Here is a 66816-nt window from a genome sequence, read left to right as displayed (position 1 = left end):
GGGGTAGGAAGATAGGGATAGAATAGGATTAGGAGAGAGGGAGGGAGAGAGTGTTAGAGACAAAAGAGAAGGGGATAGGAAGAGAGGGAGAGAGATAGGGAAGAGAAAGGAGAGAGGATGAGAATAGGATTGAGAATAGGTTTGAGAGAGAGAGAGAGAGAGAGAGAGAGAGAGAGAGAGAGAGAGAGAGAGAGAGTGAGTGAGAGACAAAGAGAGAAGGGGATAGGAAGAGAGGGAGAGAGAGAGAGAGAGAGAGAGAGAGAGAGAGAGAGAGAGAGGGAGAGAGAGAGAGAGAGAGAGAGAGAGAGAGAGAGAGAGAGAGAGAGAAGGGAGAGAGGGTGAGAATAGGATTGAGAGAGAGAGAGTAGGGAGATGGGGAGGGAGGGAGAGAGAGAGTAGGGGGTAAGAAGAGAGGGATAGAATAGGATAAGGAGAGGGAGAGGGAGAGAGTGTTAGAGATAGAGAGAGAAGGGGATAGGAAGAGAGTGAGAGAGATAGGGAAAGAAAGAGAAGGGAGAGAGGGTGAGAATAAGATTGAGAGAGAGAGAGAAGGGGATAGGAAGAGAGGGAGAGAATAGGATAAGGAGAGGGGGTGAGAAAGGCAATTAGAGAGAGAGAGTAGGGGGAGAGGGGGTAAGATAAGGAATAAGAAGAGAGAGATAATATGATAAGGAGAGGGGGAGGGAGAGAGAGGGGGAGGGAGAGAGGAGATTGGTAGAGAGGGAGAGAGAGAGGAAGAGAGAGAGAGAGAGAGAGAGAGAGAGAGAGAGAGAGAGAGAGAGAGAGAGAATAGGATAAGGTAACGAGAGGGGGAGGGAGAGGGAGAGGTAGGGGAGAGAAAGAGAGAGAAGGGGAGAGGGTGATAATAGGATAGGATAACGAGAGAGAGAGAGAGAGAGAGAGAGAGAGAGAGAGAGAGAGAGAGAAGAGGGTGAGAGACTTGGTAGAGAGAGAAGTGTGGGGGGGAGAGAGATGAGATAGAACTCAAGAAGGATAATTAGGGCTCAGAATAGACATAGACGGTGATGGGGGAAGGAAGACGAGAGAGAGGAAAAGAAGAGAGACATGCATGTATACAAACATATATACATATATCTATATAAATATATGTATATATATAACTATAGATATGCATATATACATACATAAACACATATTATATATGTATTTTGTGAAAATCAAAATAATGGTTTTTCATAACCCGTACAGGTTTTGTGAAACTCAAAATGATATTTTTCATAACCAGTATGGGTTATGGGAAATTCAAAATGATGGTTTTAGTTCTACATAATCCATACGGGTTATGTAGAACTATGAATGGTACTTTTTGTTTTTCAAAACCCGAGCGGGTTATATTACACATCAGAACCCGTGCGGGTTTTGGCTTGGTAAGAGGGTTGGAAAATGACCCTAAGACTTGGAAGCCCATTTTCCCTCCATTTTTGTCCCTTTACACATTTTTTCATCTTCCAACATGATTTCTCGACTTCATCATCATAAGGTTTACAAATGATCAAGTGGGTATCTCTAAAATTACCACCATAATCTCACACGTCTTCTCATCTTTCTGACCATATAAATTTTTCTATTTTTAGACAACATTAGCATAGTAAACTTTAATTTTCTTTACCAGTGCCTTGACAATCCTTAGAGACATACATCTACCATTTTTTTAATAACTTTTGATATACTTGACCAAATTAAAAATAAATTACATATTATTCTTCTACACTATATTCTATATAATTTTTTTTAAAAAGTTTTCATTTTCGATTATTTTGATGCAAGTTATGCCCAGCGCACGAACATGTACCAAATTTTCAGGATGCGGTCAGTTCAAAAAATCATTAAAAAAAAAATACTCATTGAAAAATTACAAAAAAATACTCAACTTCTAGATCTCAATCTTACCTATCATCCTACCAAAGGGTTTTTCAAAATACTAAATCTAATTATATATTTTGTGCAACGCACAAAAATAGCTATGTTATGTTTTTTCAGAAAAAATCAGGAACTGTTTTTCGTGTGAGAAAGGTTTGACCCTCTTAATTTTATTCAATTTTTAAAAAAATTAGTTGTTTAGAAACTAGATTCAGAGTACTACAATTCTTATTCTTTTCTCAACTCCTAGTTTTGAGTGCGCAACCTTCGACTATCTCTTTGAAGTTCAGGTTTACTTGTTTTCAAAAAAAAAGAAAAAAGTGGCCACTTATACCCCCCTTTTTGTTCACCATCTTGGTGCACTTACCCATATATATAAGATCCTTTTAGTCACAAAATCACACTTCAAATAGCTCTAATTTAAACTTGACATACCACCTTTCTCTATGGAAAGAGAAGAAAGCATGTGTTTGCAAGAAACATTTAAACATTAAAATGTGGAAGCTTTTTATTTGGTTAAAAAATCACTACAAAATATCTAGGTGAACATATATATGAGACTTTGGGTAGTGAGAGAACAAATTTAAGTGACACGTTTTTAAATTTATCATAATTCTTGTTTATGGTAGATATTCTTACTTTGAACACCATTACAATAACATTTCATATAATTAATATAGGCACTTAAATCTCTCACAGAAATACATTCTTAAAAGATGTTTACTAGTAGATAATATTTATTTTCAAGTAGACTACGATCTATTTGATGGCATGGTACATGTATTGAAGTGACTTTGTGGGCTTGAAATTCTATTTAAAAAATCCTATCAAATAAAAAAAATGATATTTCGTAAGCATTATGTATGCAATTGATTGGAACTAGTTCAATTGACTAGTGTAATGATAGTTATGTTGTTTTGGTCATATATATTTTGAATATAATTGATGATAGGATAAAACTCTTGGTAGAATCTAAGATAATTTTATAGAATAAAAATTAATTTAAGTTCAATATCAATTTGTTAAAAGATGACAATTTTACTTGATGTTGTGTCAATTTGAGAGTTTAAGCTTGTGAAAGATGTAAAAACCATGAAAACAAAGGTTGCAGCTAATAGACTCGAATGAATAAATGTGACCATTTTAATAAAGGAAAGATAAGGGTAAGGATAACTTCATATAAGAACAACTACTTTTAGCTATATTAAGAAATGTTATAAGAGCTATGATGAACAATAGTGCTACAAAAAGTGATAATAAGAATAGACTACAAGAACATATAAAAAATACTACACAAAAATATTTAAATTAGTCACACTAATTATAGTAATAGGACAATTATAAGAATAACTAGCTAAAGTAATCATTAAATATCTTAAGATAAATGAATTATAAATTATCATTAAATAACATAAATTTTCTTATAATAACACAATATTCACACTACAAATTACAAGTAAATCAAATTTTAATATTACACCAAATTATACAATAAGTATAGGACCAACTAACCATTGACATGTGCAATCCTTTGAGAGAGCCCTAGCTCACAATCCTACATTGAAGATGATTGTTTATTTAAATCAACACGATAACCAAACTTACCACATCTACATAATCTTGAAGAAGGGGAATGACAAATTAATTAATTTTTCATATCTACTAATGACTAAAATTATTTTAGTATATACACGTGTTACAAATATATTCTTTGTTGTCATTGATGTCAAACAATGTGGTTTGGATGGGTTTTGATCTGGACATCAATAGAGTTAGCTACAATGATGAAGTGTTTACAATTATGCTTTTGAACCGGAGTTCAGTATGGATTGGTACTATGGTTTGGACATAGGCAATTTGCATTGGCAGTTGATTTGATTGATATTAGTATGTTTGAATGTTGATTTGGTTACTTGTTGGTGATGAGGACAATTGGAACATTGATTATTGTGGGTCTAGGTGTTTCTTGTTTTTGTCCAGATTTACGCTATCGTGAAATGATATGATTGGTACATGTGTTCGGGTTATGCTATCAGAGTTAGATGTAGCATGTATTTTTTGTTTGGTGATGGCGTCTAAAGTATTCCATTGGTCCAAAGTTGCTCGTTTTGGTTTTGGTTTTGGTCTGGATCAAGTTAATGCATTTCATATTTTGGTCTGGTTGTATATTTTGGGTTAGAGATGTGCATACATGTTACACTCTTTCTTTTAGTTGACTTGGTGAAGGTGTTTTTTTTGTTCCGGATTGGTATATGTATATACATACACGAGATATAAAAAAATTAATATGTGTGTGTGTGTTTGTGTGTGTGTGTGAGTGTGTGTGTGTGTGTGTGTGTGTGTGTGTGTGTGTGTGTGTGTGTGTGTGTGTGTGTGTGTGTGTGTGTGTGTGTGTGTGTGTGTGTGTGTGTGTGTGTGTGTGACTTAACATAAGGATGGCGATGTAAGTGATGTTGCTACATCAGAATGCATTGTAATACAAAGGTGGTTGTTGATACAAGGACAGTGATCTGGAGAGTTGGAGGTTCGAATTTTTCAGTCAGGTAAGAATTTGTGCTATAATAGAAACTATGATCAGCATACAGAGATGCCTTTATTCATACAGTTTTGTTTCTATAAGTTATAATACTGTATCTTGCCATGTTGTAGTTAGCTTCAATGTGCAAGTCCTTTTTGTTGTATCTTGCACCAAGAGTAGTTAGCCTTGGTCAGCAAGTCCGAAGTAGTGAGCTCCCTTTTGTAAAACATTTTTATAGAGTGGATCACTCCTGTGAGTTGGTGCTCATCGTGGTTTTTCCTAGTTTGGATTTTCCACGTATAAAATATTGGTGTTCATGTGTGATTGGTGTGAATGATTTTATAATGTCATAATTTAATACTCCTTGAAGTGAATGTTTGGAATAAACTTGTTAGATGCAAGATTGAAATTTGAAATTTTAGTTATTGTTGATTCTGTTGGCAAATGCACACTCCAATGAGACATTGTAGGTGATTGAAGGTTTTGTCATTGATGGCAACCTTACAATCCCATGACACCGACAAGGCATTCCACCGGCACTAGCAAGATCAGACTCTACACCGACACTCAGACCACCGGCACTGGCAGTGAAAGGAAGCATACCGGCACAGAGGCTGACATGATTTTTGTTGTAATATATTTTGTTTATTATTGTAAAATCATTATAAGCCGACTTGGAAACGTTGTAAAATGACTCATATATATATATAAGAGATCATTGTAGAACATTTTATGGAAGAATAAAGGAAGGTAATAAGGCAAAACTATTATGCAAATTATAGGTTAAGGGTTTATGTAAGAAGCAGAGCAGAAACCGGTACTGGATCTGGCATTATAGATGCTATTTTGAAGCAGTACAAGACACTGGATTTATATAATCCATTTTGTAAGTCAGTGAGACTTCCTATTTTGTATTTGAGCAGTGAGCTCTAGGCACTTGGCCTTCCTGCATGTGCAGGCCCCTATTGTAGCAGTAATATTCTCTAATTGGCCAGTAAGTGAATATTGTGGGTCACAAATCCCACCGAGGTTTTTTCCACACTGGGTTTCCTCGTTAAAATATTGTGTTATGGTGTGCTTTTCATGTGGTTATTGTTATCTTTGTTTATTGCATTACTTTCTGTTTACCGGTATACAGTATTAATATGTTCTGCATATTTTAAGTTAAGAAATTGCTCTAACCGGTCAGATACTGATTCACCCCCCCCCCCCCCCCCCCCCCTCTCAGTATCTGTGGGAATCCTAACAGATTCACCCCCCCCCCCCTCTCAGCATCCGATTCAACAACATGCACATTTACACTATTATAATAATCACTTTATTTTTTCCTACAAGGACCTCAATCTCATGTAACCCCTTAGAAATTTTTGTGTTTTATTCCATTACAAAGACCTTATTCGCTTGTAACCCCTTAGGATTTTTTGTGTTCTCTTCTATTACAAGGGACCTCAAATTTCTAAGGCCTAGAAATTCTTAGATTCTTCCACTACTACAAGACTTGTAGCCATACTTGTTTTGACCTTCCTTATTTCACATATTCCTTTATCATTTGATATTCTTATAATATCCTCTATAAATTACTTATTTCACAACATATTCCAAGATCCTATGAGAAAAATTCAACATGTGTATGCTCGACATTTCTCTTTCAATATACTTAGAGATATGTTCATGTAGGGTTTTAATATTTTATTTATAACTTTTTCATTTTCTTCTTGTACACATTATTGTGGCCAAAACTTCTACATTAGAATCATATCCTTCTTTTTCTTTCTATTCCATTTCCAAGTTTCTTACGATAGTGTCTGGTTTATGAAGTCTCTTAAAAATTAAGAGGATTTTTCATAATGGTAACAATTGCTATGATTTCTTGTCATATTTTTGTAAAAGAATGTTTCCTTTCTCATGCATTTAGTAGAAGGGCCAATTGATTTTTTTGTTAATTATCTATACACATCTTCTTGAGTACTTCCTATAGGAGTGGCATGAGCTTCTTCATTTCCACTTACACTTACAACTTCCTCTTTGGTATCATCTTGTGCCTCTACAAATTCCATCCATTACCTCAAAGTTGTTACTAGTTTTAACCCTTCTATGACAATGAACCTAATTAAACCATGATGAGAAAGAGAGCTAGTATTTTCTTATTGCACTTCTAAAGAAATTTATTATCATTGATTAAAAAAAAAAAGGGAATATTTACCCACTTCTTATTCCTAAGATGCAACAACATATCAAAGTGATGGACAAAAACATGCATGAACCTTCCTTCACAAGAAATATATTGAAAAATGGCTTTAGGCACATAACCTCATTGCATAGGTAAAGTGGCCATTGCTATTCCATAACCTATAACCAAATTACAATGCTCCCCTTGCCTTAAGAACCTCTTTTAGTGCACTTCCAACTCCATGGAATAGTTGTTGGAAAAACATTTTAAAGTCCCACATGTGTTTGTGTTATTCTCTTCATCATATAGTTATGTATTAAATTTATATAGTCTTATTATGATTTTTTGTTTTATATTACTGCTTGAATATTTGTATCATGTGTGTTATTAGTATAAGTTTTGTTTTGTGTAGTTCTTTTAGCTTCATTATTTTCATTTAAATGATATGTTGGCTGGGTTAACTATTTGCTTTTATTGATTGTTTTAATAAATGATTAAATCAAAATTGTGTATTGTTAGCATTACTTGATCATAAAAATATAAATTATATTAAGGTTGGTAGATTGTACTTATGCTCTAGGTATTGTTTCATATTGGGTAGGTGTGCATAATTTATTTGACTTAAGTGTGCAAGTGCATGTAAATTGTAATGGTGGTTCATTAGAGATGAACATCCTAGTTTATTTGATGTTGTTTAACCATCCTACTCCATAAAGAGTACTAGGACATATGATTTCAAAACTCACAAAACCATTGGCTAAATCATGTAAGATTTGGGGTCCTTGATATGTAAGGCTAGTAGTGTATTTTATTTCTTGCATGTGTTCAAAATTATTATACATGAAAATAAATAAATTAGCATAACATCACAGTTCCATTCAAATGTAAAATAAGGGAGAGAATTTGGATTTTAAAAGAGAAAATAATTTGTAAGTAAAAGTAATTTGTTAGAGTCGGTATTGTATTATGGGAAATTCAGGCATAATTAATCAAATTAACAGAGTTAACCACTAGAACTCTAATCTAATTAGCTAAATTGTAATAACAATGAAATAGATAATCTGAATCAACAAAGCATAAGCATTAAACAAAGAAACCCCCTTTGTTGATGAAAATCATAGCTTCCATTGCTCTTCTCCAATATTGTGGTTACATGGCTCTCAATGTTGCGTTGAGATTTTTGAATAAAGATGGCGCAATAATTTTAAAGATAGTGGTTATTCAAATTGGGAAATGGATGCTTGGTTTATAGATTTTGGATGAGAGAAATGAACGGTTGAGATGCATTTGAGAACATAGTCAATCAACGGTGGAGATTACTTGAGATAGAATTGATTGAGAGGTATACTCATTTGATTGATGAGTTAACTGGATTGGTTGATTAGATAACTGAATAGATTGGTCAGTGAACTGAGTTGATTGGAGAGATAACTAAATTGATTGATATGTTCCAAAAAGCTAATTGGGAGTTGGAAAAGGTGATTAGGGAGTTAACTGAGTTAATTGGGGAGATGATTGAATTGATTGGGAAGTTCACTGAATTGATCACCCAGTTAGATTGAAAGTCAGTGCCAGTTAGGATTTCAACATGTGTTGTAGGAATTTGACATGAAATTGCATTTGATTTTCATTTCATTTAAATTTGGATTTTTGAAAATATGAAATTCGTTAATTAAATAATTTAAAGAAACAATTTAATTATTAGAAACTGAATTTAATTAAATAATATAGATTATTTAATTAAATGTATTAAATTGAAATTAATTAAATAATAAATATTTAATTAATTATAAGAAAGGAGTTTAAATGATTAATTGATTGAAGAGAAATTGAATAATTAAATATGATGAAGAAATGTGATGATTAAGTTAGTTTAAAAGAATTTAACTAGATTAATTAAATAATTAAAGAATTATTCAACTAATTAAGAGGAATAATCAACATATTAGCGATGAGACATTTTTAGGTGTCTATGGGTATTTTAAGCCATTTTAGATATTTGTTAATACATATTAGCTTAAAGCATTAAGTGGGGGAATGAAATGAAAAAAAGTATAATTGTCAAGTGGTTGCCCATGTCTCTTTATGTGTCCCCTTTCAAATCCTTGTATGGGCATGATGCATTAAATCTTGTTGATTTAATAGTCACAAACACTAGGGTACTACTAGAACTTCCACCATTTTCACTATTCATTCCTAGAGAGTTTAGATTATTTTCCTTCATTAAAACCCTAGCAAGCTACTCAAAGCATGTATGTTCTTCAAAGTGAATTAAGAATAGAAACTTTCAAATCTTTTAGTGAACTAGAGGATTAAAAGCCTTTGGTTTATAGGTTGAGGAAAGTTTCAAATTTAAAGTTTTAGCTAAAATGGAGGTAAGTTTCTCAATTATTCTCCATTTCCTTTGATTCTTATTTATAAATGTTTGGAAAAAGTTTAATTGAGCAGAAAAATCATTTCATCGTTAGAATTGAAGAAAATGATTCATTAAGTTATTTTTTTTTTTTAAATGTGAAATTTCTAAAATACGGGGTTAACATGCCCAAAATTTTCGCAGAATGATGAAAATGTGAATTCTATGTTGAAAATGGGGTGTTGGGAACTTTTAAACCAAAAGGGTATTCTTCAAATTTTGATTTTTCAATTTTCAATTTTTGATGAATTTTAAAAATATTATTTCTATGAATTTGTAAAAATGGGAAAAATGTGAATTTGATGAAAATAATGATGGATTATTATAGATATGCCTTGTAAAATGTGAATTTGATGAAAACAGTGATTATTATATATATGCCTTGTAAAATGTGAAATTAGATCCATTTGGATTGTGTTGTATGCGATTAGTGTGAATTGAGAAAATTGTCAATGTGATGTGAAAACTTGAGATATGGATTTGTTTGATTTTGATTCCACATTTGTTAGTGAACATGATGACACTAGGGTGTAGGTATTAGATTCAATGATGGGAATGGCTTCCAATGAGGTCCATGGCATAAAAGATCCACTAGGATAATTCGTTGGAAAGTTATGGTAAAAAGTGAAAACTAATGAACCAAGATAATGTGTGCCTCTCTCATGCCTTGAGTGCTCATAAAGGCTAAGGATGAATTGGGAACAATTGGCCATTTACGGGGTGTTGATATTATGAGATTGAATCTCTTCATCTATTGGAGAGGACTACTTAGTTTTGCATGAGCCATCCCTTCAAGCTACACAATAGCACTTCCCTCTCTTATTATCTAATATCTAAGCCTTGAGTAGCACCTAAAAGATGAAGTTATTCCTTTCTTGTGGGTGTTGACTTATTGATACTTATGTGGATGTCATGTGTTCTTGGATTTGGATGTTGTGATATCCCTCCTACTTGGATGTCATGTATTCTCATGCCTTCGTACTATGTATGCTTTGTGTTTGGATGAGTGTATTTACCTCTCCTCATGTATCTTGCACATGTGAGTGTCTTTGACATTGTGACTATCCCCTAGCATGAAGGGACTGGATCTTTTGATTCCATGTGGATGGATGGTATGTATACCACTGTTGGGGTCAAGAGGATATTAGATCGAGATTACTCAATGTAGATCTATTTTCCATGTATTTTTCTCATGCTTTTTAGTTGTTTCAATTAAATGCAATTGTATATTGAAAGGACATTTGTGTCCTCTTGTAATGTAAATATTATTATTATTCTTTTAATTGTTCATTTAGATGGTTGTAATTGATATTGGATGATGCTATACATATGGTTCAGTTTGCATATTTCAGTGTTGGAGTTGAGCATGGTTGCTTTGTGAATCGATTAAGTTGTTCTTTTTGGTTAGGTAATTATTCATAGGAGCTTTATTTTAGGCTTAAAATAAATCTAATGTGTCTTTTATCATCCTTGGTGGTCTTGTAGCTCCACCATTCCCTTTCCATATGTCTTAGTGCAATTTTGAGTGGAGTTGCAAAGTTTTTGAGCTTTTTTGGACCTTTTTATAAAGTGTTGCAAAGTGTCACTTTTGTTGTAAAGTGTCATAGTGGTGTACATCCTTGCATCTTCCAGATGAGTAGGAGTTAGGAGTGTTGGCGAGGTCACCACAAACCTTCTCATACTCTCCTTTCATATTTTGGAGGTGTCTAGCACCTAGGGAAGTCATTTGTTGATTTCTCCCCTTAAGTCAATTTTTTTGTTTTCAAACTCTCGTGGCATCATTTTCCCTTGGGGGTATGTCTTTTGAATTTGGGGTGTCTTGGTGATCAATCCCTTTAACTTTGAATTCTTCACTAGTCAATACAAAACTACACATCACTCAAACTATTTAAAAATTGCGAGGCTATCATAACATTCACGGGAATTTAATATAATATTCAAGTAAATGATCATAAAATATTATTTAAATTGATTTGGACTCATCAATTTGTCTTATAGAATCTATCTAAAAACCTAAATTGTTTGCATCAAAAAAATTAAAATTTCAAGCAATCTAAAAGCCAAAACCCCAATATCTATCTATATCCAAAAATCTAATAATCCCAAGTCTACAATTTAAAATTCAAAATTCAAAAATCTTTAAATTTGAGAGTCCAAATTTTATTTGGATCTAAAAATCATGTCTTTAAAATCTAAGGGTCTCAAGTAAAAATCTATAAATCTAAATCTAGAATTCAATAGTCCACATTCCTAAAAGTCCAAAGACAAAAATCCAGTTGGATCCCTAAATCCCAAAATCCCAAAATCTAACATCTAAAATTCTAAGCATTTTCAAAAGTCTCAAATTCTACATACCAAAGATTCAAAATCCACCATAAAATCCAAATCAAATTCAATCTCAAAATGAAACATGGTGTGTGAAATTGTTGCTCTTAATTCCCCTTGGTCTTGTGATATTTACTTACACCTCCATGCTCCCATCCTTTCATCCAACCATTTTACATAAGCAAACCCATCATCCAATATGCCTCTATAATCAAGCACCCTTCATTCAACCTTTCAAGTAACCACCACACATCCTTCATCCAATCTTCCTGCCACTACATTTTCCTTAAAAACACCCTTTACCATAGGGGCTACAATAGTACCATGGTAAGGTGTTTTAATTTAAGATAATTTGGGGGTAACCCCATAGCCTGAGTGGTTGGTAAAGTTGTGCCAAGGCTTTGGGTTCTTTCCATGTAAGTCCAAGGTTCAACTCTTGCTAGCCAAGCTAACTTGATGGGTGTGGCTTATGGGTTGTTGCCACCATCCCTAAGGAACTAGTCTTGCCTTATATTTCCCCATTGGCACCCCAGCTTGGCATCAAAATAAGCCCAAGGCAAGGTCTAATGAGAATCACCGGGATGAGATGTAGGGATACCCAAGAATCACTGGGATGAGATCTAGGGATACCCCTAGGTTATCAATTTTTTTTTTGGAGAATCCAACCTAGCTATCAGTGAATTTCATGATAACATGCATAAAATATAGTACCAATAGCATGGTCCATGTAAAATAGTTATCATAATTGAATATTATTAAGAATCCAAAATTTAAAAATTCTAATACAAACTTTAGCAAGCTCAAAAAAAAAAGAAAAAAAGAAAAATCCAACGATGTAAACCATCCTTATGGTGTCTTTTGAAACTACCATGATGAAAAATCATTCTCGAGCATTACATATAAACTAGTCATCTAAAAGTATCATCCACGGGTACATGCTCCTTCCTTCCACCATTAGCAACTCACTATTTACCCTTCATCCACCCCCCCATCTCCATTCCATCACATCCATTTGAATTTTTTTTTATTTTGATCTTGATAAGGATATTGGACAAGGTCTTGCAACATATTTTTGGAAACATCTTGATGTATTGGAACTTCTTTAGGAATCATTTTAGCACAATATCATGAATGTCGCATAACATAGTGGGCACATCATTTTTTAAGTGACATAGTCCTTAGAGATCATATCTTGAAGCCCCTTCCCATTCCACCATGAGTCCCAATATTCGCCCCTAGTGTTAGAATGAGTATTTTTCATATATTTAATAGTTTCCATATATATTTAAAATATTAACCGATCCCAAAAATAATATAATACAACAAATATAATCAAAATCTATCCATCTAAGAAAATACAAATACAAAATCAAAATCCTAGATCCTAGATGCTCAAGCTCTCAAGATTGTGCTCCAATGATTATCATCTATCTAATCCAAATCAATCCAAATTTATTCCATGCAACTAATCTAAAAATACAAAACCACTAGCAATTTAATCCACATAGCCAATCTATAATCTAGAGCTCTTAAGAATTCAAACATAGAAAAATCTAAACAAATCTAGCCAAGTAGAACAAAACACATCCAAAAGCATCTACAAGTTTTATTTCCAAATTTGCTACAATCCATAGATCATTACATAGTTATCAGGATATATTTCTTCCAATCCTTATATTGTTATTGGGATATATTGTTCCCAAATCAACAATGCTATTATTATCATCAATCAATCTTTAATTTTTAGCTTGATTAGGGGCAAATTATAGTTTATTTTTTAGTTTATGTCTCCTTCTTTCTCATGTGTTTTATTACTTTATTTTGCATATATGTTTTATGATAACATCATAATGGTTTTTCATTTTATGGTGCATCTTGTCATATGCTGACTTGGGTATTTTTATTGTATAACACATGACAACAATGTCATCATGATTTTTATATCACATTGCATCCTATTATATGCTAAAGAAAACACCAAGTTGCTAAAACTAATTAGATTTTTGTACAATATTTATTGCATCTACCATATTTATATTTCTTCATCTTTTTCATCGATCATCCATTCATTCACCTTTCATCACATCTATAGATCCATCTTTAAATGACGAAAATTCATTTCTCTTTTCAAGATCCCATATATGTCTTTCATACCTATACACCCTCTCTAGGGGGAATCACGTTACCCTAATCATCTTATCCATCATATTATCGCTGTAGCCATCACATCACTTGGGATATCCCTAGCTTAATTTATCCACCAATGAAATCCTGCCATTTCATTCCTTCTTTTTGTTGAAACACCATTTCAAGAGGCAAAACATGTAGACACCTAAATTTTTTACTTAATACAATGTCAAATACAACCTTGCTATTTATCAATCCCATCCATAGTTCCTCTTTTCACACCACTAAATATGTCACATTATAACATTCTGTAATTAATTAAATTAGTTATTATTATTTATCTAATTACTGATCTTTAGTTAATTAATTATTTTTCCATTTATGCAAAAAAATATTTCCACACCATCCATCCAAATCAAATAAACAAACATAATAATCAATTAGTTATTCACATGCTCATCCACAATTATTAAAAAAAGTCAATCATCTTTCAAATCTTCATTGTCTATTCAATAAGTAAAGGATTGTAATTATTCAAAAAAAAAAAAGATAACTCAAAATTTAGCCCTAAACATTCACCTATCATTTAATATAGTAATCTCAATCAATCTCACCATCTATTTCCAATCAATCTTGGCCATTCATCTTTTATATTAACCTAGAAGATAATAGATATTTAACAAAGTTAATCTAATACATCTTAACCACCTATTCAACATCAAATCTAAACTATTTACATCCTTAATAAAAAATTTATAAATCCAATCCCAATCATCGTAAGATCATAATATCACTTGATAGGTACATGCTATAGAATTCTTGCATAATTCCTGAGAAATCACAATTCAAGAGTATTTTCACTCAATAGAAGAGAAAAGAAAAAAATTCTTCATTTAGGGAGTGAAGGGAAACCTTGTTATTTCTCTCTTTTATTGCTCTAATATGCTTGATTTAGAATAAAGAGTTTAATATTGTTTTAATATGTTCGTATATTATTCTTAATTAGCATATATATTTTCTACGTGAAGTAATTATTCAAAATGAGAATATGCTTGAGAAGGGGTACAAATGCTATTAGTAACATGGTCTTCATGAAGCAACTATTTAGAATGGGATCAAATTAAATTGGAAAGAAACACTTGAATCTGAAATCATAAATCCAAATCTAGAATTTTGACATCAAGAATCCAAGATCTAGAAATTCTAATCTAAAATTCAATAATTCAAAAGAATCACAATAAAAATAAATACTATCATAAAAATATAGATAATTAAAAAATAATTTAACAATTTTCCAATGATGAAAACTATTCTTATGGTGCCTTTCCGGAAGGACAATGATAAAAAAAACATTCTTAGGTATCATGTAAATCAATTGCCCATAAGTATCCCACACTTGGGGAAGAGCTTGTTCCAACCACTAGATCAACAAATCAATTTCCCTTTATCTACCATGTAAGCCTTCCATCAAATTCATTCTTGTTTCTATTTTAGAATTGATAAGAATAGGGACATGGTTTTGAACACATGCATTATAAACCTTCTAATGTGTCCAACTTTTATAACATAACACTCTAGTTATTATCACGATTCATGGAACAAGTTGATGCATTTTTCAATAAGTGTACTCTAGTATGGTGTCATAAATGGTATATAAATTATTGGGCACATGATTCTCATGCAACATATTCCTTAGAGGTCACATCTTAAGTTTATCAATCATTTTTATCCATCATTCCCATCTTGAATCCTTTTATTATTTTCATCCATCATTTTATCAACCATTTCCATTGAGCATCCTATTGGAGTTGAATTTGTGTTGTCCTTTTTTTCTATGTTTGTCAGGGTTTAGGAAGATTGTCCAGAGCAATAAACATTATTAAATATGATGGAGAATAAATGGAAAATAATAATAATCCATAATAACACACATATTTAATGTGGTTCACCCAATGTAGGTTACATCCATAGAGAAACAATGGTCCACTTCCTTTTATCATCTAACAAACCAAAATTTATAATTTAATGTTTTTTCACATTATATAACCACTTAATTATCAAGCCATTTTTGGAGGTTTAAAAAGGTCGATTTACATACCTTGAAATAATAGTCAACTCCTTTATTAAACAATGGGCAATTTTCGTTTTAATAGGGGCGTGGGCCCTAAGTCCTCGGTTAAGGGTGTTGCTCCTAGCAACCCCTAATCTGGGCATTGCCTCAAACCCCTATTGTGAGCTCCACCCCTAAGCCCTTGTGTCCCATATGAGGGGCTCTACCCCTTGCCCTCCTTCGTTAATTGATTGGGGGGGGAATGTGGCTGATAAAGTCATCAAAATTTAAGCCTAATAGCATGACCAATCACCACATACCAACACTATTTCCTCTAATACTGTTGATATAATCATTTGTATGTGAACATTTAATAGATATATTATATGTGGGTCATGCTTACATAGTCAAATTAGCCCCTGTGTCCCATAAGAGGGGCTCTACCCCCTGAACTCCCTCGTTAATTGATTTTGGGGAAACATGGTTAATAAAGTCACCAAAATTTAAGCGTAGCAGTATGATCAATTGCCACATATAGGGGGATGACCCCTCATGTCCCATCGGAGGATTTTTATCCCCCTGTACTCCCTCATTAATTGATTTGGAGGAAAATGCAGCTAGCAAAATCACCAAAATTTAAGCCTAGTAGCATAATTAATCACCACATACCAACAATATTTCCCCTATGACTATCAATATAACCATAGAATCATTCGTAAGTGAACGTTTGCTAGATATATTATTTGCGGGTCATGCTTGCATAGTTATATTATCTATATAGAGGTCACATGCAATATGTTTATCTTAACCCAGTGACAATGTTTGGGGTTAAGATTACATTTGGGTTTGGTTGTAGTTGTTTTGGATGTCTATTATATTTTATTTTAATGCTTGTTGAGGCATACCCCTACAAATACCCTCTTGAGTCTAAGTTGAGCTCAAAGTGTTGAATATCTGGGCAACTGGGGGGGGGGGGGGGGTGAATCGGTTGATAATTTAAAATCTTCCTTAAAACTTTATTCACATATCCGAAACAATTTGCAGATTAATCAAGATAGAAATAACATGAAAGCACATGCACAAAACAAATCAGACACAAAGAACACCAAAATTTACGTGGAAAAGCCAAGAAGGGAAAAACCATGAAGAATGCTAATTCTCAATATGAAAAGACCATTTAAGGTGACACTGGTTAAGGTGATTTTTACAAGGATGGCTCATCGCCAAGAATGCTCATTGTAGGAGGGCTCATTGCCTAGAAAGGTTCATTGTCGAAGAAAGAAAGAAAAGAAAATCCACCATTGAAACACAGTCTGCACAGTTGGAACTACTTCTAGTAACAATCCACAACACTCTTCACAACAACAACTTGATTCTTTCAATCTCACATATCTTTTGCACAATTAGCCATTCACAAAAGTGCCACACTAACCCATTCAGATCAATCACATACATATACTGTCTCCAGAAAGACATAATCTTCCAAGTCGACCAAGATACAGATCTAAAATAGGTCACTACTAAACATTCTGGTGGTGGGAAGGAATGAGAAGTAGACCACATCACAACATTCCTCATCAAACATATCAACATGTTACATATATTACTAATGCCAGACCCAAAACAAAAAGCATTGTTACACATCCTCAACTTCCAAATCAACACCTCGACTTCCAGATCAAAACTGGACCCAAACATAACACCGAGTAACATAAAAAACACTCCTTCCAAGAAGCCATTGAGAAGCCAAGTCTTCCAACAAATCACCAAACAGTCATCAATATCACATACATACCTATCTTCCATTGCTGCACAATACACCACATCCGAACCTAATCAGACCATAGGATTTGACATAAATGACAACACATAACATAATGCTAACACAAAGTGTAGGAGAGATAACTCACTCTCATAGACTTGACCTTAAACCCCCCATTGTTCTATTGACGAATCATTTTTACCCACACGATGAAAACCCTAACCTTGTGAGTGAGAGTTGGTTCTAGGAAGTGGAGCAACATTTTTTTGCACTAACACATCCTTCCATATTTGCATCCACCATTCCCTTCAACCTCATGAATAGAATGTGTTTTTCTTATATTTTGTTATGTCATTGTCGATTAAAGCAGCAATCCTCTCAATAACTACAAATTCCAAAAGTCTAACTTTAAAAGCCCCAATCCCAAATCTAGCATCTCAAATCCCCAAAATTCAAATTCTCAAGATTTTAATCCCCAATCCAAATCCAAAACCAACATCCATGTAATTACAAAAAGCAACAACATTCAAAATTCAAATCTAAAGACCAACATCTAGATAATATTACCAAACAATCTAAATCTCAAAAACAAAAACCCATCCAACATCTAAAGAAAAATCCAAACATCTAACAACATTAACAAAATAATAGCAATTTCTAAAACATCATAACAATGCAAATTCAAACATAAAGAAAATTCTTTGATAATTTTTAAACTAATCATTACATCATTGTCATGACACATCATTCCTAATCTAGTAACAACTTTGTTGAGATATATTTTTCCCAAGTTGATCCCTTCACGTATATTGTTTTTTTAGGGTAGAATAAAGCTACCACCATTATCATTGCAATATATTTTTTAGCTCAATTAGTGGCAAAACTTTTATGATTGTTGTTGTTTTTTATTTGTGCATGTTATTTGGTTGTGGGTTTTATGTATTGTTTTGTATTGGTATAATTCTCATGACATGTCACAATAATGTCATCGTGGTGCATCCCATCATATGTTAAAAAAGACATCAGGGTGTCCAAAATATTTAGAATTTAATGCAATATTCATAACGTGTACTGTACATAACTATTTTACTCTCATCTTCAAATCATTCTTCATATGCATTTATTATCATTAATATCTATTTATTATTCACATTCATTGCATCCATTCATCATTAAAATTTATACTTATCATCTAATTAAAATGCTTATTCATATCCATTTCTAACCCTCATTTCCATCATAATTCCTTGTATCCATTCATCTTTCAACTAACTAATTATGTTTTGCCTTTCTAGAGTTGGTCCATGCCCTTCTTATCCATCCACTCTCTAGAGGGGACATCCCTAATGCAGTCATATTTCTAGATATAGACACCATTTCAACCCCATTTCAAAGAGTAACAAAATATAGACACTTCAAATCCACCACCTTATACTACTATATCTAACATCACTTTCTAGCATAATTTTTAACACCATGTTGAAACAACCATGCTAATATCATCCTATTCAAATTTATTCAATGTTAATAAACCTTTTTCATTTGCTAGTTAGATCACACCACCACATTACTAATTAACTACATATTTTTTTATTTTTTAGTTAATTATGCTAATATCCCCATCGCCCACAAATAAATAAATAAAAAATAATAATTTTAATATTATCCACATATAGATAAATTAAAAATATAATTATTCACATGTTCATCCGTAGTTATTAAATAAAAATCCACTCGTTAAAATGAAGAGCCAATTGTCTTATAAATATAACCATTCATCCAACAATAAATCTCAACCATTCAAAAAAAGATAATCTTAAAAATATCCCTTAAAAGTCACCCATCATTTGATAAAATCATCTTAATAATCTCAACCATCTATTTGCAATCAATCTCGATCATTCATCTTTTGTCTTAACCTAAAATGTGACAAACATTTGAAAAAGTTACCTTAATGCATAGCAACCATTCATTCAACAACAAATCTAGACTCATTACATCCCCATTAAAAAATCTATAAGTTTAGATTCAATCCTTCACTAATCATAGCAAGTTGCAATAACTACATACTATTGAAATAACATCAAATTCTCATGATCTTACATGCACATGTTGCCAAAATCTTCCATAAATCTTGATCAATTACAAATTAATCACATCCTGAACATATTTACATCAATAAAAAGGGTTCATACTTATTGTTAACTACTTTTATACTTAACTTTACATTTGGAAGAGGAATCTTAATTTTCTTTACTTTTTCTTTTGTTTTCTTCCAAATATATTTAATGACTATTTGAACATACAAATCTTTAAAAATAGATCAATTAGCACAAGAAAAATCACATGATATTGTCTTATAATTTTTTTATTGTGTAATGATTGAATGAATAGGCTATATGACTATATGTGCGCTCACTCTCTCTCTTACGCTTTCAATTTAATAAGAAAGTCATTTGATATCAATGATTTTTCATAAAAAACATGCACCACAAATGAACATTATTTTCAAAAGGCACATACATGGAGGCAATCATGCAAGGTGATGATTTGATAATAGACACAAATTTGTATAGGATTATAAAAATAATTGAGTTTATGGAAGTTGCAATTTCCTTCTCTTCACTAACATCATCTACCTCTTAATGATCAGTAGGTAAGAATTTCTTCCTATCTTTTCCCCGCTCTGATCAAATTCTTGAAATTGAGATGGACAAATAGATGACTGAGAGAAATATATTCTTGTAGGAACATGCTACAATATGCATATATTTCCAAAACGTGGCCAAAAGTATGTAATTGACAAAAATATTTCATGGATGATGAAACTATATTAACCCTTGTGGGATGGTATTTCAATCCATGAATTTGACTCTATCAAGGATAAATAATTAGTGCCAAAATCTAGCACTTGGCTCTAACTCTAAATTAGGGATAAACACCATATTTGAACCCCACATTGAAATTAACTTTTTTGGAGAGACACTACAATTGCTTTATGTTATTAAATAAAATGGTTCATTATACAAATAATGAATTTAGGTATCTAATAAATCAGTGAATTTGACATCTACAAATGTGGGGAAGAATTTAGTAATAATTATTGTACCATAATTTTTCTTGAAGTCCTAAAACAATGTCCCAAATGCCATTAGCCATCTCCAAATACCATTCCTAATCCTAAGGCTTTGATAAACACTAATAGTTTATCAATTGGCATGTATATCTATTTTGTATAGCAATTGCATGCACTAATTCTTGTAAATGACATATATAATTGTGGACTTGTCTCTATGAAATTTGACAACTTTTGTGAAGCTTGATACATGGTTGAGCATATGTAGTAAGGAAAATTATTGGTTGCATATCTGTAGAATACATACACAAACTAAATTTTGTAGGAAAAAAATGTGTTCTATACATCTTCTAAAATGTTTTGACTATGAAGAGGATAGTTTTAACTATTGTTATGATAACATGTTATAACAAACTATTAAGTTGATCATTTGAAAATAAGAACACATTGATAGACGACCATTTTTTATGCAATTTTATTAGAATAGTCTTTAGTTTAGTTAATGATATGCAAAGGATCATTCATGAATTATTTAGTTTCTATTTTTTTTATTATTTTATGATAAGAATTACATTTCTTTTTCTATATGAATTATTATTATTTTAATACATATATAAATCATATTTTTTTTAATAATTTTATTAAAAAATATGTAATAATTTTCCCCCAAATACAATTTATATTAAAAACCTTCTTTAAAGAATGAAAAAAACAAATCCAAAACATACTTACTCATTGAAAGGAGAATAAAATCTCCGTTTAGATATGGTCCTCGGTAAAATAATTGAGCTTTTATTCTTCATGTTCAAAAAATTCACCTACCACAGATCTTATTTTTAGTTTTAACTGACAGTAATTCACCTAAACTCAATACCCATGCACGTAGCCAGATATGTCACATGTCCGCACAAGAGGGACCAAATGATTGTCGCTGCATGTTTATATCTCTGTTTTTCCTCATATATATAATTTTATTCAGTAAAGTAAAAGGAGAATTATAATCTATCTACTGGCAAGGACCTTGGTTTTTCTTGGGGCAGGAGGATGGGCCATAATTAAAATGGGCGGATGCTGCTTTTCTGTACCCCACCATACACATTAATTTACTGCTTTTTCGCTGTAATTGGTAGTAGTTGTTAAGGTTTATAGCAAAATCTCAAGAAGCATTACGGAGGAGGAGAAGGCTTTCTTCATCAGATCTAGGAATTCAACAGCTTGTAAGTTTCGAGTCTGTAATATAGATCTTTTCCTTTATTTTGTTCCGCGTTTTTCGTTGAGTTTGCTTATGGATCCGCTAATTTTGATTCTTTTGGGTCACAAGATCGAGTCACATTGAGGATTAGAAGTTGGGAATGGTGATGATTGTATCTTTCTGTTATATTTGCAGAGTTGTGGTTTTATCAGAGTATCCACTTGTAGTTATGGGGATTGAGTTGGGGTTTTTCAGGATAGGACATGTTTAGATGTTTTTAGGCCAGAGTAGCAGTTTGATGAACTTTCTTTACTTTAAAGATGCTCTTTGTACAGTGACTGTGTTTATGGATTGAATTGCAAGTTTAATGATTAATTAGGCAAGAAGGCTAGTTTGTCGCTTCTGCTGTTCCGATTCCTTGGCGGTGATTTAATATATTGCCTGCTTCTGTAAATGGGAGGCATTTTCAAGATAGTACTTCTTGTTAAGAGGTTAATAGATCAGAAAACTAGTTTGACGATCGTTCTATACTGTGGGACCCTGTTAATATTATTGTACGGTGCTTGCATGCGTTATGATGATTTTAGTTATTCTCAAGATAGAACTGCATTTTTAGGTTCAGTAGGTGAGAATAGCAGAGTTACGCGCCCACCGTATAGGAATAACGGTGATTAGGAGAGAATTGTAGTGTGATCTTACTGCTGTATTGCAATACTGCGGTGATGATCTTTTTGCAGTAGCTGATCGACTTATGTAGGTCTTTTTTATAATAGAACTCCATACTTAGAAATCGTTAGGGCAGAACAGTAGTTTGGAGTTCATTCTCGCGTAGACTATATGGCATTCGCTTTGGTACAATACCCACACGTATTATGAGGGTTTCCTCTTGCCTGTTCAAGACAGGATTCTTTGTTTAGACTTTAGAGTTGATTAGGCCAGATTAGCAGTTTGACGATCTTGCTGTACCGTAATGATGTATTTAATAGAATGCCCATATGTGTTATGTCAGGGATTTTCAAGACAAAAGCGAAAGCTCAGTATATGAAGGGCTAATTAGGCCAGAACACTAATTTGATGTGGATGCTGTGTTGCATCACCGTAATCATAATATATTGACCACATGCGTCATGGTGTTCATCTCTATTATACAATTCTCTATAGGTTATTACTAGGTCAGAGCGATAATGTACTGCTCTTGAATATAGTAGTGCTATGACAGCGGTCTTAATGCTAATGTACACATGTTATGGGGATTTCCATAGGCATTTTAAGGATATGAATTCACATTTAGAGGTTATTAAGCTGAAGTAGCAGTTTGTTGATCTTTCTGTACCATGATGATGGTCATCATACAATACCCATATTTTATGATTGACATTTGGAAGATGGAACTTCATATCAAAAGTTTAGTTAGGGGAGAACAATTGTTTTGTTCTCTTTCCAATTATTTATGGTATGGGGACATTCTTATTGCAATATTCACATGTGTCAGGTTGCCTTTTTCTGATTTTCAAGATAAAAGTCCATTTTTTATATCACCTGGCCAGAGCAGCAGTTTGACTGTCTTGCTGTCTAAAGCAGTACTGGTCTTAATATGGTGGCTACATCTGCTACAGGAATTTGTGTAGGAGTATTCAGTATAGGTCTTTATGTTTAGATGCTGTAAGGCCTGTGAAGAAGTTTGATTCTAGTGCTGTACAGTATTACAGTGATGGACAGCTCTACTATGATGATCTAACTCAATGGTCACTTATGGGGTTCGCTTTAGGTATTTTGAAGAAAAGACTCCATAATTAGATATTGTTAGGCTACAGTAGTTCTTTGATAATGATCTTGTTGTTACATATAAATACTATGATGGATCATCCTATGTGGTAGTCTTAAATTCGTAATATAAAGCCCATGTGTTGTGAGAATTTGATTAGGCAATACAAAAGTAGAAATCTGCATTCAAAAGTGTATATGTGAGAGTAGTAACTTGACACCATATTAGCAGAAATGGAAGGGGTAGTGGCCATCGTGTTGCGAAACCCACCTATAGAGGAACTTATGCTTGGTTGTTTCTGGCCTGCTACACTCAGCAGAAATCAGAGGAAAAATTGAAAATAAATTACAACTTCTATCCATTGTTCAGCAACCATTTTTAGCATCTATTCTTAATAATTGCCTTTTGATCTATCAACCTGATCTCTCCATCAATATAATATAGACTTCTGTTCAGTTGGTCCCTGATGGTGTGTTTCACAAAATTTGTGCCACATATTGTATATTTTATGTTCCAACTAAAGGACGCCATCTGCTGAAGCTAAAAGCATGTGGCAACTAAGATTGTTGTGTGGAGTGGACATTGTTTATGTTGGTGTATTATTTTTTGATTTGTTAATTGAGGGTTTTATTGGGCCCCCCTCCCATGAAATTAAAATTACTGATGCTACAAAATTTAAGTCTGATTGTTCCATTTACAAAATAATAAATTTATAGCATTACTATTAACCCAGACCTTAAAAAGGAGCCTCCCATGAAATTAAAATTACTGATGCTAAGTCTGGTTGTTCCATTTACAAAATAACAAATTTATAGCATTACTATTAACCCAGACCTTAAAAAGGAGGGTTTTTCAGGTCAACCAAATGCCAAAAATCTGCAGTCTACTCTAATTGTCTTAGTACCATGATACATCCTTGCTGTACCAGTCATCAATTAGAAAACAGGACTGACCTGCTTCCTTGCACTACCTGCTACTTGGTCACTGTCTTCCACTTTTTGCAGCTGCTGGTTGAGGGGCTCATCTCTTCATTCTGGTGCACCACCTACTCTGCCACCTACACCAGCCCAGTCCAGTTTCTCCTCCAGCTCATTATCCCTATGGATCTTCACTCCCGACTCCGAGTAGAGGTGCTGCTTGGAGTGGGCAAGTCCCTGCCCTAAGAGGGGTGGGAACATAAACAAGCCAGCCACCCCAAGAATTCCATCTTGGTGCACCAACTTAAGACTATCAAGTTATCAACGCATGTAGTCAGGTCCTTACAAAATGTTGTGAGCTCTTCCTAATGCTTCTATGCCAACTCAGTTTCCTTCCGAAGGGCTGCTACTTCATCCCGAGGACTCCTAGCCAGGCCTTCCACTTGGTGAGCAAGACCTTCCTCCTCCAAAGAACCCTCTGGACTAGTAGAGAAGAAAAGCAACTGTTTAAGAATCTAGTCCCACACTTCCAAGTCTGCCACCCTGGACCGCAACTTTTCTTGAAAAGCTTTCGCAATGGAGCAATGAGATCTGCTTCCCTTGTGTAGGCCAACCCATCCCTGCCTAAGACATTCTTAATGAAAATTTGGAATGAAGAAAGTGTTTAAGCTTCTGTCTGATACAAAACCATCATAATGCAAATCCCTACTCTTTTGACAGTGGATGGGCAGTTTCATCTTTAAATAATCACCTCTTCAATTGTCCTACCACTGACCAACAACTACCCAAGGCAAGCCCAGAGAAATCGGCTGAATTCTGTTGTCCTACCACTGACCAACAACTACCCAAGGCAAGCCCAGAGAAATCGGCTGAATTCTGAATGGGATCAACCTTCCAAAAGAACTTGCCACTGCATGTGCTGGGTAAAAGGGATCTGTCTTTACAACCAATCATTACATAATTGCACTTAAGTTGATCTGCTATGCTTCCTGTGGGCACCTTCATTAATGACAGGATCAACGGTGGGGAAAAAGGTGCCTCACGAATGTAGGCCAAAGCTACATCTGAACCGTAAAGAACAAGGGAGAGTGCCAAAAGGTGGCACCAATCTGGGGTGGAAAGGTTGGAGATATAAGAGGCACTATCTGAGACCAAAAAGGAGGAAGAGTCCTCCTAAGAATAGGGCCTATCACTTGTTAGTACCGAGAAAGACACTAGATCTATACTTGCATTTGATAGAAAATTTGCACACCTGTTCCCTTCTCTACAACAGTGAACAGAATAGACCACCTCTAGATTCTCAGAGATTACATTATTAAGCTTCCAATTTATAGTTGAACCATTTATGATCTGCGAGTTGCCTTCTACTATCAAGCACCTGGTTCCAGACGTTATAGCCACCTTCAATCCTTCCAGTATGGCTTCCACTTCAGCTTCATTGTTTGACCTCAACCCTAGGAAAAGCAAACCTCCTTTGATGAGCTATCCCTCCTCATCATGGAGAAGAAAGCCATACCCAGTAGGCCTTGGATTGTCCTGGAACGCACAATCAAAATTCAGCTTCATAAACCCAACTGAGAGTTTATTCCAAGCTACTAAAGACCTTTTGCTTTTTGTTCCAATTTATTTAAGTGTATTTTAACCGTCATGTCGTTGTTTTTATTATCATGGTTTAATGTAAAGTTTGAGCTAGAAACTCTCTAAGTTTGGTAATTATATTCTCTTCACTTCTCCCTATTTAGCTTCTCAATTTGTATGTAAGCTTAACTTGTTGAGATATTTTCTCCCCTTCTCAACCACTTAGTATATTAATGGCATTTTCAAACTGGAGAATTTTCTTTTAATATTTTAGTTTTTGTAAGAAGTCATAGCGAGGTTGTTAATATCAAATGAGAGAGTAACAACATTTGTTGATTAGTGACTATTTTGTTCATGCAGTTTAAACTTTGTTTTACCATCTCATTTCATGTCATTTTTTACCGTTTCCAGCAATTTGTCATAGTTTTTTGTTTACACATTGAAATGTTTTATATCTGATTTATGTACATGCCATGAAAAGATTCTTTTACTCGTTCTGATTTACGACTTCATGCACAAAGTTGTAGAAGAAAATAAGCTTCATCTTTTATCATAGCTTACAGATCCTTTTTCCCAAGGTGTTTTTTGAGATCGTCAATCTAGTGATTTCACCATGTAGGTCATGTCAATTAGATCGCAGCTTTACAGTCATTATTTTCTTCATGAAGCTTACAACCTTATATGGATGGGAAGGGTGTTTAAATTTTGGAGTGATGATATTTTATTAATGGAGTGTCTTTAGTAATCATAATCTTTTCTATTTTGATCTCCATATCATTTTTTGGTTCCAATTTATTATGAATGCAATTGTTTTAATGTTGCCTGCAGTTGCTTACTGTTGAAGTATCGTTTGGGCTTTGCACATAAAACACATGTTCATATGAGTAACAATTAGAGATGTCTTTTTGTGCATGACTTGGCCTTATTTTGCTCAAGTTTGAAGTTATTTGATTGTTGTACCCCTATTCTTTTTTTCATACGTGGTTGCTACTTACACACAACTTGAAGAATTCTTATTCCTGCCTTTCTAGTTGATCTTCACTGGATAACCAATAAAAATTACCAAACTCTCAAAGAATAATATTGGAGTTTGGACTATCATTTCACAGATTCAATGGGCAGGGTCTTGAAAGGAAGCTTCTTTCTTATCTTAGTTAAACATGTCATGTGATTCAATTCAGATTCCTCTGGCGTTCTTTGCAAAACAGTAACAATTGAAAGTATGACATACTTTTGTGGAAATCAATTTTGAGCTGTCAGTGTCTCGAATTGGCTGTGTTTGTTTATGTTTTGGCAAGAGTGAAAACACAACCATTCTAGCTTTAAATTTGTCAACCATTTCTAAGATGCAGCTTTCAAATTATTCAAAATAAAGTTTAGATTTGGATTCATGAATGCTAATAGTTCTTCAGTTAGACCATGCAATGCAGGAATAGTTTTTCTTGCAAGGCAAAAAAGTATATTTATGATACTGAATTCTTATGGTCTTGCTATAGACAGACTTTTTGTTAAATTCTCTACTACAGTAATAGGTTTTGATACAATCAGATGGTTGTAGTGCATTAGGTTTGTTCCTTTATTTGCTAACGCGGCTCTTGTTTTAGCAGGTCCACCATGAGGTCCAAGACAAATTCAACTGATAGCAAGACTAGAAGCTCTGTTTCTATCTTTATCGTGGTGGGACTTTGCTGCTTTTTCTACATATTGGGTGCTTGGCAGAAGAGTGGTTTTGGAAAGGGTGATAGCATAGCACTGGAGGTGACCAAGCTTACAGATTGTGGAACTTCCTCTTCTTTAAAACCTTCATCTACTCTAAACTTTGAAACTCATCATAGTGAAGGAGCTACCATTGAGATTTCAGAATCAAAAGCAAAAGTGTTTAAACCTTGCAGTGCAAAATACATTGATTACACGCCTTGCCATGATCAAAAGAGAGCTATGACCTTTCCTAGAGAAAATATGAACTACAGAGAAAGGCACTGCCCACCAGAGGACGAAAAGTTGCATTGCCTCATTCCTGCCCCAAAAGGATACAGAAATCCATTTTCATGGCCAAAGAGCCGTGATTATGTTCCTTATGCAAATGTTCCCTACAAAAGTCTTACAATAGAAAAGGCTGTTCAGAATTGGGTTCAGTTTGAAGGTGATGTGTTCAAGTTTCCTGGAGGAGGTACAATGTTTCCCCAAGGTGCAGATAAATATATTGACGACCTTGCTAAAGTAATCCCGATTTCTGATGGCACTGCCAGGGTTGCATTAGATACTGGCTGTGGGGTATGCATGGAGCTTCTCACTTGCAATTTTTATGCAATAATACATATTCTGTAGAAATTCACTACTGCTCTGTTGCTATATTTTATTTTGTCAGTGCCTGTTCTACAGTTCTACTTTAAAGGAATTGTTTAAGCTTCTTGTTACAATTGATTTGACTGAGTGAAAAGCCTTGTGGCACAAATAGGTGGCCAGCTGGGGGGCATATCTCTTCAAGAGAAATGTTTTGACCATGTCCTTTGCACCAAGAGATTCACATGAAGCCCAAGTGCAATTTGCCTTGGAGCGTGGTGTACCTGCTGTTATAAATGTCATAGGCACAGAGCGGCTTCCTTATCCTTCCAGGGCCTTTGACATGTCTCAGTGTTCACGTTGTTTGATTCCTTGGACTGCAAATGGTGGGGCTTATTTACAGTCAAAAAATCATGTTTAATTTTGTTTTTTCAGTTAAGAAAGGACCATAGATTAACTATTTTGATTCAATTCCTGATTTTCTTAATGTTTTTGTTTGCAGATGGGCTTTATATGATGGAAGTAGATCGAGTTTTGAGACCAGGAGGTTATTGGATTCTCTCTGGACCTCCCATCAATTGGAGACAATATTACCAGAGTTGGCAGAGATCAAAAGAGGAGCTTGAGAAGGAGCAAGATAAAATTGAAGAAATAGCAGAGATTTTATGCTGGGAAAAGAAATATGAAAAAGGTGACATTGCTATCTGGCAAAAGAGAATTAATAGAGAGTCCTGTCCTAGAAGCCGACATAATCTTGAACCAGCTCCTGCTTGTGAATCAGTCAATCCTGATGATGCTTGGTGGGTTGCTAAACTTCATAACTCAAAAGTTCAAAATAAGTTATTTTGCTTGCTGATTGGAAAATCATATTGAACAAATTATCTTGTAACTTGAATCATATTGCCAGCTAAACTTTCATTTTGTAAATTCGATAAACACTTGTTTTACCCTCACTGGAGTATTATTGTAGTGTGCATTATGTTAGTGCTTTAGATAGCAAGGCATATCTATCATGCTTAGTTGGCAAGCATGCATGCTTGCAAAACTGCTCGCGTTGGTGATTCAGGCAGCAAGATATGCATTATGTTCAGTTGGGAAGCACTATACTTTTAAAATATCCAAGGAATCTTCTTAGGACTGTTTTAATTTTTCTTATAGATGTCTAATGGCAAATTCTAAATTGATTGTCAATCCTTAAATTCAATCTTGTTTTTTGCCTGACTGGCAAACAATCCTTCAACTAGTTTCTTATAATGCCTTTTTTACACTTTATTTAAACCCCATAGATCTTAACTTCAGCTAGAAATAAAAATACGTACTTGCCTTTCTGCCAGTGACAACTAAACGGGTTAACGTTACATCATCTAAAATGCCAGCTTTGAGTTGATTTAGACATTTGGAGAGTTGTTTTCTAAAATAGTAATGTAATGGCCAGTGATTGGCTAGTACTGCATTTGTGATATTTATAAGGACATCCCAAGTCAACGTACTGAAAACATTTGGATATGTTACAATTAATTTGCATATCAGCTTTCGTTATTTCCTGTATGTTTTCCATTTCAATGTATACAAGTATTGGACCTTTTTGCAGACCATTTTCTTGGCCATCATAGCAATCTTTGGATGAATTTTCTGTCATTGCATCTGTATTGCAGTATATAACAAACTAAACATTAGTATTTTTTTTTCTTCAAAGTGCTCTGTCAGTTTTCATTATCCTATCTAATGGTACTAATTTTATCCTATCTAAGAAATACCCTGAATAATTGCTCTGTTTACCTGCAGGTCTAAGAAAATGGAACGATGCATTACACCTCTACCTAAAGTGAATGATCCAAATGAGGTAGCTGGAGGAGTCCTGGAGAAGTTCCCAACACGCCTAAATGCTGTTCCTCCAAGAGTTCTCAGTGGTTCATTACCAGGTGTTACAGCTGAGACGTATAATGCTGATACAAGTTTGTGGAAGAAACATGTTAAGGCATACAAAAGAATAAATAAATACATTGGGGAGACCAGGTATCGCAATATTATGGATATGAATGCAGGTCTTGGTGGCTTTGCAGCTGCACTCTCATCCGACAAAGCTTGGGTTATGAATGTTGTCCCTAATATTGTGAAGGAAAATACACTTGGTGTGATTTATGAACGAGGTTTGATTGGGATCTACCATGACTGGTAAGAATGCTTTTTGTCTCTACTTTATTTTTCCAAGATGTTGTTATCTTCCATATTTTTAATACTCTTATTGAATTTTCGTAGGAAATTTAGTTGCACTGTGTGTGAAGTATATATTGCAGACTCGTGACAGTTTCTTACATGTCTGGAGTGTGTTTATAAAACACAATTTGGCATCCTATAATACTTGTTAAAAATTTCAGAAAAAAATTCTAGAGGATATAAAATCACCTTCCTTGTAGATAAGGTTATAAGAAAGCTATCGATTTGTTCTCTCATCTCTGGGATACATATTTGAAAGGTTATTTAAACATTTGAAATCATTGAATGTTTGGGGTAAGTCGTGAAAATGAATGAATCAAATTAGCTAACTGTAGCCAGCAGAATGCAGATCATGCAGATAATGGAGAGAAAATGGAAATGATTAAAGAGACTGTTGCAATTTAGTAGGTGATTAAGATAATGTAAATGGGGATCAAGGTTTCTGGGAGTGGTGGGTATGGTTGTGGCCACGAGTGTGGTAGCAGATCTGGGTGTGGGCTCGATATATTTTCAAATAGGTCTGTCCAGTGCTAGGTTTGGCTATGCATATATTATATATAACTTGGGAAACATGTGAATTCTAATTATGCATACCCACATATATCATAAAAGTAATACAAGACATGGATTATGTGATGGTAATAACTAATAGATCAACTGCGAATGAACTGTCAACCAACTGGAGAATCTCCCATCGGACTTGGACAATTGTTTGGCCAAGAAATCAAATTGGAGTAGTATGTCTTCTGTTATAATTTCCCTGAGGTTTGCAGATCCGGGTGTGGGTTTGATATGTTTTCAAATAGGTTTGTCCAGTGCCAGGTTTGGCTATGCATATATTATAAATATCTTGAGATATGGGAAACATGTGAATTCTAATTATACATTCTCATATATATCATAAAAGTAATACAAGACATGGATAATGTGATGGTTATAACTAATAGAATAACAGAGAATGATTCACCAACTGGAGAATCGCACTAGACTTAGACAATTGTTTGGCTAAGAAGTCATATTGGACTAGTATGTTTTCTGTCAGAGTTACCCTGAGGTTTGCATTTAGCCTCATTGGTGGTGGTCATTCATGTTGGATGTACACGTTGCATCTGGGTTGCTCTGCTTGGCCACCAGATCATAGCCTGTCTGGCTTCATGATTATCAATATTGCTGCTGTTTCTAATGCTGCTTCTGCTTCTGCTGCTACTATCATCATCACCATCACCACAACTTCAATCACTATTACCATCACTACCATTGTTGCTACCACTAGTGCTACCAGCACTGCTCCTATTATGACTGTTATCACCTTTAGTTGATTGAGATCCTGCATGTTGTCATGATGGTATATAGGACTTAGATGGATCTTGTGCATAAGGACACCTTGGGTATGTTTTGGAGGGATCAAGAAACCTCTGTTGTATAGGACTTATAGTTGAACTGCTAAACATTAAGTAATACATTGGAAGGTCTAAATCTTGGTTTAATTTAGGTTGGATTTGGAGAAAATCTAGTTCCGAGGAAGCTCTAGTTTATAGAATGAAAATTTTAGTTGTTTGTTTAGAAGTTATTTTAATTTTCTATTTACCTAAATGGCAGATAATAGTAGAATTGGATGGTATTTATTCTTTTGTATGGACATGCTTGATATTTTTACAACTTGAGTTTTAAAACTATTGACAAGGATTTTAAAACTATGGAAACTTATTTTTGATCAAATTTGTTCTTTGTTTGAACATATTAAGTACCTACTACAAATTCTTGTCCCAATAACATACCCTTGTTGTTAGTGTTACAAATCTTCATACTTCTAAAGATAGAATGATTAAATCCTCTAAATTGAGACAAATTTTTATTTCTTGATTTTCTGTTATGAATCAAGTTGCTAAATTTATTGTATAGTGCTCCTTTTCAGAACAAGAAAGTGCAGAAATCTAGATTCCTACCCAAAGTAATTACTTCATGTTCTGAAATCTGACTACCAAATATTATAGAATATAATCATTAATGCCATCACAAGCAAGAATACATACACTTTCAATTTTAAGATAACTTATAATTCTTATATAAATAAAAAGTAGTTCTTTTCATCAATAGGTCAATGAGAATCTACGGAAGGGTGTGAGGGGGAGGTCTTCAATCACTTTTACAAGGGGTCCAAATAAATTCAGTTTTAAAATGATCCAATAGCAAACTGACTGGCACAATTTTTTAAGATATAGTTGTTGTACATGTTTCTTTGATGATAAGCATTAATGTGACTGCAACATTGAGCATTCTTATTAAGGCCTGTGCAGATTCCTCCACACATTAACTGCATGCATGCCCAACTCCATAATGGTATGAATTAAGGAGAATTGCTATTCAAGAATTAGACATATTTTCCATGTGAATTCCCATGAATAGACTAGACTCAGACAAGCTTTTGGATTATGAACACATAAGTGTATGCTTTCTACATATGGTTTTATTTCCAGTCCTACATTGAATGAACCATCATTACTCAATGTCACAGATGTCCCACTTTTGGTTCAGTCGAGGTCAGATGAAAAACCCATGATATATTTTTGTCATAAGGCTTGTTTGTTTCATAATTGTAGAAGTGTTTCCCATTGTCTACCACGGATAATGGTTTTCAAATTGCATTTTAAACATGTTTTGGTGGGATCCAATTCCTGAAGGTGAAGTGGATGTGCTTGTCAACCTTTTAAATCTTTGGACATGGTTCATTGTTCTTCATTCTTCAATTTACCACAGGGATGCATCCCTTGCCCTCTAGGGCTATCCGTAACATTCAAAACCTTTAAGGTATGTTTTCTCCAGGTCTTCTCATGGGTGGGGATATTTCAGAATTTTATTGGCCTACCTAGCACATTTCCTATTCAAAAGACATCCTTCATCTGTTGGGGGCATACCTAGGATGTTTGGTAAGGCACTGGGGTTGTTCTGCATCTGCTGGGGATGTTCTAACATCCCCCATTCAACTTTTGTTTTACAAAATGGCCAAAAAAGATTGGGGACATTTTGGGATATTTCCTAATCTAAGAGGGTATTTGTAGTTGTTTATTTGTCCCGAAAGATGTCAAGGGACATCCCTCATCTGTTGGGGACATACCTAGGACATTTGGCAAGGCACCAAGGGTTGTTCCCCATTTGCTGAGGACATCCAACACCAGGGAAAACTTTAAGAAACCCCCCCCTTGGACAAGGTGTAAAAACCTGGCGAAAGTTGTATAATTTCGAGGAAAATTTTAATTTTACTGGCGAATTTTTGCGGTTTACGGAGAAAAATAATAATCTCCATTGGCGAATTAGCCGCGATCGCTCAAAGTTTGTGAAAAATCCTGGCGAATTGTACTATTTTTAAAACCCAAAAAATAATTGCATAGGCGAATAGTAATGTTTTTAAAACCAGAAAAATATTTGCATTGGTGATTTCAAGCTATTTTCAAACCATAAAAATAAAATATTGGCGATTTCAAGCTATTTTCAAACCATAAAAATAAAATATTGGTGATTTCAAGCTATTTTCAAACCATAAAAAAAAAATATTGGCGATTTTAAGATATTAACTTTAAGTAATTAAAGCACGTGGCACACAGTCGTCAACTCTCTGCCTGGAAGACTGCCTATTAGAAAATATCGCGACCTAGCGACAAGCCCTTACGAATCTCTCTATCTCCAACTAGCAAGCTGAAAATGCTAAGCCTTCTTAACCTCGAGATCTAGCGACTGAGGGAAACTGAACTGGCACTCGCCAATTCTCAACCACAAATGTTAAGTCCTCGTCACCGCAGCGACTTGGAGATAGTGGTAACTTTAACCCTTGTCGCGTACTCGCCAACATAAAACTGTTTATCTTAGACCAACTCGAGACCTCACGACCAAAGCAATTTCACTAACAATCTCCAGCTCGGTAACATAAAACGCTAACACCCAAAAAGCTAGAGACCTCGCGATGTAAACCCAAACCAACTTGTCACCAACTCGTGGCTTGATCACGTCTTCAAACATTTTACCTCACGAGCTAGCAATAACCATAAAACTTAACCACAAACTATCTGGTCGCTAGCTCGCAACCTAAAATTTTGAAGGCTTGGATGCTGACTCGTTCCTGAGGGACTAGTTTGAAGGTTTCTCTTGAGTCGAGGTTGATTAGACAAGCGAGGACAACGGTTTCAGAGGCATAAAAGGATTTGATAGCTTCTGAGTTAGAGATGGGAGATCACGGATTTCTCTGAGAAATAAGAGCTCAGGTTGCTTGTTGTCAGGGATTTTGAAGCAGAATTTGTCCAATCAAGGAGGAATAAAATCAGAACAAAATCGTTCACAATAGATGAGCCTTAGCAAGATACAGTGGATTTGATAGGCATGATGATGACTTCTAGAGTCTACAGTCATGTTGAAATCCACCAAAATGATAATTTTTCACGTGAACGCAGAATGAGCATCACCAAATGAAGTGTGAAAATGTTATAAATACAATGGAGTGGTGACTTAATTGGTAGAAGAGAAAATAAACCTTTTTCATTTTCTGAGAGTGGTTTTTTCCCTCAGAAAGGAAGATGATGTTTGAGCAGGATCGTGCATAGAGTTGTACTTGTTGTGTGCTTTGTGATACCGGATGGGTGTTCTTTTGTTTTCTTCTGTGTGAGTCTGTTTATTGTCAGAGGGGTTGTGAAAGTGAGAAGGATTGCCAGAGGGGGTGTGAAAGCCTTTTCTTGTCAAGAAGGGCCAAGCATGGCACACCCTTTGCGTCTACTCTGCCATAGGATGGCAAGGGGTTTGAAGAAGGAGCCCGCAGAGGAATGAAAGAAGGATTTGTTTGGGTGGGGAGTGGCAGCCAGTCATCTTTGTGACGACATGGAAGCTGCAACCCCTCCCCAACAGATTACATTTACCCTAAAGCTCTTGTTTCCACTTTCCCTGATCGTGGGCATGAAGGCTCAAGTTCCTCTTTCCATTTTCTCTGTTCCTAGGCATGATGGCTTCCTCCTCTATTTGGAAACGATCTGTTGGACTTGGACAAAACGTAACATCTCACATTCCATTCGAAATGAAGGCATCAGGGTGATAATGGCATGGCTCAAGCAGTTTTGCAAGTTGTATAGTCATTGGGGTTCCTTTTCTGGTTCCAGTAGTGATTCTAGACTCTAGGTGAAGGGAGCAAGTTGTATACTGTATAGTCATTTACAGAGCAAATGAAAAGCATTTAGTGTCAAGCTTTGTGCAGGTTCTTGAAGGAGTTATATATAAATTTATTTTGTGTATAATTCTATCTCTTTCAAATGATCATAATCATGAGATATAACTTTTTTCATTTGTTGCATTGTTATGGTGTATGTAATTTTTCATTTAATGCTTCCTAATCCTATTATGCCCAGGAATGCAAAATTTCTGTTAGTCTGGAATCGTATTAAATAATTAAGGATTCACCTTATTGTAATTGGTGGGCGGATTATAGACAGTCATAGAACACCTCCATATATATTACATAAACATCCATAGCATATAAAATCATAAGAGTATTAAGAATGAAAGTATTAAACACCACAATAGATTATTAGATAGGAATACAACATAATTAGTAAAACATCAAAACAACAGACTAGTGCCTTATCCTAGGGCATAGAGTCACTTACAATTCAAGACAACCTGATAATAAACTTCAATAAGATTCCATGCCATTACATACACAACCGAGATTCATATGTAAACTGAAAAACCCTTGACCATTCAATTCACAGTGAAAACATAAATTCAACACAAAGACAATTATGTGAAGATCTCATTGTTCAAACTGCAAATGATATTGATATTATATTCATAATGATATCAGAAAGTAAATTCACAATGCGATTCAACTATGCACTTATCAAATTCTTGAATAGTTGAGCTATTATAACTATATAAGAGTTTTCAAGTTCAACATCATTGATCAATAAAAGTGGCAACCTCAACCTGAGGATTCAACAAGCTTAGGATTACTGTGAGGAATCTTGGGTAGCAACCTCAACCTAAGATTTCTTCTTTGGCTTTAGCATGGCTTGCCACCTGTCCACCTCTTTGTCTATTGGCCAACTGAATGCCTTTACCTCTTCCAACTTTGCAACTGAATCTGTCCACTGCCCTGGACTCAACAATAAACTTTGCATGGTCAACCTCAACCTTGAACAGTGAATCAAGTAGACCGTTAAGGAAATCAGCATCAACCTGTTCATTTACATGATAAATTATTTCTTCATGCTCCAAAATCAAATCAAATTCGCTGGTCCAATCAGAAACTGATTTCAAATCTCCATTATTACCATAAATTGAAGGCACCAATTTATTATAACTTTCCCCAAATGTCTGTAATTTTTCATTTATAAGCACATCCTTCCCTGTGAAAAATGCATAAGCTGCATTCATTACCTCCACCATGTCTTTAGTGTCATTGATCTTGGGAGGGAACTCGTCACTATACATCATTGCAGTATCTAGCTTATCCATTAATCTGCTTCTTCCTGACCAAACATTGAACAAAGGTCCAAGAAAAGCGACAGCCTCAGAGGATGTTTTGCTTGCCTCTTTCAAAGAAATGTGCAAATCATACACAACCATCAATTTGTCTTTCAAGACATTAATCCTGTGTTTCAGAATTCCTAACACAACAGAGATAGCCTTGACATTTTGTTCCTTTTCAAGCTTTTCAATTTTACCTGTGTATTCCTCCATTTTTGCTGTCACATTAGTTGGTATTTCTTGTACTTGTTCTGTAATCTGTATTGGAGGGGGCTCATTTGCAATTTTTTCTTTCAACTCCAGTAACTCTTCCTCCAGAGCGCCCTTCTTCATCAGTGTCTCTTCATATTTTTTAGACAATGCAATCAATTGGGTATATGTTTCTGTGTATTTTCTTGACAAATCCTTTGTTTTTGATAAATTCATGAAAGAAACTTGAGTAAAAAATGAGGCAATCTCCGTGTCAATTGTGTTCTGCAAGTTCTAGATCATTCTGTCAGCTTTCTTTTCTACTTGGATATTTAGAAGGTGGGGCTTTTGAGTGGAAGGGGCCAAAGACCAAGCAGCAAGTGTCTTTGACTTAGGATTAAATCTTGATCCTCTTATTACATCTCCAATTTCAAATTCAGTTCTAAACATTGGGTCCTCTTGCTTCCTAATCTAATCAATAATAAAAATAGATTGGATATCCCAATTAGGCATCATAATCATACCAGTACTCTTTATCAATTGTCTTGCCTGTTCCACAGATATTTCCTCCCTGTCAGGATCATATTCCTGCAGTGCCTTGATGATCTCTTTCTTTTCTTCATTTGCTTCCTCTATGATCAGATTTTGTTTTAATTGATTTTGTTTCAACCTTGTCAAAAAACTTTTAAATTCATCTGACTTAATAAAGTCATCATCTTTCATGAACTCATTTGACAACATCACACGCTCATCAAAGCCTTGAGCAAGGGCTTCGTTTGTTTCTTCCTGTTCTTCATTCTGCCCTGCTTCTTTGAGATGTGTCCTTATTTGATGAAAGTAGTGTCCTTGTTTTGTAACAATTGCTCTAGCAGGGTATCTCCTCACAATTGTACTGACCTCAGTGGTTTTTTGTTTCTTTGCAGCTGGCACTCGGGTAGATTGAACTTCATCCCCACTCTCTACATCATCAGCATACACACTAAGTGGCCTCTTGCCATGTGAAGAATGCCCATCTTGGGGGTCTTGCTGCTGAGCAGCCACTTCTGGAGTTTGAGGCATTTGTTCCATCAGAGTTTCATATAAACTCAACATTTTGTTAATCCTCTCCAGGTACGGGCTATCAAGGCAAAAACTTGAGAAACTAGGGTCAACAGTCTTCAATTCTGCTTCAACTCATCAAATTTTTCCATTATTTTCTCCTTTCTTGTACTTCATCTTTTCTCAACAAATTTCTAACCACATCTTCATCATCCAATGGTTCATGGTCCTTTATGTTGGCCCAAGGTGTCATTTTTGGCAATGCAATTTTAATAAATTGTTCAGGATCACAGAATCTAGACACAGCATTAACCAACCTATACTGTTTAAGGAAATTGTTTACTTCATCAAAGGAACTCCTACCAATGGTAAAATCAGACGCAACCCAAAGCCTAGGAAGAAGAGAACCCTTCTTGTGTTTGTCAAGGTATTCTTTTTCAACTAGGGTCAATTGCTAGATAAACTCCATAAAAGCAATCCTAATTGGAACAAATTTTGGTAAAATATGGGGAGGCTGAGGACACCCATAGACTCTGATCACAGTAAAGTTATCTAAAAAATAAAAGTCCCCCCAGTTATGTGAAATAGGCCAGTTTGGAACATACTGGTAAGGTCTCAAAACTCTCCTAACATTAATTGACAATCGTTCCCTATTTATTCCTAGCATTTCCATAATTGGCGAAACAATCCAATTTTCAAAGAAAAGGAAAGAAGAATGGGGAGAACTATTGTCCCAAACTTGGGTCCATCTTTGTATTGGCATTAAGACACCCAATTCTTCTTTGAAAAGCTCCAATTCTTTATCCACGAACTCAACATTATAGAACAAGATTAAATGCATCAGCAATGAATAATGCTTGAATGTAGGTTTGGGTGCACCACTCTGAATTTCAACTAGAGCATTATGAATGTGTTCAACCACATAGCCTACATAATCGTAATCTTTGTTAACATTTGGGTGTTGAATGTCCATAGCCATCATCAGTAATTCAGCTGACATTGTTGACTCTCCATCAAAACCCAACACTCTGCATAATCCATAGATTGTACAATGCATATAATGGTGGAAAGGTGTGATGTCAAATGGTGGTTCGATACTCTCTAGAATTATAACTGGCTTCCTATTCACACTAGGCATGTATCTGGGGATTGCATGCTTCTTGATAACACCTTTGTATTTGTCATAATCCTCTGCAATCCGCTCCAAATCTATATCTGTACATGCAGCACCAGTAATCTGGAAAGCTTCAACAAAGCTAGCTCCGTTAATTGAAACTAGGGCAGACTCATTATTTCTTCTGATTACCCTAGATACTGGGCAATAGCGTTTGGCCAACTCTTTGATCAAATCCACATCAACATACACATCTGGCACAATTAACTTTGCCATATTAAAATCCCAAGGGTTTGACATCGGGACACCCTTAACCCTATTATTCCAAAAATAATCAAACAGAGTAGAACCAGTCATATTAGGCGTGGTAGGGTTTCTGCATTGGCTCCATAAATCTCTCCATGCCAAATGATTTGTATTCAAAGCAACGGAAGTCCCTGGCATCAAATCTACAAATTCTTCTTTGTATTTCTTAACCATCGTTTCCTCAGTGGCACTGGCCTTGGAACCTCTAGGTCCTCCTGCTCCACTTGTCGTGGCCTTGGGCTTGGGCTTGGGCTTGGGCTTGGGCTTGGGCTTGGAACCTCCAGTACCACTCGTCGCCTGGCTCATTTTAGCTGCAGGAGAAAAACTTAACCAATTTTCTGAAATTTTCTCACACCCAACACTCCAAATTCTCCAACGTTGTTGTAGAGCTCAATTCATTGGATTACCTCGAAGATAGAATGCATTAATGCAATTATACAAAACCTCGGCTCGATCATGCAATTTATGGTATTTACTATTTGGGCACTGTCACTTCTCTCAAGTCTCAAGTCTCATTAATTGCCACACTTGCATGAACTAGCTATTGTGGCATTAATTCAAACTTCAAATTGAAGTACTCGAGCGAAATTTGAATTCATGCCCTTCTATTTGATTGGCGATTGGCATTTAAAACTTTTACAGAACTCGGCAAACAAGTCCACGTGTTAGCGAGTTAGCGACAATGCTACCAAATCCTCTTAATCGCAAGCTCGCAACCCCTTTTACGAATCCTCAAAGAATCTCGCGAGTGAGCGACAACCATTGATCTAACAAAACAACTTATTTCATCTCAAGCTCGCAACTAGAAACTTGACTTAAACCCTTGCGATTCCGCGACAACAAGACACTTAATTGTCGTCGCATGCTCGCAACACTTTTTGACTTAAGACTTACAAACCCGCAAGCATGAGATGACCACAAAATCTGACCAAAACTTACCTGTCGCCAGATCGCAACTTAAAATGCTAAACAACTTCAAAACCTGCGAGCAAGCGACTTAACCGCATTGCATGATCGCAAATTAAAATGACTTAACCGTGAACACCTCGCGACCTTGCGATAACATAAAATCACACCCAGTCGCAACCTCGCAACATAAAATGGTATTTGGGCGCCGTCACTTCTCTCAAGTCTCGTTAACTGCCACACTTGCATGAACTAGCTAGTGTGGCATTTGATTGGCGATTGCCATTCAAAACTTTTACAGAACCCGACAAACAAGTCCACGTGTCAATCCCCATCTTTAATCGCACACTCTCAACCGGTTATAACAATTAGGAAAGGAACCGGCGAGTTAGCGACGATGCTACCAAATCCTCTTAATCGCAAGCTCGCAACCCCTTTTACGAATCCTCGAATCTCGCGAGTGAGCGACAACTGTTGATCTTCATCAAGCCCTTCAATCGCAACCTCGCAACAACATTTGTAATATTCTTTCTTTACCTGCGAGCTGGCGACCACTGCAAATCTAACAAACTAACTTATTTCATCACAAGCTCGCAACTCGAAACTTAACTTGACTTAAGCCCTTGCGATCTCGCGACAAGAAGGCACTTAACCGCCATCGCATGCTCGCAACACTTTTTGACTTAAGACTTACAAACCCGCGAGCATGCGATGACCACAAAATCAGACCAAAACTTACCTGTCGCCAGATCGCAACTTAAAATGCTAAACAACTTCAAAACCTGCGAGCAAGCGACTTAACCGCATCACATGATCGCAAATTAAAATGACTTAACCACGAACACCTCGCGACTGTGCGACAACTTAAAATCACACCCAGTCGCAACCTCACAACATAAAATGGTCAAGTGCAAAACATCTTGCGAGCAGTAGCACACAGACCATTACTGTCATAAACAGGCATGAGCAGTGGCACACAAACCATTAATGACTTAGTACTTACTCACTAACTCTCGTGGCTAATGGCTATAATGTATGGCATCAAACCAATTCGAGACCTCGCGACCAAAGCGATTTCATTAACAATCTCCACCTTGCTAACATAAAATGCTAACACTAAAAAAGCTAGAGACCTTGTGATTTAAACCCAAACCAACAGGTCCAACACTCGCTAACTCGCCACTTAAATTGTTAAACATGAAATTTATTTGCGAGTTAGAGATGAAACATTAAACATGTCTGACCAACCGTTTGACCACACTTGACGTTGACATGGACAAATAAATAGAGGACAACTCAGATTTTCAACGCACGACAACTTCGGTTTACTAGCCAACTAAGACAAAAACAAACACAAAACCCTAATCGCCATGAACATCATTTTAAGCATTTAAGTAGAACAGTAGAAAGGTTCTAGTAGTAACAATTATGCAATATGAATAATTTTATGGATCTCGTGACACAAATTGTTGCATTTTATGTTCAACATAATGTGGAACCAAATACCAATTTACTAATAATTCAATTGTTTAGTAATAATTCAAATTCACAATTAAAAATATGAAATAAGTATCCGTTCTACTTCTGATTGACAAATTCAAGGAATACAATATCAAAAATCATCAATGACAACTATAGTATTGCAATTTTGCAAATTGAAATTGTAATATGACTCAAGAACTGTAGTATAATTATAAATACCTATAAACTGACTGCTAATTCACTTCAGTGACTCAGTTCGACTGTTTGAGGCTTCTATATCCCAAATGGACTCAAGATCCGGAAACTGACTAGTACTAACAGGTTCATCTTCATTCTGGGTCAGGTATTCAAAAATGTCTTCGTCTTCATGCTGACTTTGAGTCTACGATCCATCATATTCATTTGTCTCAGCACTACCACTAGCAGTAGCACCACCAGCTTTTAAAGTGTTGCAGACCCCTCGTCTTTTACGCATGGAATTCCAGATTGCCAGTGTCCTATCATATGGAAAATCTCTAACATTATACTGGGTTACAAACAACCTCAAGCAAGTTTCCAAATTCTTGTCTAATTTGTTTCTGATCTTTGATTTCAAAAGCCCTAATGCACTGAAAACTCTCTCATCTTCCACTGATCCCAATATCATTGTTTGACATAAATCAACAAGTTTCAAATATTCTGGTATTGCAATACGCAATGCTTCACTTTGATCTATCCTTTTCCAAAGCCTTGTGATTGATCCAGGTTCAAATGGATTCTCCAAGTTAACCAACTGCTGTTTCATAACCAATGCAAACTGTTTACATTGTTTTCTAAGATGATCTGAATTTAAAATTCCTTCTATTGGTTGTCCATTGCAATATGCATCTTTTGAAAATGTCAATATCAATTCCTCTAGTTTTTTATGAAACATCTTTGCGTCATTTGGATTATCTCTAATTGAATGCCAAAATTGAGGATACACACAACCCATGGCTTCAAGTATTTCTTCTCGAGGGAATCTTTCACGAATCTCAGTTGAAAGTTCATATGCAATAGACTTCAAATTATCACTAACAGATTTAACAATCCTCTCAAAATCTTCCTTTTTAACTGGTAGTGCTCTGCCTCACTTGCCCGTCTTAGATTGGTGCATTGGTATCTGAAATCCTTTTACAAAGACACATAACTCATTTTTTGTATTGAAATGTAAAAATTTTTCAGCATGATTCAAATCTGTAATTATCTACCACCTAAAAAAGTTTGGGCTTCGCCCTGTTAGATCTGAATATAGACCATCCAGGCTCAAGCATGTCATTTTACGTAGAGTGCTATGCTCATTGATATACATAGTTCTGTCTTGGGCTTTCTTAACAAGTTTGTTCATTGAATCCAGCATGGAGAGAAGACTAGCTAAAGTTAACAGAGTCTCTTTATCACTTAACTTATGTAAGAGATCAGGAGCTTTGTCTACTGTGAGGCATTGCTCATACATTAGTCCGATCAAGGATTGATATTCTGTTAGAACTTGTTCCACTGGTCCATGCAAGGAGATCCATTTGGTCTCAACTTCCCTGAGAAGATTGTTTCCTCCTGTTACTCCCTCAGCAAAAATCTGAAATTTTGCAAAACGTTTAGGACTTTAGCAGAAGTATGAGTGGAGCTCGTGGACCAGATCTTCAACTTTTGACACTGTAGGGAAATTGCTTACAATTCTATATGCTAAATTCATTCGATGGGCCATGCAGTGAATGCCAACCATGTATGGTGCAATACTAGTTTGTAATCTTGCGCAAAGACCGGTCCTTTGACCTTGCATTACTGCAGCTCCAACACACACCAACTTCTTGGCAATTGTCAAGTCATCCATACTAGCAATTTCATTCAAAGCTTTCTTAACTTCCAAATATAAATTTTCTACTGTTGAATTGCCTCTCATTTTACGAACACAGAGTAGATGAGCTCGGCGGACGTGTTCTTTTACGGTATACACATGCATACAAACCCAAGCAGTGTTATCTACCGCAGTAACTTCATCTATGGATAATGAAATGAAATTTGACTCGTTTACACTCTTTTGTAAATTTTGTTAGCGAGACAGTTTGCCATTTCCCATCCAGCGTTTATTGACCAATGTGACATAGGATAGTGAGGAACATTCAAAAAAGATAATAAATTACTAAATTCTGGGAAATCTTTCATAAGACGCCCTCTCGACATAATATGAAAAACAACACTCATCTGAACAGTCTTTGCACTGCATGTTCAAGCCCAGCCTTGATTGTATTTCCAAATCCACTATTACCAATTAGTGTCGTTTTGTGGTTGTGCTCTTCATATTCGGCGACATACTTAACATGAAGACATTCTTCCTTTGATTTCCATCTTAGTACTCGTGTTTCCTTTCCGTCTATGATTTGTTTTTCATAAACCTTACCAATATGCTTTTCTATGGTGTCAAGCTTTAGCTACATCTTCTTCTCTCTTTTAGTTTTCTAGCTACAAATCTTACACCTGCATTCTGTTGGTTGTTCATCATTGTTTGGGACCGGTTCAATGAATGGGTACTTTGCTACCCAATCAATCTTAAAACTCCTTGTCATCTCCCACTCTCGCCCTAGTTTTACTTTCCTTTTTCTTTTCTTCCTACCAACATCATCTTCAGTACTAGCATTTGCATCCGAGTGAATTATCTCATTGTGTGTATCCCTTAGAACATCTTCTGCCCTGTCGGTATTGTCATCCTCATTTGATGCATTGAACTCAATGACAATCCCACCTTGTGGTGGTGGTGAGCTACTGTGAATGGGTTCTGCAACTGCAGAGGTTGATGGACCAGAAACTTTGCCAATTCCAAAAAAAGACTTTATGGTACTATCTTTAAGTTTAAGTTTTGGGCGTTTTGATGGCCTCCCAATCCCTTCAGTTTCACCGCCCTGAGGAGTCTTACCCTTGTTTGACATCCCAATCCCTTCACCACCCCGAGGAGTCTCACCCATGTCTGACTGTGACATCTTGAGTCTTGACCTCTCACTACGAATTAAAAGTTAAAACTAATACTATCAAGTATGAAGAAATGATTACTCACCTTTATGCCTTCTCAATTCTCTGAATCAGGAATCAGGAATGAATGCCTGAGCCTGTGTTGCAGGATTGTAACTCTGGCCCTCCGCCCTACAATGAACTTCGACTTTCCAACTCAATTTGTAGAATGCGAATCGAGACTCGAGACTCTGAGAGCTCCCAATTTACTAATCAGACACAAACAAATTGTAAGAAAGAGTGTAAGAAATAGTGTATTTATAGCAATCCATGATTGCTTTTTTGGCGAATTGCGTGGGGCCCGGGCGTCGCAATTGCCAATAAACATTTAATTTAATTGCATTTTTGGTGAATTGCGCGGGCGTGCAATGAACATTTAATTTAAGCAGGGCGAAATGGGTCCTCGAATGCTTATAATGTTTTAATTGATATTGGCGAATTTGGCCGACGCGTGCAATGAACATTTAATTTACCATTGGCGAATTAGGTCCTGGGTACGTGGTCGTTTTACTATTGCTGGCGAATAGCAGAGGTGATCTAATACCCATGTCCGAGTGATTCCAGACGAATATTACGGGCATGCACGTCAACGGTGTGTGTTCAATGGCGAAATCAGATTACAAATATTTGCATTGTTCTTTAAAATTCAGGGCGATTTGACCATGATTGTGCCCCTCACTATTCGTGCGGAATTCGCCAATTGGCGAAGATTCGCCACTAAAAAACTCTCTGTCCAACACCCCTCTGTCAACTGTTGTTTTAAAAAAAGACATAACATTTCTTTTGTAAAACAAAAAACAAAAGTAGGACATTATCAGATTTTCATTCGCATGGTTATTGACAGTTACACATTTATATTTACAATTTTCATATTCATGTTTTAGAGTTTAATCAAATTTGGTTTTAGTTTTCAATTTCAATTATTTCATTGTTCAATGTTCAATACCATAGATGTTATTGCTGTTTGAATTTCAGTTATTTAGAGTTTTGTTTAGCAGTTTAAATATATAATTGATAAAAATATATAAAATTTGTTGTGCCTTAACTGTCATAACAAAATTGGAACTTTTTGCTGTCATGGAAACATGTTCCCATGTTTTTCCTGCCTCAGAAATTTGGAGAAACATTGCCATTCTTTCCAAGTACTTTGCTGGTTCCAAATATCCTTCAAGAAGAAAATTGAGGAAACCCTTATTGAAAAATTTCTTCCTTAATTTGGAATTCTTTCTTAATCGATTTCCTAGCTTGGGAAAATACCACTTTTAAGTGTTGAAAAATAGTCCCACACTTCACATGAATCCTCATGACGCCAGTCGTTTTGTTTAGGGATCTATTTCCTAAATAGTCCCACACTTCACATGAATCCTCATGACGCCAGTCGTTTTGTTTAGGGATCTATTTCCTAACATGCCATATTCTTTTGAGGATTTGCCAACCAACTAGCTTAAGTGATTTGGCTCCTCCAAGAGCATCATGCAGGTTGAAATTTTATCATGGAACTACTTGGTGTGAGGCTGATGTGAATCTTTATAAGATAAAGAATGTTCCAAGGGCCCCCCATTTCACTGCTGGAATAACTTATTAGGTATTTCCCTATTTGGGTTGCACCTTTTCTTTGGCCAATGCTTGTAAGTTTCAAGAAGCCAACTGTAACACTTTTCTTCCTCTATCACCCACAGAAGAAGTTTCTAGGAATTGACAACCCTTTCCTTGGAGAAAAAAGACAAATTTGACAGTACGTGTCTTATTGCAAGAATCCTCATAGTGCAAGATTGTTGCATCCTTCTTCTTAGATATATATAGCAAAGAAGCAAAACTCTGCAAAAAATCGCGATCAGTCGCGATTAATCGTTAATCGCCAGTGCTGACGATTTTTTCCCCTAAAAAATCGCATTAAAATTGATCAAACTTTTCAATGACTTTTACCACATATAATCGCAGAAAAATCGGATAAAAATCGAATGATTAATTGCCCGAAAACGCGTGCACGGAAAAAAAAACTATGGGAACCCTAAATGCCTGTGGAACACGGAAAACACACGATTTTTTTTTGTAAATGCATTGTGCGACACCTTGTGGTCATCAGTGATGGCATGGAGGAGGAGGAAGAAGCATTTGGAAGGCGGAAATTTGTCGATGTAAATGACAAGAGACTGCAAGAAATCTAGGTCGCACGCCATTGTCAAAGAAGACAACGCGAATGATGAGGGTTTTCAATATTTGCCATTTTTGTTTCAAAAGTTTTATAAAAAAGTTTGTATTAAATTTATTTTTCTGTTTATCAAAATTTCTTTTTTTTAAAAATGAATTTTTTAAATAAAACTTTTGTATAAAAAATATATACGATTTTATTAACATTGATTAAAAACTTATATACTTTTTAATTTATTTAATGGTTTTATTATTATCCTTATAGAATAGCATAAAAAATAGCCCTCATCTTTTGATTGAAAATTAGTTTTTTTAAAATAAAACCAGTGTATGAAAAATATAAATGAGTTTATTAATATTAATTAAAAAATTATATATTTTTAAATTTATTTAATGTTTTTTATTATTATTTTTCATAGAATGGCATTAGATTTTTTTAATAAAACTTGTGTATGAAAAAATAAACGATTTTATTAATATTAATTAAAAATTTATATATTTTTTAATTTATTTAATATTTTTTATTATTATCTTTCATAAAATTGAATAAAAAATAAATCTATTTTTTGTTTTTTGACATAAAATAGTATTTAATATTTATTTTGAGCTTCAATATATTCAATTTATTTTTTTATAAAAGAAAATAGTATTTAATATTATTTTTACTTTAAATAAAAATAAATATATACTATGTAATAATAATATTTTTTACAAGAACATTTGCATGGAAAACGTAATGTCTTCATAAATATTACAAAACCTTAAACTTTGTTCCATGATGTCTTCATAAACGTTACAGAACCTGAAATTTTGTTCCATGGTGTCTTCATAAATATAAAATATTACAAAACCTAAAATTTTATTAGGCAAACGTTCTTTCTACTTTAATGTTGCCTTATGCTTATGATGTCTCTATTTTATTTGCTTACAATATCTCTATGCTATGGAAATACCCTTAAATATATAAAAAAGTAGTTTATTTGACTTTTTTTTCAATTTTTTACGTTTTTTTTTAAATCTGATTTTTTTCCGATTTTTTCAAAAACTCTTATACTTTTGGTTTGCCAATTAATTCCCCAAACGATTAATGCTTCTTTGATATATAGTACTCATCTCCATTGATTTACTGAAGAAAGTCCAATTGCTAAGGGGATGCACAAATATCTGATTAATAGGATCAAGTTAGATAATCTTCAAATGCAGGTTTAAACCATATTGTTCTTGTGTTCTGGCTTTATGATGACATCTTCTCTTTTTTTCTTCAGTGATCACTGCAAATGAAAGTATTCTATTTTTCTTCACTAATTGTAATGCCATTGGCTTTTTCAAAGATGTTTACACACGAAATATGCCTTTGACTGATTCTCAAGGGAGTGTTGGAGTCATAGTAGAATTGACTGAAAAATCTACATTGAGAAGTAGTTGTCCTATTGGAAGGAAAATACCCGCACTTTGAGTGCAATTTCCTCTTATGCCATAGAGGATCACTCATAATGCCATAGATATATGAAATTTGATGAAGTGCAAATGACCCCTTGTAATAAGGATGCCACCATATCTGAGTAATATGTAGCTCTCCAATTTATGATTTTACAAATCCTGGAAAATCAGCTGTTTAGTTCTAACTTTGTTTTTCTAATGTAATGGGATACATTCATTTGTTTTCCAAGTCTATGGTATATAGTGGAGTGAAATTTGGTTCTGGGATTCCTGTGCTGCCTCTCTGTTTTGTCCATTACATTTAGATACTTGTGAGTTGTGACCATGATGTATTATCTTTAATGTTCCAAAAACTCTTTATGGCAGTTAGGGATGTTGCACATCTTGATCTATTTGGTTTCTTGGTATTGAGCAGGTGTGAAGCTTTTTCAACATATCCAAGGACATATGATCTTATTCATGCGAATGGTGTCTTCAGTTTGTATCAAGACAGGTATAACTTCTAATTTATCTTATGGGGAGACTGAACAAATTTTGTTTTACAAAGCTTATTAGAGTTAATCTTTAAGAATCCCTGCATTTTACAAGAATTTTCTAATCATGCAGACAAAAGATTTCATTTGTTCCATATACCATGAAGAAATCCATATTATTCTGTATTCTTCTTTTTCCGTCATCTTCAGAATTCTTTGCAACATTTAAATTTCCTATACCTTAAAATTTTTGTATAGTAACTCTTTACTGAATGTGATTCGTGCAATCACAAACCTACCAGGAACTGGTTTTACCAGAAAGCAAGAAAATGCAGTGAATAATGAAATAATTTTACGGGTCTTGCCATGAATTTCTGAACACTTATGGTTTGCTTCCTAGTGTGCCAATCTCTCAGACGTAGTGATTTAAAGGTCCAATTAAGTTCTGTGTTATGTCCGTTCTTTTGGTTATGCCTTTTTGACTGCCCTGAACCCAACCTGGTATTACAACCTAACTTATTTGGAAATTGCATCTGGATTAAGATCCGAGGAGTTTCATTTAATTCATGTCACATCCATCCCTTTTGGTCTTTGCCTGTGACATCCACTGGACACCAAGGCTTGAGAAAATTAACTTCAATGAAGATATCGTGTTTGTTCCTTGGATTCAACAAATCTTCTCAGCTGGACCTGAAAGGATGTATTAGCTGGATTTGTGAAGGATATTGAATCTGCCAGGATATTGGCCCTAACATGGCTGATCTAGCAAGTTGTTGCCACGTGTTACCCTTTCAGGGTTTTTTAATATGATTACCTCTTTAGATGTTTTCTTTTACTGAAACAATGTCAGTGATTAATCCCTAATACATAAACTCTATATACATTGCTGATGATTTCACCACTTTAGGATCTGGTTCTCAAATATTGAAGTACAGTCATGTATATTTCCACGTGGAAAATATAGGCACCACATACAGTTTTTTAAAACAAGAAAAATTTAACCACCTCGGTGGTTCTATGACATTAAACTGGGTATTCGCCAAGTTTTCTAGCAACATTTTATGAGAATCTTGGTCCATGTGTATAGATCAAAGGTCTTTTTATGGTTGCGTGCTTTCTTCTCTACCCAGTCAATTCAGGAATTAGACTTATAGCAAGCTTCAGTTAAATCAGTAAGTAGAGGGTTGGACCAGCTAACTGCAACAATAGGCACGTGATTTGGTATCTGCAGAAGATAAGATTCTTGATGGAAATTGATTTGTAATTATGATAGCTATTCCGTTCCTAACTCATCAACGCAGAACTTTACATTCTCATAAACCGGTACACCAGATTTGTGGCACTGCTCCTCCATTGCATTGCGTATAAAGTATAAAGTATAAACATATTTTAACATTGGATTTTGAAGCTATCAAAGTGCTGGAATTGATGACAGCCATTGCACAACATGAAATTGAGCAAGCAAATGACAAGAATCAATCACACGAGTAAAGACACAAATTTACCCCGGAGAAACCCAATGTGGAAAACTCCATTGACTTGGAGCTGCATCTCATAATGTCAACTGAAAGTTATTAAAAGTTACACGTGTGGCACATTGCTCCCTTGAAGCCTCCAAGGACACTGGGACTGTTGCAGTACTTTTACAATGTTCTGACAACCTTGCCCTGCTCTCTGATTCATTCAAACAAAGTACTTCACTCAAACACTCAAATTCATGTCCACTATATAAATCTAGATTGTTTTAAAAGAGTCCATTGGGCACATTTAGGCTTCAAAATGGCTTCCTAAGGCTAAAATATGCCGAAGGCTCAAATTGCCTCTTCAGCTCAATATTAGAAAGGTAGATTATCATGCAGCTTTCTTGCATCCAGATTGGGTAAGTTCCCTGTTATTTAAAAAGATTTGGCAGCATTGCCGAGATCTTATTCATTGCTTCATCCAATTCACACAGAACAGATCCAAAATGTGTTGAATCTTCGTCATTCATATTTTTTTAAAAGAAAGATTTAGCAACTGTTTAATCTGCTCGAGAAACTTGTTCTTTCATGATAGAAGGGTCCCCGAGGATCCTGATCAGATTTGTGCCACCTGATCTTATATTGATACTGTTCATTCATATGCACATTCTATTCATTTTTATTTTCTTTCATCATTGAAAGTGTGGATGAAAACATGTTTGAGTGCATCAATACTCATATGGGACCATAAAGAAATTGGCTGTAACTGAAAAAAATTGAATTACTTCAAGTTTGAATAATCCTTTTCTCTATGGTGAATTGTTAATTTCATTTCTGTGCTTCTGGAGGCTATGCCAAATGCTCCTCAGGTTTAGCTATAAAGTCAGTACAGCTTGTTTGTGCCTTTCATTTTCAGTTTGCTTCTGTAGTCCTCCTGAATACAAATCCCGAGTCTTTCAATTTAAGTTATTTTAAGCAGTATTTTTTACCTACGAAATTTCCTAAAGATGTTTGATGCATATCATGGTCATTCTAAAGTGTGTGGTTATCTTTGGTAGCCCCAAAGAATGGCCATACTTGGTTCTTTCATTTGACCTCATCATTTTATTTACTTTGCATCCACATGTGGGCAAACGATGTAATCCACACAATTCAAGACATCTATAGACCTTTACACCCGTGGTATCTGAAGAATGTGACAGTTAGGCAGACTGGTACATTATTGTTTATCAGATACTTTTTGTGCATTATTGCTTGGTCAGATCCTCCCGTTCACTTATGCCCTAAACTGTGTAGGATGGCTTCTGAGTTTGTCTTATATTTGTAAGTGATCCATTTGGTATAAATATTATGTTATCGCAGGCAGCCGATATCTTCAATGAGCTTCTGTTAGTGTCTCTCTCCAGCTAACTCCCGAATTCTTAGAATCTAGAATCTATAGAAGACATGGACGTGCAAGGATCTTTGCTATCAATGTCATTGTTAAAAGCATCTATTAACAGGCAGGCAGGCTTAATGGTTAACCTCATCTTTACAGACTGATATCCAACACATCTTCTGCATTTTGATTTTATTTTTCTATCTTGTAAGCAGTTAAAAGGGATACAACTCTATATGCCTCAAACCCTTTAACGAATGACACCTTCTTTAATAACATTATAACTGTTATTCATTACAATATCAAACCATCTATGGTCAACTTGATTGCAGAATTTTATACTTATGAGTTGACAAGCCTTTTAATCGTCTGTTTAATGTTGCCTCACGACATATCAAAGTATTTAACTTTAGTAACAGCAAGCTTAATGTTTCTCATCCTTGACACATGGCCTCTATGATATTTCACTTATATCATTTCCATATATAGTAATGATTGTTGCGACTGCAATCCTAATTCTTAATCTCAACATTTTTTTTTTAGGCAAAAGGTGGAGGACCACCTAAACAATTTATTAATCTCAACATTGTTATGTAGTTGCTGGTTGTGATTAGTTAGGATGACCTAATTTTTTCAGTCTCCTACAAAAACAAATAGAAGATGACCTTAAGTGAGTTGACAATATACAAAATATATAAGCTAGATAAACCGAAACTTCTAGCCAGCATCAAAGTAGTGGAAGTTAAATAAACGTGTTGGAGCATTGCTATGTAATTGCTGGTTGTGATTAGTTAGGATGACCTAATTTTTTGAGTCTCCTACAAAAACAAATAGAAGATGACCTTAAGTGAGTTGACAATATACAAAATATATAAGCCAGATAAACTGAAACTTCTAGCCAGCATCAAAGTAGTGGAAGTTAAATAAATGTGCTGGGACATTTACATGGAAAGAGTGCCTTGCATTAGATATCGCTTTTTTTGTTATTTTAGAGTGCAGTGTTTTCTTTCAAGTGATTTTTCCAACATGAAAATCTAGGATGGAAGTGGATCTGTGATGTGTATTGTCTGCAAAGCCTGAAATGGATCAATAATAAATAATGCAGAAGAAATTACGAAAATGAGTCATATGAAAGTTGGATTTTTCAAGCATCTAAAAATCGTTTTCTTGTTAATTGAAATGCTGGATCTCAACCAATGTTGTGATTTATTATAGTACTGCTGCCTCGACTTAAAGAATCTGCTTTCTTACTGTTATCTTTGAGAGCAGAAGTAAGTAATTATCTGCCCATTTACATAAAACCTTATTGCAAGATGTTGAGTGTTTTAGGTTATTAAGTCCCAAGGTCTAATTGGACATTTATTACCATCACTTGAGTAGCACATCATTATAAACTTTTCTTTGCGTTTTATTAAACTAAATTTAAGAAAAAAAGTTTTGAAAAATAAATTCCAGAACTATGATATAATGAATTAATTAAATTCTATTGTCATTCTGAAATATTATCGTTTGCTTTAAGGAGATCTAAAAGCACGCATATTACAGTCAACGTTATAATTTAGACACTCGGTGTCATCAATGACTGATGCCTTCTGGGCCGTAAAATTACACATGAGAGCTGCTGTGGTCCCTGTTATGGCCAGTAATTTAATCAATCCCAGGCATGAAATGCAATAGATTCAAACGGGTTTGGACCATATATGTGATGATATGGGTTGCAAATGGGACATCTGGAACTCTATATTTTTCTTGTAATGAATCTTGCACAAGGCAATTGGAAAATAATATAATTCGCAGAATTTTGCTTAAAGAATGTTCTCTGCAAGAAATGTCAAGCCAAGCCTGGAACTACAGTTGAAACTGAATTCTATCATTGTCATCTGAAAAAAGGAAGATGAAGAGCAGAAAAGTAACAAGTGATCCAGAGAACACTAATAAAATTGGAATCACAAAGAGTTTGAAGTTGCTGTTGGAAAAATCAGTTTATGAAAAATACAAACAAAAGGTAACTGTGGCTGAAGAAAAGATGCTTAGAAGGTGCGCTGCTAACTTCATATGAGGATATCTGAAGGTTCCATACAATCCATCAGTACATGACAACTGAGAATATTATGCTAGTGAAATGCATGAAAAGGATTTCGGACGGCATGTGCATGATGTAATTCCAACAAACCAGTGTCTTTTACGCTGTTAAATATGCAACAAATAAACAGTCAAAAGTTGGACTAATAAACGTTGGAATTTCTAACACTGCAATTCCAGTAATAGGCAAATCGAAGTTTTTCCATCATGAAAACCTGGAACATTGAAACAATTTAAATTTCCTGCTCCACCATCTGTTCCCTCGGTTGGTATACGACTGAATTTTGAAACAATAGTATTTCAAAATCATGTTTTTGGTAAATTTTTGTATTCATTAACCAGTTTTTAGTCATGTCATTCTTTCTAATCAATTGTGGATCAGATATTCATGCATCAATCTTTTTAAGAGATGATTGGTAAGGGGTTATAATTTTCAATTGAATATGGACGAAATCTGGACCTTTTGTCAATTTTCGGAAAAAGAAAAAAGAAAAAAGAAAAGAAAAGCTATTTGTATCTATACTTATTTGCTTAATGGACATTTTTATCTATATACTTATTTGTTTAATGGACATTTTTTTGACAAGAATTTTTTCTTTTGAGAAGGTGCAACGTCGAAGACATTCTCTTAGAGATGGACCGTATCTTGCGCCCAGAAGGTGCAGTCATATTTCGAGATGACGTTGATGTTTTGAACAAGTTGAAAAAGATGTTAGGTGGTATTAGATGGGATAGTAAAATGCTGGACCATGAAGATGGGCCTCTTGTTCCTGAAAAGATACTGGTTGCAGTGAAAAAATACTGGGTAACTGATGGTAACAGGACCATAGATTCTTGAGAGGGAATAAGTGTAACGCGATTTACGTATTTGTCGAGTACTCCCCTACTTGCAAAAAATGCATTTTTACATTGGCAAGGCAATTCTTCTATTTCCGAAAGGAATGATGAAAGCTGTGGCTTAAAGCCTTCCTTTGTACTCTGAGGCGATCACGGGCTTTATGTAAGATGATGGGATTGAAGGCACCATTACTTGACTCTTGGTCGAATATGATTTTATTTCTTGTAGTATGATCATTTTTTTCAAATACTAAACTAATTTGATTTTATGGTTGTTCACTTGTATGCATACCATGCGTAATTTCTGATGGCGGGATTAACTTTTAAAAATGTAATTACCAGTTTATATTTGCAAGAGTATGGCATTCATACCCCTGGAAATTTGTTTTCAGAAAAAAATCTTTTACCTCTGCAATTTAATCTACTTAATTTCTTTTCCCTGTCGTTTATAATTTGGTAGTGTTATGTGCTTTATATTAGAAACGTGTTTATCAGTAGCTACAACAGTAACATTTATATATGTTTTCTTATCTGCACATCGTATATGGTTAACTGATAAATCTAGACGGTGTAATCCATTGATAAATCTAGAAAGTGTCATTGTCGCGTGTGTTGGGAAGAGAGATATTGCAGTCGTGAGATATGTTTCCTGGAGCTCCCTTTTATCTATAAACTTTTTATCAATTCTCTGCCGCTGTTGCTTTTGTATCCCAAGTGAGGGCGGGCCATTTTTCATTATGTTCAAACTTGGTCATCTTCCTCGAGCAGTCTTATAATATTTTAGAAAGCTTTGAAACAGAGCTGTTTATTTGATGATACTCCATTTTCAAAATTTATATGTTTACATTGTTGGTCTCTCGAAGTGCTATCTTCAATAACGGGTTACTTGTTTTATATAGTTAGATCTAGGGGAAAGGACCCAGTAGTTGAGCGAGTTCCAATTCTTGTGATAGAAGTTGTTGATTTAATACCCCCAATACTTGTTGATTTAATGTCCAACTTTTGTATAACATTGTACCGATAGTTGTATGATAAGTTCCAATAATTGAATGAAATATACCATTTGTTGTGAAAAGTAATCAATCATGTGATGCCACATCAGTTGCACAAGTATTGAGGCTCTTTTGCACACCTATTGGTCTCACTTTTTTTTTGGGTTGTTTTGGACACCTTGGCAAAAAGCATGCTGATGTGGTGGCATCATATTTGATGAATTGGCCCCAAAACCTTAGTTATAAGTAGGGGACTTGCCAAGTAAGTTGCTGTAAAAAAATGGGAGTGATTTGAAATTTCCACGTAGGATTTTGAGAAGCGCGAAGTTAGGGTGCACAACTATTGGGTCCTTTCCCCTATATGAAATTGTAATGCTGAAAATTGTCCACCCGTTCTTTTCGCATATGTTTTGGGTCCACAGTATCCCAAACACAACAATAAGTTTAGAAGTGGAGTGACATTTTGATATATTCTCGTGTGAATTTTGTTCATACAATATTATATTTTGATGACATCATCTTATTTTTAGTGATTGATCTTAATCTTATAAATTTTCTATTATTCTTTAAATATTCTATTTGTCATTCTAGGTCAAATTTCTATTTGTCATTCTAGGTCAAATTTTGTGCATGTGGGCTTGACCCAAGCCAATCTTTAGTCATGGTAGTTTTTTTTGAACTTTCAAAACTTGAATTCAAATTTTGATGTCAGGTCTACCTTTCTAGTTGTTGTGAGCCAACCTAATGCATCATTGATGCATTGATTTGTGTGTTTAGTTGTATTTATTTATTTTAAAATTATTGAAGATGGGGGAATATGAAAAGAACATCTAGATCAAATTTTACATGGTTTATTTGTTATGTTATCTCAAGCATGCTTCTTGTGTCTTGAAGTTCTTGTTTGTACACTATGAAGTGGTCCAACTAGGGGTTTGATTGAGAATGTGACCTTTGTGATTGATTGTTTTTAGTCCTAATTTGTTACCCTAGACTAGATTTGGCATCATAACAATTTAATAGTCATTGGATAATTTATGGAAGGGGGATATATTTTCTCTTTATAAGTATAAAATGGAACAATTGTTTACCTTGTTGATTGTAGATTTAAGAAGAGTGCAAGAGTGCATCTTTGCATTACTCAAGAATTTGCATGTGACAAGAGAGGTTTGTGTTGATGTGTCGATCTCAATCGTTTTTGAGGATTTAGAGAGAACCCTTAGAGAGATGTAATAATAGTGATGGATTGGTAAGACACACAAGGCTTTCTTAGGACTTCACAAACATTGTTAGGAAGTCTTATCCTTTAAAAGCTACGATTAGAGAGAAGCTAAACTAATCGCAAGTGATCGTTTTGACTATGATTAAACCTAGTGGCATCAATTAGGAGATAGGGGAAATATATGTTTATAAGTGAAACATATGAAGGGAAAATTGTTTGAGGTGAATTAAAAGGGCTTGATGGATTTTGGATTATGATCACCACCAACTACCTCGATTTGATTCTTTCAATAATCAATAACATAAGAGATGACACATTGAAGGAATAGGTAAATATTCTGCTATATTGATGTGCTTGTATCACTACTACTACTTTGCAGCATGAGAAGGTGCCTTCAAAGATTTTTTTTGAGAGGTAAACGTAAATGTTGAAGGGAAATACTTAAAGAAGTGATTGAAAGTAAATAAAATAAGGCAATCATTGAAGTATATAAATTAATACAACATGCTTCGTTATATGGTTGAATGAAAATTTGATATGACCTTGCTTCAAGTTGTGTTAGTATGTGACACTTAAGCAGGCATGTGATCAATAAATATGTTAGTAATGGGACTTGGTTGTGTAAGACTACCATGTTGTACAAGAGTAAGATTCTTGAAGTGCGAGAATATGTTTTGGTATTAAATGAATGTGTAAAAGGGATGATATGCGAATTCTCTTAAGTGTGAATATGTAGTGGTATGAAATGACTGCATAAAATGAATGAGATGCAAAAGAGGTGATAACATGCTACAAAGTTGAGATGTAGGTACAAATATGGACAAAGTGTATATGAGAGTTTCATGCTACAAGTGAATATGTGAGCTAAAGGATTTTGTAAAGAATGTGATTCTGTGCCCTCTAGTTGAAAGGGAGATGCAAGGATTGCAGGATAAGTGCTAAGTGATGCCAAAAGACAATGAATGTTATGGTTAGAATGTGAATGAAAGAACTGATAGCTAATAAACAACCAAAATTCCTATTTATAAAGTAAAAACATGTGAAATTACACCCCTAGGATCTCTGGTAGAACTCAAATGCTAAATTTGATTAGAGTTGAACATGTTAGGTGTGATTATGCGTGCTATAAGAGATATTTGATGGACTCTTCTATAAGGAAATCTATGGAGAAATAGGAGATATATGATGGACTATTCTATAAGGAAATCTAAGCGGGCATAGGAGAGATTGAATGAGCGTGCGACAACGTTACTTTATGTGTTATGGGTGTTGTAAATATTATGCTGAGAATGTATGTGTGAACTAGTGTTTTCAAAACTCGTGCAAAAAAAATCAAGGTTGCAAAGAAGGGAAGGTACAAACGATGCGTTTGATTATGGTTTTATTAAGTTAAATTGTAGGATTTCATAAGAATCCAAATACAAGCCTACATCTAGGTGACAATAGATGAATCTAGGTGACAATAGATGATTACAAAAGCTAGACACAAATCTACATATCGTTCAAATTACAAATGTTGGTTGAAATTCAATATCAAGATCGTGGAGAGATTAATATGAAATTGCATATTCAATGGAAGGAAAGAGCTACACTATATAGCTTAAGTTTCCATATTCAATCAAGATGAAGAAGAGGTAGAAATTGAAAAACAAGGGATTGCTTTAACTAAGTTTCCAAATATGAGAAGATAGGGAAAACAGTAGAATCCCATGAAACAAGGAAATTACATGTACTTATTTATCCTATCCTACCTAATTAATTAAAACAAATCACCTAAACAAACTTAAATAATAAATACAATTAAATATTTATACCAACATAAACTAGGGAATAAAATATGTATAAATAAGCAATCAAGATGGAGAGGAAGAAATTGAAAAACAAGGGATTGCTTTAACTAAGTTTCCAAATATGAGAAGATAGGGAAAAATGTAGAATCCCTGAAACAAGCAAATTACATGTACTTATTTATCCAATCCTACAAAATAAGTCACCTAAATAAACTTAAATAAAAAGTACAATTAAATATTTATACCAACATAAACTAGGGATGAAAATATGTATAAATAAGCTATTTGATTGTACCAAATATTGAAAAGCGCTATTTAACTTGTACCAATATAATATGTCAAGGCATGGTAATGAAATTAGGTAGGGAAATCAATAGTTAAGAGAATTATGTGTGGCTAGGGGTGTTGGGAGGGCCATATAAATGCAGTGATATAGTAGTGTGTGAGACTAATTCTAGCGATGTCTCTCTAGTATGATCTTGTGAGTTCTATTGGTACCAAATCTATAAAATTTTGCTCAACAATTACATTATAGATAAATGTTACTGTTTATTTGGTTTCTATTTGTGAGCTTTTCATATTGTGAAGTTTGGTTTGAGGCATGTATTAATAATTTAAATATCCTTTTGGGACAAATTTGTTGCAAAGGAACCACCAACAATGAAAATATTTGTAGGTGTGAGTCATAACCAACAAATGAATCACTAGGATTATAAGACCAAATCCTTGTCAATTAGGACTTAAGAATAATTGTACAGCGAAAAGGGAAAAGGATGCAAAGAAGTAAAGAATATAAAAAGAAAAATCTTGTGCCAATTATATTCCCTATTATAATTGAGATAGAGCCTGCAATGCATGATGCAATAGTCAACACAAACAACAATAAATATGTGCATCAATCAAATCCATACACACAATCAAGAGTTACAATTTCAAGAATACCAACCCTTCAGATTAATTCTTATGATAGTAAATTGAGTCCCTGCATAAAACATAATCACTAATTCTAGATACATACATGTAAGTTCCTCTGTTTAGTCATAAAAAATGAGTTTTATAAATAAAGCTCAATAGCTCATCTACACAAAACAACATATACATTGAAAAGAGGCATACAAGTCAATATTATAGTAGAAAACCCATTCACAATTGTAAAGGAGAAAATTTGATTTGGCAATTTGCAACATAGAAGGAGAAATCACCAAATCAATTTTCGCTTTGATGGGGGATTTCCTTTATATTCAAAAGAGGGTGGGGAGAATCCACTAGATTCATTCACAAATCAAATAAGGATTGAATACTAGGTGGATTGATAAATTATGATGTGTTTTTCCCTCTTTTGTAAGTTGAAATGTTGTTTTAGGGTAAAGTGTTGAAATCAAAGACAAAAATGAGAAAATACTTAGCTACAGATGCAGGATTTAGTCGTGCACCTGGATCTAAGAAATATGAGCCAATTCGGATCTGCCCTGTGAAAATGCCCTAAAAAAGCAGGGACCATGGCGTTGCCTCTTGGTTCTCCGAATTTTCCGCACGTCGAAAAGGGTTTCTCCATCTCTATGTCTGAAGCTTATTTCTAGAAGTACAACTGTGCACCTGTTTCCTGCACACAGAAGGAAAGGGAAATAGGTTGGGAATAGGGGCTTGCCTTTGGTCAAACCCCAGTTTTGGAATTAACCATGAAATTGAAATAAATGTAATTGAAATGACTGAAAGGAAATGTTCTCCTTTTGAGGGAGATGCTGAATTGTGATTGAAAATGAAATGATTATACCTCCTTGTGAAGTTTTACTTGCCTCGACATAGAATTAGGGTTTCATGAAATAGGATGTTGATCTCCACGTCAATGCTTGATCCTTGACTTTATTGCTGCTCCAAGGCTTGAAGGAAGACTGGAAATGCTCAACTGCTCTTGAATTCTTGATTGTTTGATGTCATATGTGTGCTCTTTCTAATTGATGGATGTTCAAATGAGAGGGGAAATCCTTTTTATATACTTGCTTGTCGGATTAATTGTCTGATTTTTTGACATGAGCCGACATGGAGAAAGAAATTCGACTCAAATTTGAAATAGGGAAAAGGGTTTAAGTTGGGCCTAAAATGAGGGGGACCAGGGCATAGCGCCCTGGTCGTAGTGAGGACTAGGGCGCTACGCCTTGGTCCTGCCCTATTTTGGGGCTAGGATCAAGTGCAAAACAAGTGTAAAGTTGAAAATTTTGGCATTTGTGATGTGCAAGAGCATAATCAAGTCTTCAATCGGCCAAGGGGTGAAAACACTAAGGCGAATACCCAAATGCGGTTAAAAATTGCAACGGGTGCAATTTTAGGATGCTACATTTAGCCCCCACTTCAGTGGGAGTATGGGGTCAATCATATTCTCGATAAAGTACAAAGGGTTTAGATTCAAAGACTTTCACCAATTAGTCAAGGAGGCAAGATACACCAAGCCCCCTGTGGACCTTAGGATCTCACAAATTCAATGACAAGGTAAAAGGGAAGATCATGAGAGAGAAAAAGAGAGAACCATGACTACAACTAGTAAGGTTCTCTTACTATGAGTCATGCAAAGAAAGATACCAAAAATTACAAAGAAAAAACTAAGTAACTTTAAGTATCAAGATGTGCAAGAGAGATAATCATTAAGTGGAGTGTATGCCTCCACGTTAACGCGATTGCGTACACCTTGTCGGGTGCAATTACTTTAAGGTAGGATACACCCAAAAAGACAAGCACGTTATCACAAAAATTTAGCCCCCAAGAGAGGACAAATCAAAGGATAATGATCGCAAAACACAAAATACGAGGTGGTTTCACCTAACTTTGGAGTCAATATGTGTTTTATGATGACTCATGTATATCATGTATATATATATTATGCATAGAATTGTCCTCATCCCCCAAAGAAAGGAAACCACCATGGAAGAAGGGAACATATGTGTCTTTTGAGTCAACATGGGAGAGACCAAAAGAGATCTCAACGCTTTGCATCGTCCTCAAGTAGACAACACTAGGGGCAACAAATAGAAGAATGTAGAGACAAATAGAAGAATGTCACAAACAAGAAAGAGAGGAGATAGAGAGAGAGAATCTACAATGCTAATGGAGCTAGTCAAGCACGTCATCCGCCCCCCGATCATTCTCATCAACTATCAGGAAGGTGGACAACTTGCAAGAGGAGTGACATCGAGAATAATAGATGGAGCTATCACAAGTTCCAAACAAGGACCATGCTCTAATGATGGATCACTTTGTCTGTTACTAGGAGCTAGGATTAGTGTTTTTGAAAATTGTTCAGATAAATCATTGTCAATATCAACATATTCATATTCATCATAAAAAATATTACGATCAACATTTTCATCATTAAAAACATTCTCACCTATTTCTTCATCAAGATTAATAAAAATAGGAGCTCTAATAGGAATAGAACTTGAACCATCATTTGTCTTAAGCATTTTGTGTGTTGGAGAATTAGGTTGAACATCCTCATTAGGGGAAAATGGAATCATGTCAACAGTTGGTGTTTTAGGAGAAGAAATTCTTTGGGAAGCAAGTTCACGAGCTCTAGCACGACGTCTCTGTCGGTGTTCTCTCACACAATGGTTTTGTTTAGTTTTAGTCAAAGGTTGTGAGGGTTTAGGTTCATCAGGTATAGGCTTGTTTTATTCTTTTAAGGAATGATGAATGGGAGGAGGTCTTTTAGGTTGAACAATAGGAGAGGTCGGTCGCTTCCCTTTGTAAGATGTAGGAGGTGGAACCACACCATATAAAGGAGGAATGAGAGGTGTAGGAAGGAGATCGAGTCCATCATGAGGAGGAGGAATAGGTCTACCCTTAGGAGGAATAACTTGACACTTGGGAGGAGGATCATTTCTATCCTTGGGAGGAAGAGTAGATTCATCCTTAGGAGAAGGAATAGATCGTTCTTTAGAAAAAATAATCTCTTTCCTTAGGAGGAAGGATACTCTTATCTTTAGGAGAAGAAATAGGTGCCTCTTTGGGAAGAAGATTATTTCTTTCCTTAGGAAGAAGAATAATCTTATCCTTAAGAAGATATATGATAATCAAGAGGAAGGCTAAGTGTTGGATTTATAGGTTTACTCAGAGACAAAATCATCTCATTTTTCCATTTTTGATATGATTTAAAGAGAGCATCACTTCTAGGTTGAAGAGGGTGGAATTGTTCAGACCAAAAATAATCAAGACAAACATCTCAAAGCCTCATTGTAGGTTGATATATGATGTGATTAACAATTATGATTTTATCATTATGAGGAAATTTTAAACACTTATGAATAGTAGAAGCGACCGCTTTCATGGAAGAGAGCCAAGGATGTCCCATCTTCACACGAAATTGATTGGATGTAGGAATGATAGAAAACTTAACATCTAAGCATTTAGTGTCAAAATCAATAGGAAGTGTGATAGAACCAATAGCAAGACAAGAGAAGCCATCAAAAACTTTAACTACCACATCAGTATCATCATATATCACTTGATGCAATTGCAAAAGTATAAAGAAATTCTTCAGTTATCACATTAACCATGCAAGATGGATCAATAAGTACTCCTCAAGAGGGTATGCCTTTGATTTTCGCAGTGATGTAAAGTGGGCCATCAGGTGTTTCAATAGTCTCACTAGGATCAAATGTAATGCCCAAGTCCTTAGGAGTTTCATTTTTGTCAACAAGGTTCACCACATTATTAGGCTCAAGGCCAACATCATTGGGAGATAAGGCAAGATGATTAGTCTCAATAGAAATTTGAAGGTTTTGATTAGGAGGAGCTATCGATTTGTTTCCTTTATCATTCACACCAGCCACATATATGGTATTGTTATCAATCGAGTCTTGAATATTACTTCTCAAATAATAACACTTTTCAATGTCATGACCGGGTTGATGATGGTATTGGCAAAATGATTTAGAATCAAAGTAAGGTGAGGATGTCTTAGATGGATCAATTGGTTTGATAGGGGGAAGTTTCAACACATTCCTTTGTAACAGTTGAGACATAATACTATGCAAAGATTCATTAAGAGGAGTGAATTCTTTTCTAAAGTATTTGGACAAAGGAGGCACACCTGTTGCGGCTACCACTTGAGTGTTGTTGTTATTATTGAATTTGATGAATCCCTTATTCGGTTTGAACTTCGCAAAAGGTTGTCAAGCACTTTCACCCTTATCACTCGAAGCCATTGAAGAGGATGATTATTCCAATTGACTCACGGTAAGATGATTGTTGTGAAGTATTGCGCACAACTGCGTAAAGGCAGTAAACTCAGAAAAGAGAAGTTTATCTCTAATATCTTTTTGTAAATTAGCAATAAAAATCTTTTGAATACCTTGATTAGGCACGGGAAAATAAATTTTTGAATACAAATGTTTGTATCTACCAATAAATTCAGTCACTTTTTCTTTCACACCTTGCTTACAATGCATCAAATCAGTCAAAGTGATCTTAGGACTAATATTATTGTGAAATTGTTGAATGAAAGCATTAGCCAATTATTGAAAAGAAGTAATAGAATAAGGAGGCAAAGAACAATACCATTGCAATGTTGAGACATGGACTAGCTAGGACTCGAACCTAGAACCTTCCATACGTTGCTGGAGTGCTCTACCACTGAGCTACTGGCCCCTCTTGGACCAGTCCATCGTCGGTCCAAGTGTGGCTTATTTCCAACACTAACACCCCCCCTTAAGCCACACCTCTCGTGTGCTTGGGGCTCCTAACCTGAACCTGGCTCTGATACCATGTTGAGACATGGACCAGCTAGGACTTGAACCTAGGACCTTCCATATGCTGCTGGAGTGCTCTACCACTAAGCTACTAGCCCCTCTTGGACCAATCCATCGTTGGTCCAGGTGTGGCTTATTTCCAACACCAACATGCAAAGCTTTATCCCTTAACGTTATGGTAAACAATCTAGCCAACAATTTTTGGTCATGAGCAAAGTCACTACACTAAGTTTGAAATATTTTAACACGAGTCAAGGGATCACCTTTTCCATTATAAATTTCCAATTGAGAGACTTCCACATGTTTAGGAGGGATAGCTTGGACAATGTCATTAGATAATGGACTTGCTACATCAAACGTGGGCACATTATACTTAGATTGATTCATAGAAGCTATTTGTTGTTGTAAGGAAGATAGTGTTTGAGCTAGACTATTAATGGTAGCTTTGGTAGATGAATTGGAATTGGACATGTTAGATTCAGGAGGGGTAACATTGTTGAATGAAGGAAGGGGTTGAGAATAAGGAGGGATATTATTATAGGAAGGTGGGGGTTGAGAATAAGGAGGTGAAACATTATGATAGGTAGGTATGGGAGAAGATTGGGTAACAAATGGAAGACTAATGGTAGGAGGAATGAAACAAGAGGAGTTGCCCCCTTGAATAACATTTGTAGTTATAGGAGAACATTGGGTAACAAATGGAAGACTCATGGTAGGAGGAATGAAAGACAAGGAGTTGCCCCCTTGACTAACATTCGTAGGTATTATATTTTGTGTAGAGGTAGCCATGATGTTTGATGTAAATGTGGGAACATTAGCTATAGGAGTAGTCAAAGGAATATAATGGTTAACTTGACTAGGAGGTTGTGTATAACCTAGGGCTTTAGTACAACTCTTCATGTGCACAATATTAGAATCTACAATATGAGCAATACCACACAAGATATCAACACCAAGTTTATCACTTTGAACCATTCTTTTTAATCCTTCAATCAATGGGAGAGCTTCACTTTCTGGGTATTGTTGACTCATCCATTGTTGAAGATTTTCAAATTGATTGTCAATCTTGTCCAATTGGTCAACAGAAACCCTAGTTAGTGATTCCTCCACATCATGAGAATTATCTAAAGAATGAGGATAAATGGAGACATTTGTAGGATTGGAAGAACCACCAATATCCTCATGGAAAAAGTTATCCAAATTAGACTCCATCTCCTCGGTAATTATACCTTGGGAAGCCTTAATTCTACAACTTCTTCTCATGGGAATACTATAGGCTGGGCTAATAGTAGTAAAACTCATGCACTAAGGGAGGGAATTGGGAAATTTGAAGTTTGAAATTTGAATTTTGGAATAGAAGTTGCAAAATAATTGAATAATGCAAAATTCTAGGAAAAATGATTACTCAATTAAATGAAGAAATTGATTGAAAAGATAGAGAATAATTGTGACGCAATCCCCTAGGAAATTGAAATTTAAAACTAGGATTATGTAAAAATAACCTCTTAATTTAAAATTAAAATTACCCACTCTTAGTTTTAAAATTTAAACTGGAAATTCTGATGTTGAAACCCCAACTTTGTTTTGGAGCTTAGACCGACCTAGAATCAATATAATTTCACAAATATTTGGATTTAAACAGTAAAATACCGACAAAACAAGCTCCCGAAATTTGGGGAGAAAAAATCGAGACCAATAGGCTCCCTCTTGGTCTGATCAACTTTTTGCCAAAATTTTGGGGAAGCAAGATATTTTGATTCTAAAGCAAATTCCAAAAGGATGTGGAAATCCAAGATGTCTAGATGTGCGAAATCAGGCCTTGAAGGTCAAAATAGGACATAATTAGGGTATTTGATGAAATGATTAATTGAAAGAATAAAATAAAAAGGGGCACACTTAGGGTTAAGGGCTCACTTTAATGATATGCAAGGGGATAAAAGAAGACTTCAGATTTAATTAAATTAATTAATTAAATGCTTAAAGGGAAATTGAAAAATTGGAAAATGCACAAGATTAATTAAATTTAAAAATTAGGGTTTGTTGCAATAACCACTTAATTTTAAAATTTAAATTTGAAATGGAAATTTGTTCCAAGAATGTAATTTTGAATTTGTATTGAAATTAACAACCAAAGGTGAAGAGGGAAACTCAAAATTTAAACAACCCACAAGCTCAATTTTTAAATTAAAAATTAGGGTTTTTGAAATCAACCACTTAATTTTAAAATTTTGATTGAAATTTGAACATATAGATGAAAATTTGAATTTTAAAATTGAAGAGCATTCAGATCTAAAACAATTAACCCAAATTATGCAATTCACAAGCTCAATTTTGATAATAAAAATTAGGGTTTTTTGTGAAATTAACCTATAATTTTTCAAAATTTGCAAGGAAATCAAAATTTTAAATGAAAATTTAA

The 66816-nt window shown here is 34.9% G+C and overlaps 1 protein-coding gene across 2 annotated transcripts; it reads left to right on the top strand.

The window, feature by feature from the left end:
* Positions 1-21235: 21235 nt before the first annotated feature.
* On the top strand, positions 21236-54934 carry LOC131028445 (probable methyltransferase PMT2). Of its 2 annotated transcripts, none has more exons than XM_057958699.2 (7): positions 21236-21539; positions 27379-28048; positions 28233-28443; positions 28560-28857; positions 29843-30232; positions 48841-48918; positions 54425-54934. In XM_057958699.2, exons 2-7 carry the CDS (start codon positions 27389-27391, stop codon positions 54654-54656), a joined length of 1869 nt encoding a protein of 622 aa, XP_057814682.1. In that variant the 5' UTR covers positions 21236-21539; positions 27379-27388; the 3' UTR covers positions 54657-54934. The 2 variants fall into 2 exon arrangements, with proteins under 2 accessions (XP_057814682.1, XP_057814681.1); XM_057958698.2 differs by having other exon boundaries at positions 21237-21539; positions 27382-28048.
* Positions 54935-66816: the final 11882 nt, after the last annotated feature.

The sequence above is a fragment of the Cryptomeria japonica genome, chromosome 10 (assembly GCF_030272615.1).
Source record: "Cryptomeria japonica chromosome 10, Sugi_1.0, whole genome shotgun sequence".
Classification (NCBI taxonomy): Eukaryota; Viridiplantae; Streptophyta; class Pinopsida; order Cupressales; family Cupressaceae; genus Cryptomeria; species Cryptomeria japonica.
This window is presented reverse-complemented; position numbering and strand designations above follow the sequence as displayed.

What these genes read in the sequence shown, in the direction of transcription:
- LOC131028445 (XM_057958699.2), top strand. Translation starts at nt 27,389, where the DNA reads ATGAGGTCCAAGACAAATTCAACTGATAGCAAGACTAGAAGCTCTGTT. An exon ending in CATTAGATACTGGCTGTGGG is followed by an intron (nt 28,049 to 28,232) that starts GTATGCATGGAG and finishes TGGCACAAATAG; the next exon opens with GTGGCCAGCTGGGGGGCATA. An exon ending in GTCAATCCTGATGATGCTTG is followed by an intron (nt 28,858 to 29,842) that starts GTGGGTTGCTAA and finishes GTTTACCTGCAG; the next exon opens with GTCTAAGAAAATGGAACGAT.